Raw genomic sequence first — 60,948 nt, 5'->3', positions numbered from 1 at the left:
CGTTCAGGAGAGTGTCCGAGTCTTGGAAGTCTTGCGGCGGTGAATACTGTGCCTTGTGAAACTGGACTCTTTAGAAAGTGATCATGCAGACTTGACGTAACGTTTGCAGCCTTCCATCTTATGCAGTCAGTGTCCACGGGTACAATAACAACTCTCATAAAAACAACCACCCTCTTAAAAACAGCACAAACTGTTAAAGATGCAAACGAGAAGAAATTAGCGTAAGACAGGGGACGTTCGTTGCAGTAATTCGCCTCGTTTGCCCATGCCACCGTTGAGATTCTTAATATAGGCCAACCCAGATGCCGGCCGCCCCGTACAGCAAATAGGATCGTTACAGGTCGGACTGCGGGAAGATCATTCGAAACAGTCGGTTTTTCACGAAATAATGAAAAATGTTTGAGAAAGGAAACAAAAGATTACCGCTGTTTCAATCTCCAGTCGCGTCACTTGCGACTCATTTTGAGACGCATTTTGATAATGGAAAAGTACGTTAAAACCACAAAAGAACATCAGTTCAAATGATCTGACGCGAATACACGACATTTCTTGCTGTAACAAGCTGCTAGATCTGGATCGGAAAAGGGAGATTTTATCGGCATTATGATTTTATCGGCATTACTGTACACTCAGGCTCTGTATGTGCAGGCGATGCTGAGTCACTCAGCGCCACTGACAACCACCAACGATTTATCTGATTTTCTGGCGGGTTACTCTTTCGGCTAAAACAGGCAGTTTTGCCCCTTATCAACGTCAAACAAAACCGCAAAAGTCCCGGTTTGCGCAAGAAATGGCAGCCAAAAGGTGCAGCTAAAACTCTCGTTGCAAGTACCATTTTGGGTATAAAACACCCAGTTGGACTTGCAGTTAAGACAGTTCGGCACGTACCTGCAATTCCAACATCTTCTATCTATAATTAACACGTCGCAGCACCGATTATCGCGCGTTTCTTACTAAACTTTGCTAATACCAGTCACAATTGTTTCGAGCGAACACAACATGCTGACCACAACCGCTAGCGCTGCGCTTGGATTTTCATACTATCGGATCGCTGGAAATTTTGCTATCCCACAACTGGCTATTTCTGTGATCAATCTTCTTCACATATTCGTGCTGATCGGTAGGCCAGTTATATTGTTGTCAGAATAATACTGTTTCACTAGAAAAAGCGTTGCGTCTTCTTCTCAACTTCTTTACCCACCTAATTAAGACAAATAATGTGTCCCCATATTAAGACTGAAGTATAACCAAGTGATTCTCGTATGGAGGGTCATGTGAAATAGTACAACACCTACGTAAAGCGCAAAAGACGGTTTTCTGGGCGAAAAGCCGGTTGGATCGTACAACGAAAATATTCACCGGCTTTATGATTAAAATTTGGGTCAGTTGATCTGTTGGTTTAGCGATCTACTGTAACGCGTAACCAAAATAGTGTCCCAAATTGCACGATGTGTTTCATAGTGTTCCTGAGTATATCAGATTTCATATACAGTAGATAAGATAATTGCTTTAATTTCGACAGCCGCCGGCCAGCCCGTCATACTGGCCCTGATCCTCCTCACATCCTGGTCGATCCTGACGGGGATTGTTGGGTTTGCCGCCTGCTGGTTGAGGGGCTTCACCGTTCCGCCGAAATTCCCTAACACCGAGCGCACGGCACCACCGGTGACTGGGGAACCCGGATTGAACTTTTTCTGCGTCTTTATCATACTGTTGGCCGCAGGTGCCGGGTTGGCTCTGGCCTCCGTTGTCACCAGCTGCTTGCCGCCCTTGGGCGACGACCGACTTTCATTTTGCAGTTTTCTGTTCTGTTTATTGTACGTTGCGGGGCAGTTTGGCTTAATTACCAAAGCGTTGGTGGTCTTGAAAACGAGTCGTGCAACACACGCCGTCGTACCGGTTTCGGCAAGCAGTCATAGCGATGATATGCCGCCGCCCTACACGATAGCCATCACGCAGTGTACCGCGGATAGCCCGCCAAGTTATACTGACGCAACAGCGTCAAGTGAAGGTGAACGAACCGATGATCCGATGCCAAGGCAGACGTTGTCACAATTTCGCGGCCCGTTTTATTGGCCATGAATGCGTGATAGGTTTTGACTTTTGTTGTTACAGATCTTTTTTAACGATTATTTATTCACAGTTCGAGGCAACTATGTTTTTAGTATTTCCCGCTTTTATTAACGGTTAAACGGATTATTCTTGTTTTTTTTTCAAATCGACCAATAGCGATCTATATGTACAATGCAGACAATTTGATTAGTTCCAGGGCAATGAGCAAGAAAAAAATGCTTGCGAAGAGAACAAACTCAATAAAACGAAGCGGGTGCACACGATGAACCGTGCTTGTTCGCACATTTACTAACAAGATGCTCTTCGGCATAGCGCTGATCTTCCAAGTACTTTTGCGGTCTTCCGGGGAAATCGCACGCCGGGAGGTCGTAGAGCCACTTATTGTAGATCATGTCTTTGGATGACACACACATAAACTGGAACCGGTCATCGATGGCATCACGGATAATGGCGTCCTCCAACGGTGTGATATCCTTAGGCATCTTGCGAGTCCATACCGACATCCCCGGCTGCTTGCAAATGCTCCCATCCAGGAAGTTGTCCGGATCAAAACATCCGGCGCGCAGATAGAAGAAATTAGGTTCCAAGTACAGCTTGAAAAACCAATGCTTGGACACTGCATAAAAATTATAAACTAACAACACCATCGGTGCCGAATGTGGAGAATATCAAATCGCTTACGTCCATCACCAGCGCCCAGGTTGGGACTGAGCCGGGTTAAACCGTAGCAGTACCCGTCACACGTGGTGTTCTGCATAACGTAACCGCCCCAGCAGTCGTGAGGGGCCGCGTCAAACCGGCAGACGGCGGCGGTGGCCTGCATGTATGCGCCGTTATTAGAGTTGTACACCCAGCCAATCCCGCGATCCAGTTCCATGCAATTGACGAGATCGTGCAGGTTGGGACCGGCGGGGCCGTACATGTACTGATACCAGATGCCGTTTTGCTGCAATTTGATCATTTGCTCATCACCCGATCATTAACGAACCGCATCGCATTAAAAATTGTTATGACGGCGGCATCTTGGCGCTAATCAATCATCAGATTTAGGACGCAATAACGAACTATTACCAATAGTTTGTTTTATCTAATTGACAGCACGTCATGCAGTAACAATTAAATAGCGCTTTCGTGCCATTATTTGTATCGGCGGTCAAAAGACTCAGAACATTTTGACGAAGGATAGCACCATTTATCTGCGGCGTTTAAACTTTGAGATTGTCTAAACACACTTGATAACAGGTGGTGACTTCTTAAGCCGAAGTTTAAAAACCAGAAAATCTCAAAAATAATTATAATTGTATTTTCATCCTGATCTATCGACTTTCACTTCCATCGCCACACTAATTTACCAATCACAAAAACTAACCCTTACAGTTACAAGTGACCATTGATTCTGGCTACTTACTGCTGGTGTGTCAAACGCGTATCCCGTGGGTAAACTGGGGACACAGGTTGACGATTGGTTGGTGGGCGGGGTGGTGGTCTGCAGATTGGATGATGTCGTCGTCTGTTGATTGGACGATGTACTGTACTGGGTCTGGCCGCTAACCATCCCAACCGATACAACAAAAACCACGACTAAAAATACCATCTTCACCGGTAAAGTAAACTCACCAAAGATCGAGGTAAACATTGGTCGCAGCCTAAATGCCATGCCATGACGGAACACTTTTATACTGCAATCCTTTCGGGTTATCACTGCGGGCGCTCGCTCTGCGAATTGACAACGTGATGTCAAGGAACGTTCGTTACTGCAGCGGCAAGGCGGAGCAAGCCTACAACCATAACGCCCTTGCAAATAAGAAAATCTCGCTTTTGAAAAATGCATGTCATATTTCTTGGTATTTTAGTGATTGGAGCCTAGATGTGTAATTCTGCACGTTCTACGGAAGTGGAGCAAATATATGGTCAACAAATAGGTCATTGTAAAGTAACTTCATTGTTTTTCTGGCTTCGAACAAAGTGGAATAATAATTAACCAGCAAGACTGTATCACTTCATAATCTTCATCACTGAAAGTTTAGAGAATAATCTAAACAAAATTCAGAAATTAAGCCCAATGATTTTATACACAGCACGAGTAAATTTAAGCATTTAAGTTATTTTACTATGCGTATTTCCGTGACAGTGACTGTGTGGTACTTTTACCCGAATCTCGCGCTTAGCATTTTCTTCCCTTATGAAATTAATAAAATTCATGCCAAAAAAAGAGAAAATAGTGTTCATTGGGCGAGTTGCCACAATGTTTCAAGCCAAGTGCTTGTAATAAAAAGTAAAAGAATGATTATTTACGTTATACCCTAATGCTGTACTAGAAAAATGCAAAACTAGAACAGTTGCAAAACAGTGCGTCGTTTCCATTTCAAGTATTAACTACCTATAGTACAGCTTCGCATGTTAAAAAATTATAATAATATTTACCATGTATTATATTTATTTTCACCAGAACAACTGTGCATGATACAACGATACAACGCAGCACTTATTGTATGCTACGGCACGCCCAATTCCGACTGTTTCTCTTAACAAAATTTTGCGCCATCGTTCATGGATCAAGCTGCCGCCAAGACAGTTGTTGTTGGTAAACCGCTGTGACACGAGTGTAACAATATGATACACTACTAATGCTATTCACCACCAAAAGCAACTTACGGTCGGAATGATTTGCTTGTGCTACAGTAACTGCTAACCGACTGACCGTCATTCGCCGTTACTGCGACGAACGATGGGTGCCTTGACAGATCGTGGTCCGTCCGCATGGCGTGCCGCTATTTAATTGTTGTTTAATCTGTTTGCAGACAAGTGTCCATAGATCGCCGTAACTAATGCGCGATTAATTATATGATTTATATCCCCCGACAAATAAGACAGCACTGTATATTAATCACAAGGCAGCATGATAAATCTCTTGTGTAGTACATATATTTTGAATTAGCTGTTTTCCAATTTCGTGCCAGTAGCGATCGCAAAGTATCGCGATTACCTTTTATCGAGGGAAACTGCATGCATTATATTAGTGTCGTTTTATTTAATGAACGTAATTGTAGTAAGCCAATTTCGCTTCTTACTAATTGAGTAAAACGTAGATAAACCGGGAAACCGACCGTAAATAGCAGGGAAAAGTAAATATAAGAAGATTACTGGTACTGTAAATAGTGGGTAATGCATAGTTACGCTCAAGGAAGGTAAATAAATTAATTAGTAAACCGTAGCCATTCACTATTGCGCGTAATAAAATTAAAAGGTCATTAAAGATTTGCATATATATACAGATTTCCCTCCGCAGAACTGTTTTCTGCAAATGTATTTGTCTGAACCGCCAAAGGCGAGAGCTACTTTTATCAATCTCAGTCACAAGGAGCCGTACCTGATTATTCAGATAGATATAGGGTGGGTCTCACATTCAAAGCGAATCTCGCTATGGTACGGTTGCTCAACCGCACGAGGTGGCTGTTTGCAGTGGCCACGCCTACAGATACGGTACGCGAAGCCACCTCGCGAGGTGGAGTTGCTGTATCGCAACTAGATTCGCTTCGAATTTGAGACCCACCCATAGACTCGGTCAGATGGTATCGCAGCGTCTTAGCGTACGCGTGAACGAATACTGCAGCATGTACCCACTTGCCTTGTACAGTACTTGCCTGTAGTACTTGCTCCGAATTATACCGGCATGTAATCAACATGAATGCTCTACAATTCAAATTCAGCCGAATCTAATTATTGGACTTTCCCAGTTTTTCGAGAAAACAGTCTTTTAAGAAAAACGGTACCCGAAATACAGCGAAAAATCTATGCACCGGCCCACTTGACTGGCAGCAGCGCCCGGAATTGGCTGGACATGGGCGGTTGGTTGTCGGCCACGTTACAGGGCGGTCCCGTCTTGGAGAGATCCCATTTGGTGGGCCACATGTCGGCAAACTTAAACTTGTTGCAGACCACCGGGGGAATGTAGTAGTTGGCGATGGCCTCGATGTATTGCTTCTGCGCGGTGGTCAGCAGCGGCGGCTTGATGCGGGTCAACACCCACGCGTACGGCTCGTCGCACGTGACACCATTGGCGTTGGGCGTATTGCAGCGAAACAGCACTTGCACCAGATTATAATCCGTGAAGAGATTTGTGTAGGTGAAATCCTCTAATGAATCACAATTTTCGGGTTATTTGAAGCAATATACTGATTGCAACAGTGTAGGAATTCGTAGTTAATAAAAGTTATGCTAAATTACTCGTATAATTACCATTACAGAAATCTCCATTTCAGTGTTGAATATATGGATATTATTAATCGAGTAGGATATCTAACGCAACGATCGCAATGTAGGGACACATGAGGAAGTTCTTTTATCAAGTTTTATGTATCCGTCGCCCATACATTGTACTTACCGATGGTGTTGTAAGGCGGATTCGTGTCGAACTGGACCTTAACGACACGACGTCCATCAGAGTTAAAGTTTCCAGACTGCCAAATAGCCACACATGTCAGAGGATCGGTTGCGGCAGCTCCGGGTTGCAGGCCGTTGTACATCCAGCTGACCGCGTAGCTAGTAGAACCAGCGTCTTTACCCGGCTCGGGGTTGATACCAAGAGCGGTCCCATTCATCAGTAAGTTGTAGCTACTAGGGTCTTTTGATGCGTCATACGGCACAATGGGGCCAAAATCCAGGTGGCGATATTCGTGCCATACACCCAACGCCTTATAAAAGAAATTAAAAACAGTATCAATGATCAATCATTTTCAAAATGTTATTTACAGTACATACAATATATCAATGTTTCATAATTTGAAAATAAATAAATAAAAAAACAAAATGCGTATAAAAGTTCTTAATCTAGGTTGTGGCCAAGGCAATTTTTATTGGTGTCGTCGGCTCAAGCAACAGCCACCCGGATACGCACTCGGCGCATACGTACGCACAAATCTGGTGTCGATTTAAGCCGACAGAAATCCCGGCTGTAAGCAAGTAGTAATTTCGAATCCTTACCTTGTTGACTTCGACAGGCTGCCCTTTCACTTTGATGCTGACGGTACACTGACCATAGACGACCCCAACGACGGCCGCAAAGCCAAGCAAAACGACAATTCCGTGCATGGCTGGACGGAAAAATACTAAGGCATCTAACATATTGCAGCAAGCCATTTATATCTGTATATCGCCATTAGCGGCGCCGGTGTGTCCAGGTGTTATACGAGTACACACACTTGTATATCCCACACAGTTGCACGTGTATTGCAAAAAACGGCAATCGCATTGACGTGCGTGCGCTGTGGAATTTGCAGAGCGCAGCACTGGAAACTTGTGGAAGCGCTTAGAACTGCAGAAAGTATCCCTTTGCGGTTTTGCTCGTTTACGGCATGAGACATTTAAACAACGTCGTACTTCAATTTTTTATTGTGCCACTAGAAGTATCACGGCAGTGTCACTGTGTCAGCAACGATATCCTTTAAGAACGTATTAAAAGCTGCTTTACAAGGCCCAGAAGTTAGGATCAGAGTTCAATTGCTGACGCGTTTTACATTACAGTTTATAAACTAAATTAAACTATATTTTATTAAACTGCATGACGTATTCTTCTGTGCATCCACATTATATATAAGCTGTAAGGGGCTTTTAGAGGCGCAGGCAAGCACTCCCTGTACTTGATGCATTCACCCGGCTGGAGTGTGACGTTACGGCAATACATATGGTTAAATCAGGCACGGTACATAAGCACCTAGTGATCTGACCTTTAATGGGTATCACATGTAAGTACAAAATGAGTACTAAAACAAACGAATTTCAAAGCAAAAACATATCTTCAATGCCATCCTGCTCGGGGATTGTGCCCATAACACATATCGCGTTTCCCCGTTGCATTTGATAACCGCTGTCTAAAAAACTCTTTCGCCCGTTTCTGGCCTGTAGCAGTGGCGATACCGTTTCCGACCTTCTGCACTAAAAGTTTAGTCCCGTCACTCCATGGGCCATAAATTTCGAACGCTGCAGTGGTGAAATTATATCTCGATTGCATCCAGGCATGTTTTGCCAGTTTCCTTCTTTCCGCTTGCTCGGCTGCGGCCCCAACGTTAGCGAAGATGCGCTCAATGTACGAAGCTGCGAGTGTTATCGACACACGTCACATCCACTGCTAGCGGTTTTCCCCGTTCCCACGGTACTAGTGTGATCACATCCGGCCTCTTGTTATCTTTCGCGGATAGACCTTTCGGTTCCATTCTTGCTGGGAAACCGGCCGTCTTTAATCCGCGAGTGAACTTCCCACTAATACCGTCGTGGCGCGGCAGTCTTCCGGCTGACCGCTTGCACCGGAGCCCGTGTCGTCCCAGGTCATCGACTAACCCCCCACAAACGCACACATGGGGTGTTACAATTGGTGCTCTCAAGCGCAGCCCCATACTTATACGGAAGACGTTGTTTTCCAGCAGATAAGCACCCTGTTTAGCCACAACATAAATCTCCAGCCGGGAGACGGCAGGAAGTACAGGGAGTGCTTGCCTGAGCCGTGCAGGTGTTATTCTTGCACAATGTTTGTTAACCGACATGGTGAGGTTCGAAATAATAAAACTGTTAACCATATATGTTTTGTAATTATAGAAAAATTGCCTTCTCTGAAGGTTAACCTTTTTGCGACACATGCAAAACCTCATAAAAAATAGGCAAGAACAGAAGCATATAATGCGACCACAAGAGTAGCGCATGGTGCATCGGAAACAGTTGCGCATTATCTCTGCTGGGATTTTAAGTTTAATTCTGTGTGGCAAATCCAAAATGCGGTTATAGGATGACCCAAGCCACTGGCCTGAAGCGGGCGCACAAGCGAATGTATTTTCGCATCCCGTCCAGTCATCTGCCGGTTCTCTTCACACCACAAATGTTGCAGTGTTGATCAGTTTGGTCCCAATTCTTTATGTGCACGTGCTCAAAGTGCCGCTGATACTGGGCTTTAAATTCATGGCGTACCAATCGATGAGAGACGGATCCATGTTCTGCGGGCCACCGCTTCTTCCGGGCGTGTTCACCTTTATCAAAGTGGACAGTTGCCTCAACAGATTCGCCCCTTTATTTTTTATTGTGGGTGCCTACATTTACCTGATTGTTAAACGGCTTCGACGGAAAAAAGGTTCTGGAACTGTGTGCTGCAGTGCTGATATTCAGCTGCGCAGGTCGATTGTGCGCTGTACTTTACTTCGTTTGAGATCGTTCTAGTGTTAATGTTAGATACTTTCCATCAATTCTGTGATATATAAAAGTGACCGCAGTGCGACTATGTAAGGCAAAATGAGAGCATGGTGCTTTATAATCCATAAAGGCGGAAGTACGAGTAATTCGTCTTTATAAAAAGCTTAGCAAAAGATGAGACAAGACGTGGACACGTGTATTACATATAATTGCATTTCGATGTGTTTTCAGTATGTTGTGCAGTTTATCACACAACGACGAATGCGTTTCCGCTCGTAATATCTTTGATTATATTGGTCCAGGATTCCCGAGAATTAAAAGCCCGTTTCCGCTGTTCTCCCAGTTATTCACAGACGTAATTATATAATCCATACAAGTAAAAGGATTCCTTAAAATGTAGCCTTTCCCAGATGATAACGAAACGAAATGCGTACGCATGTTGATAGATTTTCAACTTACGTGAAAGCCGGCTTAATGGAAACGAGGCAGACACGACATCTGCTGAAAAAAATCTACAAGGCTACCAAAAAAGGAACAGATAAACTGATTTCGGCTTTGCTGTTATCGGCCCGGCATCAGGAAGTTTTGCTGAGGAAACGAAATGGTCGCACAGGAAAGTTTTAGAAGGTGACGCGGTGCAAGGGCCAGCTACGTGTATTTGCACGGGAGTTTTGATTTCGGCGGTTACAAAGACACTTTTTTTGCCCCAATAAAAGATCGTTTCATCACAATATGTAGTCAAGTAAGGTGTCAGCATGGGGAGCAAAAGCCGCTCGTGTCGCGGTAAACTGTTGTGAATTCAAATGATAAAAAGAAACGGCAAAAATCTTTCTGTGTTAAAAACGATTATTATGAATGTCTAATGAAAGTGCGTTTTGTAACAAAACTTAGAAAAATATCGGTCTGTAGCGAGTAAAGCGGCTGCTGATGCATGCACGCTTTAAACCCGAGCAAAGCGAAAACAGAGAGTTCCACAACAGTATCCGTTACTACTTAGCGACCATTCAACTTGTGTGCTCTGGTTGTACGAATATTGACACCTCCCGTTAAGCATTCGGCATTTCCAGTATTACTCGTGTATACGACTAAGAGCCAGGTGGAACAAATCAGTCCCTCAAAAGAAAAAACATTTTCCAAACTTCATTAGCATTTTTTGGAAATTTTACAATAAAGTTCAAAAATTTAAAAATTTATTTTGAAGTTTAGGATACCGATATGCTACGCAGCTCCTGGCGTTGACTTACCGAATTTTTTTCAGAACTGCTTTCTTGTCATGCCGTACGGGTAGATCGAATAATAATTGCAATCTCGGCTCCATTCAAACTGGTCACTGGTGAATGAATGTGGCCGCTAAAATAACCGTTTACCGCAGACGTTCTTAAACGGTTTCTTAAGCGGTTTGACCGTACCCTATACCGTATACGGTAGAAAGCGGTACATTTGTAGTCTACTGTGAACGGTAGTAAAGCAGATGAATGTTAAGCGGTTCACCATGTGTGAATCCAGCTTGCTATGAGCGCAGCAGCATAACTGGACACATTATCGGAAGCTGCCCATTCTGTTTCTAAATCTGATTTGATTTTTGTTTCTTCCGCTCATTACGGGACGTCATTCTAATAAATTAGGCCTGCGATCTGACCGCGCAGTAAACTGCTGCTTCTTGATTCTGGTACATAACCGTAATCATAGCTGCTTCGTGAACAGTCGCTTGCTCCCTGAAAGCGCTGAGTAAGGCTATGGAGTTCCAGTTCAGATGATTTACAGATAAGAAAGAGCATCGTTTCAGGACCCTGTACCGTGTATGATCGTACTGGGTACGGTTGGCCACCTCTAATCCAGTTACTTTGACCCGTAATGCACCGAAATAACAAGTATCCGACGAGTCGATCACGGCGACGTTGATTAGAAAATTAAATTTTCGGAGTCCGGAAGTCGCGTAAGTATGAACAACGGCAGGATCCACAAAGGTCTCTATTACGACGGTGGCACATCAGACCACTACAGCAGTCCTCATCGCTGGAATAATCTTCATCCACTGATTCACATGTCGTCAGCATTCGTCCAAAACATTCCACCAACACCACTAATGATACAAACCGCACAAAACTTATGCAATTTCCTCGTACATTGATCACTTCCTCATTACACTGCTTTCTACAAATTTTTCGGCCTTCCTTAGTTTCAGAGCACATTCCGGTTTATGTTTATGCAACTTACCATAATAGCGATCACAAGAATAAGAATAACTAAATTTGCAAAAGCATGCTGGAAGCTAAATAAAGCTTGTCCCATGTGAGAAAAAGGAATAGCCATAAAACTGCGAAGTTTAACAACTGCAAATGTACCGTAATTATCGAATTAGAGGCCCAGGGTTACAAATACTTCAAACGCCTCACGAGGTGGACTCCAGTTACGGGGGGAGCTTCTATTTCGGTGGGAGGTTATAATTCGATAATTACGGTATCTGAAATATTTGTCAAATTTGCGAACCAGTTTTGTACTCTCGCTGCTAGCTAGTTCCCGAGCAAAGTTCATCCAAGGGTGTGTCAATTCTTTTACCTTTATTTCATTTTCGCACTTCGTAAAACGCGCTCCCGGATCTTCATTCAAACTCGGAAATGTACTTTTTCATAGATGTAATAATAATTAATGGGTTCAAATTTCAAAAGCAAAAAGTGACGTGCGCGTAATTCTGCCTTCCTTATACGTAATCAGCTTTGTGACGGATTAAATTCTTGTTGAGATGGACAATGACAAAGTCATGGAAGTACCGGGTAGTGATTCGGCGGTAATGCGTCACTGCAAAGTGCAAACCAACATCTTTCGTTACATCTGACTCGAGTCTGGAATTTTAGCAAGAATCTGTGAAGAGGCGATTACTTTGGTAAATCATTTATCCAATGTTGTTTAAAGAGGTGTGGCTCAATGTGTGCTAAGAAGGGTGTGTATTTCACACGGTATCTGATTACAAACTTGACTGAATCACATAATGATTACCGCAGTTTCTTGAAAGTCTTAAATTATCGAGTCAGCAAGGAGATGAAATCCGGCAGTGTCATTTGACAAAAAAGCAACAAGGAGAAGACTTACGAGTATGTTTGGCAAACAGAGAGGATATAAAAGTGGCTCTTACACGCATTACATAGTACCATTTGCGCTTAACAGCCACCTATAACATTTATTTGTAGTTTGCACTGTTTAACATTAAGCGTTTCTTTCTTCCCTTGCTTGCAATTTACCGCCGGATTACGCTCTAACTTCAAATATGTTCCGCATTCTTGTTGTGCTTTGGCTTGTGATCGCTGGTTACATGGCAGAATAATATTTAACTCTTTAAAGTGGAATTACTTGGACTTCGTTTAAAGCAATCGCCTACAGAATTCTGAATTCGAAATCACGGCAAATCAGGAGAAATGCAGATTTACATACACATCTCTCACATGATAGATGTACAAAAATTTGCAACCTACTTTTCCGTTACATCTCCTCCGCAGCTACATGATTATGCATCCGTCATCGAAAGCTCAGTTAATCAAATCGGAGCTCGCTGATGATAGTTTTTACATGCACTGTACGTTTCCGGCAAACGATATAAAATCTTCCCGTACCGGCATTCTGTACACGAGTGGCGTTCTGCGCGCACATTCGCTCGAGATCCTGTTTGCCGGTAGTTCGTCTTTACCTAAAAGCGTACGTACCTGGTGCATTCAAAATAGAAGGTTACCTACTCTAACGAAGGTGCATATAGGAAAAAGTAACTACTTGTATCTGTACGATACTCGTTCGTGTTACGCGTCATCAGTATTGTAACATGTACCCGCACCGCGGCCACCTCTCGATACTAATTTATTGTCCTAACAACGTGTTAAAATAAAGCGCTGTACTATGTATGTGCTATCAAAAATATAAAAATAGAACTGTTCAGTACACAGTAACTCCATGTCCACAGTGATAATTTATTGTTAGTTGTAAAGTTGTAGTATACCGACATTACCAATTAAAGTGCACCTTCCGTACGTACAATAAGTACACAGTTCACTATACATACCATACTTTACTTTCTGGCTAAGGTAAATTGATCCGTAGCTGTATTTAAAGAGAATTAACTGCATGTTTTATGATGTACTTTGGCTGTTTGAGTTTGGCATAAATTAATTGATAGTCGTTGCAATGTCGCTGCTGACCACTTGTATACAGCCTACAGCAACAACACAATTAGTAACAGTGCCGGTGGGCATTCATGCATTCATCTTAAGGGTCACTGCTGGTTGCACATCAGTGTTATACAATTCAGTAGAACCTGATTACTTGAATTTCAAGACTTTTAAAACAGTATCTTTAAACCTATAACCAATCAGAACAATTATGCGCCGGGCCACTTGACGGGCAATAGCGCTCGGAATTCGCTGGACATGGGCGGTTGGTTGTCGGCCACGTTACAGGGCGGTCCCGTCTTGGAGAGATCCCATTTGGTGGGCCACATGTCGGCAAACTTGAACTTGTTGCACACCACCGGGGGAATGTAGTAATTGGCAACGGCCTCGATGTACTGTTTCTGCGCGGTGGTCAACAGCGGCGGCTTTATGCGTGTCAACACCCAAGCGAACGGGGAGTCGCACGTCACGCCATTGGCGTTGGGCGTATCGCAGCGACACATCACTTGTACCAGTTTATAATCCGTGAAGAGATTCGTATAGGTATAATCGTCTAAAGAACGACAGAATTAAATCAGCTTATTTAAATCAGTGTACAGGCCGCAACTTTGTACTTATAATTCGCATATGCAAGATGCAGTTTATCACGAGCCGTGCTTAGATAATTATATCATCACAAACCTTATTTCACAGCTGTACGTTAAAATAATTGCTATTTTATCAACCAAGAAAACGCAACGGTGTACTTTACTAAAATTTTAAGCTATCCAGAAATTCAATCAGCACTGCTTCAGCCTACTTACAGATATCATTGTAAGGCGGCTTGTTGTCAGCCTGGACCTTGACAATACGACGTCCATCGGAATTTTAGTTGCCATACAGCCAAATCGCCCCACAGGTCAGAGGATCGGTTGCTGCTGCTCCGGGTTGCAGACCGTTGTACATCCAGCTGACCGCGTAGCTAGTGGAGCCAGCGTCTTTACCCGGTTCGGGATTGATACCGAGAATGGTCACGTTCATTAGTAAATTGTAGCTGGTAGAGTCCTTTGTTGCGTCATACGGTTGATCCATATCGAAATGCCGATATTCATGCCATATTCCGTCTGCCTACAAAAATTGCTTGTTTCAATGAAAACTAAAATACGCCAAATAATATTTCGGCAAAAGTACTGAGTTGCCTAAGAAAGTCTTCTCCTTTTATTTACATGGTGACACTCATAAGTAATTAACAACCTTACCTTGGTGACATCGACAGGCTGCCCAGTGACCTTTATCTTGACTGTGCACTGACCGTAGACGACGCCTACTGCGGCCGCAAAGCAGTAAAGAGCTGCAATCCCGTGCATGGCTGCGGCAGACTGAGCAGTACATGAAAATAGAGTTTAACGTAATATTTAACGTACTTTGGCAACCGATTTATATACCGGCTTGAGCGGCGTCTTAGCGTCCAGGTATGTAGGTACACACTTGCACATGTTTTGCTCGAACGGCAGGCGCATTGACGTGCATATGGTGTGGAATATGCAGAGTCAAGCACCGGAAACTTGTAGAAGTACTTAGAACAGCAGAAAATTGTCCATTTGCGGTTTGTGCATCTGCGGAAAAAAACGCATTGAAACTAACGTGCCATGAATAAGCATTTTTGGTTGAATCGCTACCAAAATACTGATACTGATATATATATACTAGTAATTCCATAAATATCTTAGGTGCTTTACCAAGTCTAAATCTTTGATATCAATTAATTTATCTGTTAAAGTTATTTGGCTTTCCGACGTTTATGCAATAACGTGTGCGTTATAACAGGTTAAGTGAAAAAGTAAAGCGCGCTAGATATATGGCCGCACATTTACGATAATACCCGTAAAAATTGTAAATCGCTATTATTAATATCAATAGCGAGCAACCGCATGTTGTTTATAATGGCCGTAACATTGTTCAAAATGCAGTAAACATCGATTCAGACAGAAACATCATATAAACGCTAAGGAATTGTTGGCTAGAATCTTTGCGTTTTATTGCTCAGAGCTGACTTATGGTCAGGGAACAACATCAGTTTGGCCAAGCAACTGGCATAGTTGCTCGGATTTCCTTGGGCAACGGTGGCTGGTTGGCAGAGGAATTACATGGCGGCCCAGTCTTTGTCAAATCCCACTTTGTCGGGGCGATATCGGCAAACTTGAATTTCCCACAGTTGGCTCGCGGCATGTAGTAATTGACGGCATTCTCGATGTACTGTTTTTGGGTGGTGGTCAGCAGCGGTCCCGGGATCCTGGTGTGTATCCAGAAGTACGGTTCGTTGCAGTTTTTGCCGTCCGGGTTGAAGACACCGCAGCGGAACAGGATTTGCACCAATTTGTAGTCGGTGAACAGATTCGTGTAGGTAAAATTATCTAGAGTAGAAACCGTTCCAGTTCAATCAAACGGCTTTTTCTCTTGCGTAATAAATGTTTTAACTTTTGCACAGTGTAAAATATACCCCAGTTTAACGATCTGGTTTAACTTCTAACTTACTGAGCGTAGTGTCACCATCGAACTGTACCAACACCGTTCGTCGTCCATCGGAGGAATAGTTTCCCTGCATTCACCAACCACCGCAAGTCAGCGGATCGGTAGGTGCGTTTCCGGGCTGCAGAGCATTATACATCCAGGTTACAGTGTAGGTGACATCGCCACCAACACGTCCTTGAGCAGGCTGCGCACCCACGATCGTTCCATTCATCCACACATTGTAGTAGGCCCCGGCATCCGCCACTGGGTCGTAGGGCCCGAAAGGAGAGTAGTCCATGCGCCGGTACTCATACCATATTCCTATCGCCTGCAAAATTCTAACTTTAAAGTTTAAGCGGTAGTGACAAAGCCGAGACGATGAGCCGTCTGAATGGAGATTAGGTACAACCATCAGTTAAAGTAACGTAAATTTGGATATCACTATGTGACCGCATGCGGTGATCAATCGAAATCGTCTTTTGGCGCAGACCGCAGCTGTCTGCGCTACCAAATTGCTTTGAACCGCAGACGAATACGGAGATCGCTTTAAGGACGTCAAGAGCGCGTCAAACCAAAAGTAGAAAGAATACTTTGACGTTATTTTCTCATTCGGGCATTTTCACAATATGCACTCGCGTACCGGACACCACAGACACGGTGTTCTCCGCGTTGTTTCACAGTACGACAGAACCTTTTCAAAATCGATTACGTGATAAATATTGTTTTTATACAGCTTGTACACAATATTAATAAAACATTTTCAAGTTTTCTATTGGAAAACAACGCAGAGAATGCCCTTTCTCTGATGTTCGATCGGTACGCGAATCCGTATCGCGATGCGATTAAGGTCGGGAGTCTCGGAACGCGGTAAGCGTCGAACTAAGGATGATTATCGTTCCGCGCTTAGCGTTAATGTACAGTTAGGATACATTCGAAAATTCGCCTCGATAGAGCCTGGCCAGGCCAGTGAAATTCGAGTTTCGTGAATTAGTTGTATCACACCATTAATACAACAGTCAACTTGTATGCAACGGTTATACGAGAAGTATTGAAATGTTAGACAGTAGAATCCTCTTATTGTCTATGCGCCAGTTCAGTTCCGGCAAACCTGGATGCTCACACTGTTTTGAACGAACGGTTTTGACGTTTCGTTCCTGTTACTTTTGACGAATGTAACGACTTTCTATCGGCTTTGGTTGATTAGAGGAAATTGTTAAAGTGCAAACAGTTAGCGTAGTATGTATACCATGGTATATGTTCCAAAAACAATTCAGCGAGAAGCAAAGCATTCGTTTAACCTCAAAGGAAATGGGATGCTGGGATTCAGGTTTCTTAGGACAATTCGGTTTTGATGAATTGTATTACGGTACGGTTAAAGAACTTCGTCGGCTAATTTAGATCGATGCCGAACATGTAATATCACAAAATACTGCATCTTACTATTGTTACTTCTATCGCTTGCTTCTCATAAATACGGCGGACAAAGTACTGGCTTACACTGTGCAGCTACAACCACACGAATAGTGATCTTACTTTTGTCACATCGACTGGCTGTGCGGGCATCAGAATAGGAATGGTCGGACACTGGCCGTACACTATGGAGAGGATGGCAAAGGCCACTATAATGCCCAGACTGCTCAACATGGTCATCATCAACAAAACTCCGAAGAATAGGAAACTGTCTAAAATTCTGTACTGTGTAGCTACCGACTACTGGAGTTTGTAGTTTTCACAGCGCCGTTTGTCTCGCTTCTGTAATGCACCAAATGCGCGATGGTATGCATAAAAATATAGGAGCAAACTGTCGTGTACGCTAATACGATTTATTAATTTAGACTTTCAGCGCGCTATTCAACTGAGCAGTTAATATTACAGAGGACAACATCATGAGTGTTGCTATGGCATACACTACACCTTCCTTTCTAAAAAAAAAAAGGAAAACAGCTCGTTAATCAAAAATATCGGTGTACTTAACTATCTCGTTAACATTATCCGGTTCTTCATAAACATAATTGGATTTTCCACCACACATTCTTTGTAAGTGGCCCTTTATGCCACACTTATTACACGTCATATTTTTGTACCAACAATCTTTTACGAGGTGGTGTCCTCCGCATCCTGTGCACGTTACCCCTTTCGGTCCTTTGCCCCTTACGGCCATCACCCTTTCATCCTTCTCCTCCATTCTGCTTTCAAACTTCTGCGCATCGGCCAGCGCTCCCTCTATGCTGGTTGGCTCCCTGCTGTACAGGTGCTGTCGCGTCTTCTCCCGTTGGATTCCGCCCAGGAAAGCAGCTAGCAGCATCTCGTCCAATATCGTTCCAGTAAACTCACAGTTGATTGACTTCGCCCGGAGGCGGTTGCTGTATTCGACAAGGCTTTCTCCTTGTTGCTGGGTGAGACGGAAGAATTGTGACCTTTCGTAATGTTTTGATGTCTGCTTGACGTACAAGCGATCCAGCTTGTATATCAACTGCTCCACTGTAAACTCTTTAATCTTCTGCGGATAGCATACTTGGTACAGGGACTCGAAGGCTTTGCGCTCCAAACTTTCCACCAGTAAGTTGACTTTCTTATCATCCTGTACATCCAACAGGACGACGAAGTTGTCAAAACGCTGCTTCCATGCACCCCAGTCTGTGTTGTCTGGATCAAATCGCTCCATCGCAGAATGCGAAGGAACTGTCGCCAGAGCTGTCTGCGATCTCGTCGTAGGCATGGTGCAGTGCGTTATGGTATAACAATTCCCCTTTCCAATCTGACCGTAACTCAGAATTCTCTATCCATTCACGCCACTGTCGTGTACGCTAATACGATTTATTAATTTAGACTTTCAGCGCGCTATTCAACTGAGCAATTAATATTACAGAGGACAACATCATGAGTGTTGCTATGGCATACACTACACAAACATACATGACACGCGGCCTTTCCGTCTAGCCATGCAATATTCAACTTGCCAAACTGCATCAAATGGCGGAATTTTTGTTTTCTTTGGTTAGGCACATTTTCAGTCGTCTGACATTTCACAATTCACCCAAGGTAGAACCATCTATGTACAACGACGTCATAATCAATATTGTCACTGGTAAAGGAGCTGCTGTTATCTGAGAATCTACCGGGAACCGTGCAAGGATATACGCGGTATCAGGAAATGTACCTTTTACTTGTACTGTACAAAGACAACGAGAAGAAATACCTAAAATGGGGGAGCAAAAAATAAACATACTTAAAGTATTGCTTGTCCTACCCATTTTTTGGTAATGAATAATAAAGAACTGCATTCGTGAATCCGCATCATATAATACACTACGCCACACTGCCAGATTTCCTTACTGGGGAGGTCTCTACATATTTCCGTAGACCAAAGCTGTGTTTGTCTCACTCCCGGTTTTAATATTTTTGGATGACCGAAGTATACCTTTTGCTTTTGTTTTTGCAGGGGCTACAGTAATTCAGTTTTTCAGTACACACAGGTGTTTCTTCGAAGCGTTAAATGAGATCACCGTTGCAGTGTCAAAGGAATTGTCCGCGTTGAGTGTCTTCGATTGACAGCACTAACAATGAATTAATTATACGACAATCTACAGAAAGCGAGTGTACTTTGATTTGCATCAAGCGCCTGTTTTTTTCGCCAACCATATGATATTTCTCACACTATTTTTATAGGTACTTGTATTTGTATTTGCATTCAAATGGCCAGCGTTAGCAGAAACGCCAAAGCAGAAACGAAAACCTAAATTTAAGGTGCTTGATCCTATGCCTATTACTGGAATTGTGACTGATGTATAAAATTAATGCATGCCTGGATTTCAACATATTCAACACATTTGGCGATTATTTTTAAACCTTTCGTTGTGTATCCACGTGTATGGCTATGGACAGAAATCACGGAACGCGGTTAACCGTCACGTCATTAATTTCGACCTTTACGGTAATTATACAAAACGTATTAACGTATTAACGGCGGAACGTATTAAGCGCAAACAGTTTCTAAGGCATATCGTTATGTAAAATTCCAAGCAAAACGAATTTTTACAATAAGGAAAATTTATGTGCATTGATGAATTTCTGTTGGGCTCAGCAGATATTTTGACGCCCCTGTACAGTGGAAGTTGCCTAATCCAAGTATGTGCAATCACTGACGGCGACAGAATCCAGAGAAGCCTCCGGCACCACTTTGGTCACACTTCAGACCTGGACAGCAGTCCTCGTACTGATTGCTGGAACATCCTTCATTCGCCTGGCGACAGCATTCGCCAATTGCAACCTATTACACCACACAACATCACCATAACGATTTGTGAAAAACTGTGAGCGCTACAAAGTGTGTGGTTTCCCCAATGTACAGATACTAAACAAACTCCAGCCTGCGCAAGACATTGCTGGTGATATGTTCTTGTTCTCTGTACAATTCTACATAGCATAAATTTTAATACTTACCAGAACAGCGATCACGAGGAAAAGCACGACGAGACTGCGGAACATGTTGCAAGTACGGAGCTTAACTAGGTTGGTTGTAAACTGTAACCGAAGAACGAAAAGAACGCTCAGCGTGTGTAATGCCAACGAAATACGGTTTGTTACACGCAAATGACAGTTTGTAGTACTTGGTACATTAAAGAATCCAAGCCGACTATATATCCGCGTCGGCAGCGACAAAGCCTGCATGTCACCTTTGCACTTGTTTATCAAGCACCGCTGGTAGTTTCCATCCTTCCTAACTCAATAAACATAACTTTGAAAGGCTACAGTAATCATTATCTGATTTAAAAAAGTTAGTAACAACTGCCGTGGAAATTTCTGTGTTCTTCGAACGCTACCGTGTGATGCTCAGTGATAAAATCGAGCGGGCAGTTATTCGCCGGTTGTGCATTTTTTACGTCATATCAGATTCGAGTTGGGGGGCTAAAGCATGTTGCATATTTCATCTAAAGAAGAGGAGCTCCAGTTAAACGGACGAAAAGAACCAGTTCAGCTCGTCAGTTCCGGCCTCCAGTTGCTCCAGTAGGGCGTTCCTATCAGTTTCAGTTGCTTAAGAAAGTAGCTACCTGAATTACAAATGTGCAGTCGCAATACGTAGTGTGGACTTCACTTACACCAACCTCTATGTGTCACTACAATCTAACTGAAAAACTGACATTGAAAATTCAATAAGACTTCAACGCACATGCCGAGAATCAAGATGGGTTACTGATCCGAGTTCTAGTTAAGGAAAGTGCGCTAGTACAGTACATGGTGCCTAATTCGTGTACATGAAAAAACATTTTCGTTTCCCAAACACAATTTCGAATTGCTTTACGAAATTCTGCAGCCAAATAGTTTGAATACATTCCCGTGAAAACCTTTGTGCATGTAACATCCGGCTGGGAAATTATAAGTTCTCTAGAATTCCAAAAGACTTAACCGCTTAGAGGTTTACTAAAAGTCTCATTATCAAGCGATCTTCAAATTTAGTACGAAAACGAACACTGCCATGAAGATCGTTTTTCAAAAAACCCAGCTTACACCACGCGGGTCGAATTTCAAAAGAACTTCGAAAACTTTTAAAAACTTCTTTAGATTTAGAGAAAACGTAGTAGAAATCTGACTCGGTGTTACGCTACTGAAATGTTATGTATAGTTGCTTAATGCGTGGTACAATCGTAGAACTGTATAATGCCAACAATCGTAATGTGCTTTTAAGAGAAACCTGGCTTGGTGCAAATAGCCGTGGTACAATCTAGTTATGCAGTCTTGCAATATTATCGCTTTGAGTTTGGTGACATGCATGTCTATTAGGTTAATACGTGGTACCCGCATCGTCTAATCGTACAATGGTAATGTGCTTTTTCGTGCAAAAGTTGAAAAGGGTTCCATTTGCACATATTCAAAAAGAGTGCAAATATTGATACATATAATTATACCATTAACAATAGTTACTAACTACTACAGCAGTCAGGAAGCAGTTTTGGTTACGATAGTACGAAGTGGTACGTAAACTTTCGTAATATCAGCCATTTCATTAGTTTTTCCTGTGTATTAGTACATGTAATTGTTTTTTTGAATCAGTGATCTTTGTTCCACTTTATGGTTTCATACAGATACAGGCAGCAGTCGCTATCACTATAGCATAATCACTGTTACACAATTGCAGTTTTACAAAAATCTGTGCAGCTGGTTGAGCAGATCGCAAGAACTTAGTAGGCACCATAGCCAGTGCGATGAGCATTTCCCCATGATCTACTATGCAGCGGCTTCACCGTCAGCGGGAGCAGCTTCAGCAGGTGCGGCTTCCTCCGGAGCCGGAGCGGCGGCAACCTGCACACGGCCGGACGCAGCGGCACCGGTCATCTTTCGGACAACGTCATCCAGCAGTGGCACATCGGCGCCCTGGTAGAGACGGCTGTTGGAGTAGTCATAGAAAGAGGCGGCCTTGCTGCAGTCCACGTCGAACCACCAGTTGCAGACCAGGGTGATCTGGTTGAACACCTGCAAACAGAACGACCAATCAGCATCCATTTATCAACGAATCTGAGCGTGCGTCGACGTACGCTCATATTGGGGCAAAGGTAAGAGGTCTGGTTGCCGTTGATGTCGCAGCGGTGAAAGACTGCAAGAATACAAATTGTGACCTTTGAATAGGAGGGAGTGTAGCTTAATGTGATACCTTGGCAGCGGGAGGCTGGGGAAGGATCGGCGTAGAAACCAGGCTGATGAGTGCTGCCGCAGTCGAATGTCGTCTGCGGAATGGCAACATTGTTGGGATAATCCTGACCGGCGCGCGCGGTGGCAATCAGGTTGTACTGATCGGGCACGCTCAGTTTGGTGCGTCCACGCAGCTGATCCAACGCCCCGAAAGCCAACGGATTCTGAGTTTTGACAGCGCGCTTAGCCTGGATAAAATAAAGTAGGCGGTCCGACTTCAACTCTTATATTATTACAGTATGCATTCAGAACAACCCTAACACTTCAGTTAAGTAATAGTTCAGTTTTACCTTGAGGCTGGCAGCCGAAGACGTGGCAACGATGACAAGAATAACGAAAAGAGATTTCATGATGCCGGCGCTGGTTTTAGGCGAATCTGCTGCTTCTTATCGGAAGTTAGAAGTAGACCGTGAGTGGCGAATGATGCTGTCTAAAGGAAATAACAACGCTTTATATATTCTCCGACTAATATGGTCGGAGAATGTTTTGCCGTTTGGGCGTTGGCACGGGCGTTCACTTCCGCTTGATGGGGAATAAAAATCGTAATACATGCTGTTTAATTAATATCGTTCGTGGTTTGGTGTTGAGAACCAGCCGAATTGCGATCGAACAATTACACAATCCAGTCTAGCCAATGCTTTCTCTATAAAAACAGCTGCAACGGTGGCATACAGTATTCACATACATGGTGCATGCGGTATAAATCGCCGATGCGGAAGCGTGTAGTGTCTAATGGATTCTAGTTAAGTAAATTCATATTTGTTGCATAATGAGCGTTGGCTTAACTGCAAAAATAGTGTGCCGGTTCGCGAAGTTAAAGGTTTAACAGACGTACCAACTGGAAATTCATCTAATGTGATTTAATTTTATTGCCGTTGCGCATACGTACCTCGGTTAGTTCAAAATTTGCTGAACAATATTGCATGTGAAGTCCGCCAACTAATGCAAATACCGATTACTTATATGCATAGTTTTCTAGCGCAAACAAACGCTTATACAAGTACTCGTACTGCACCTGTTCAACCAGTATCCTTTATCTGAAAATAAAATTATGTGCAACAGTTTACAGTACAGAGTGATCGTTTAATTTAATAAAATTAAAACAGTTAAACCAAATAAATTGATCAAAGTGCATTCTCATTTAAAACGGATAACAAACTTTCTGTTTTCATCATGGAGCGGACCGGTAGTGCGGGCAAGCTTTTCTGTGCACATCCTTCCTGTGTCCTTACTTTTCTTCCACCCTCTTTTTGCAGTTTTGCTATGGTATCTCACCGTATTAGTGTGGGATCTTTAGTGTATTCCACATACATTCCTTTGACCGGCAAGAAAGAAAAATAATACTATTGACAGAATACGTAAGGGATACACGACAGATAGAGTAACAATAGGCAAGATACAGAAGTTGCAAAACCATAACCAGCATGCAAAACCATAACCAGCATGCAAGAAGCGAGATACATGGAGGAACTTGCATAAAGTATATGGTGACGGGATTCGTCGGGAATGAGTAATCCAAGTTATACATTTACCCACCCGAATCTTTATAGGTTATCTATTGGTTTCGCATAATCGCGTGTTGTGGAAGAATTACGGTTTCACAGCATAGGCCAAATATTTAATTCATATTCTTAAACATTGTTTGCAGTCAACGTACGCACAGTGCCGGCACGTTTCTATTTTCAACCGATATTGTTTAATTTTGTGCCAGAATCTTACTTCCATATGTTTCGCTTATAGACAAATTTTTATAGAAAAAATGCAGCAGCCGTTTTGGAAATACTGAATGCATACCTTGAATAACTCGTCGCAATTTCCGCTAGTTTTCCAGGTTTTTAGTATTTGGCTATTAGTATCCACTATCCACCAACACATAATATCAGTGCATATTATTGTTACCTACAGTACAGTTCGTACACGTTAAAATTTTTAGGGCATATTTCTTTATAATTCTGTCCGCAGTATCTCACCGATTTTGAATTTACTTCAGCCTTAACTTCCCAACTGGATTGTACGCAAACAAACGGTTTTCACCTTAAGGGAAGTGACCCGCTACATGGTACCGAATTCGCGTACATGCACGAAAACTTTTATTTTCGCGCACTCCCAAACACATTTTTGTTTCGGCTTATGGCATTCTGTAGCCAGAAGATTTGTCCACACTGGCGTGAAAACCGTTTGTGCGCGCAACGTCCGGTTCGGGAGTTATGGCTGTTAGAAAATTCCAAAAAATTTAAATTCATTCAGGTGTACCAAAAGTCTCATTATGGACCGATCTTTCTCAATTTTGCACATAAATGCATATGGCCATGAAGATAGTTTTTACACCGATCCACTGTTCTAGCATGTTTTTCAAATTTTAAAATGAATTTCAAAAAGTTTAAAATTCATTCTAAAATTTGAAAAAAAGCATGGAAGTCTGGATCGGGGTAAAAACGACCTTCATGGCCATCTACATTTACATGCAAAATTTGAAGGAGATTTGGTACACCTGAATGAATTTAAATTTTTTGGAATTTTCTAACAGCCATAACTCCCGAACCGGACGTTGCGCGCACAAACGGTTTTCACGCCAGTGTATAAAAATCTTCTGGCTATAGAATGTCATAAGCCGAAACAAAAATGTGTTTGGGAATGCGCGAAAGTGAAAGTTTTTCGTGCATGTACGCGAATTTGGTACCATGTACCGAGCCACTTCCCTTAATGCAAATAAGCCGTTTGGATATACAATGTGATAAAACAATGCAAAAATTGTTGGGGAGTGCGAAAGCGAAAGTTTACCTAAACGTGATATCGAATGTGGTACCTTGTAACGGCCCATTTCCCTCAACCGTGAACACGCTGTAATGAGAGACATTGTTACCGAAGGTCTCCCGCCATTTCGTTGACGAAAATTCGTCGACCTGCACGTCGTCGAAGAGACGCGATGCCTACCCGTCACGAAGTCGACCAACTTCCTTAGACGTTTTCCTTAGACGTCGCGCTCGTAACGAAGACAACAACGCCGTGCATATGTGCTTGTAGTGCTTCTTTGCAGTTGTTAGCAATACGGCAGAGCTGATGTGCATTTGATGGCTCTGACCAAAGAACGGACACCACGAGAGACATAGGGTATCATACGTCTACCGTGCATATGTGTATTTGAAGGTGGTTACCGAATAACGGACACCGCATTTTCCGTTACCGCTGAACACAGATGGCCTTCGCTACGCTTTGTTTGGTTAACCAGTTCTTTATTCTGACCTCTAGTTTCCCAAATCAACAGAACATATTCGCACAAAATAGTTTATGAAACAATCCGCTATACGAAATTTAGAACAAAATTAATTTTCACAAATGGCGCAATGAGGAAAACCGCACAGTGATGGCCGCGTGGTGGACTTATCATGCATCTTGTCACCGAAAGGCGCCGAATCCAGATATATGCAGTTACTGACGGCGGCAGAATCCATGGAAGCCTCCAGCACCACTGTAGTCACACACCAGACCTGGGCAGCAGTTCTCGTATTGATTGCTGGAACAGCCTTCATTCGCAAGACGACAGCATTCGCCAACAACCACCTGTTACATCACAAAACATTACTATAAAGAATTGTATAAAATGATAAGCGCTACAAAAATTTTTAAAGCGAGGAATATACCGATTTGTGTATGCTTTTGCTTTTTACATGTTTGTTTTCCGTAGCCGTCGAGCAAATTTAAAAACTTACCATGACAGCAATCACGAGAAAAAGCACGACAAGATTGCGGAACATGTTTGAAGTCGGAACTTTGCTGGAGAGTGAAATGCAAGGATTAGAAGAAATTAAATGACGATCAGTGAGGATTAAATTAAAGAAGTAAAGTGTTAAGCGCAAATGATAGTTTAAAAGACGTGTTAAATTACAAAACACGAGCCTGCTTTACATATATCCTCGCTGGTATTGAACACACCTCATATTACCTTTGCCCTTGTGTGTCAGACGTCTCCTGAATTCATTATCTTTATATATATATTCATACAATCTTACCGACCAAAACGTATTTATGCGCCGTTTTTATAGACTCGTTAACGCGTGGTCAGTTTTAGTCCAGCTAGGTCTTAAAAAATTCCATATTTTCCATAGGTTTGCCAATAGATTTTTGTTTTTTTTTATTAACCAGTGGTCAGAAGATGGTTTCACCAGGTCTTAAGTATGGGAAACTTAAAGAGCACTCAAAGAAGTATTCACTCCACGGCAATAAAAAGTACTTACCATAATTGACTGTAACCACGGAGACTATAGCGGATTCATAAATACTTGCTCTTTAGGTAAAATATGTATATTACGTCATGCAAAAGTCCGTACGTATTTCAGAGCGTCAAAACGTCAGAAATTCAAAACGTTAGAACGTCAGAACGTTAGAACGTCAGAACGTCAGAACTTCAGAATTTCAGAACGTCAGAACCTCAGAACGTCATAACGTCATAACGTCATAACGTGAGAACGTTAGAACGTCAGAACTTCAGAACGCCAGAACGTAACAACGTCAGAACGTCAAAACGTCATAACGTTAGAACGTTAGAACATTAGAACGTCAGAACATCAGAACTTCAGAACGTCAGAACGTAATAACGTCATAACGACATAACGTGAGAACGTTAGAACGTCAGAACTTCGGAACTTCAGAACGTCAGAACGTAATAACGTCATAACGTCATAACGTAAGAACGTTAGAACGTCAGAACGTCAGAACGCCAGAACGTTAGAACGTCAGAACGTAAAAACGTCACAACTTCACAACGTCATAACGTTAGAACATCAAAAAATCAGAATCTTCATAACGTGAAAAATTAAAATTGTCAGAACTCCAGAAATTCCGAACGTCAGCCTTTACATATTTATAATGACCTTTCCAAAACAATGCCAATACTATCCAGTACTTAAGTGCCGAGCGCGGATGCGCGAGGCTACCTTGTTATTATTATTATTATTCATCGTGGAGCAGGTAGCCCATTTCCAGCTAGGGTGACATACTAGCATGGGATTTTAAACCTGGCCATTAAGAGAATGTACGAAAAAATATAGAGAGAAACCAGAGCGCTTAATCAAACTTAACAAATTTCAAAGCATGCTTAAAAGCACCAATTGTACGAGTATCGAACATATCAGACAGACATATCTTTCCTGGCTTGACAATCTGGCTTTCAAAGAACTGCGGTAACCATAATCCGATTTAAAAAGTGGGAATACCTACCGTGGCAGTTCATGCTTGCTTCAAATTCTGCCTTGTGAGTTGTGACGGACCAAGTTCGTGCCAACTGCCAACCAGAATGGAGATAAAATCGAAAAGAATCGTGATTGCTGGCAGTGAATTTTTTTACGTCAGGTTCGAGTCCGGGAGTTAGGGGTAGTAGCTACCAGACTTGCAAATGCGTAGTAGCAATACGAATACAAAACCTTCCGGTGGCACACTGAGTCAATCCAAACGACTGCATAGTTGCAACAAAGAACAACACGCGGTGTTCAGTTTAAGAAATTGGCCGTCTGACTACTAATACGTACAGATATCAGCTTCCAGCTGTACTTCGCTTCCGGACTCGAATCAGATTTAACGTAAAAGGTGGGTATGCGATGACGGACTACCGGTCCATCATTACCGAGTACTTTCTTGAATTTATTACCGTCCATGTCAGCAAGAACCCAATCCGTCATAAAGCTACTTACTTTCAAGGAAGGTAGTTATCACTTATCACGCCACTGTTTTTGAACGCTTCTAGTTTAGTTATTAATTTTACGGATTATCGCGTCTATGCCAAAGTTACATTTCCGAGCTTGGGGAACATCGGTCAGTGAACCTTACAAGGAAGTGCAATTTCACTTTTCCATGACCCATCGTTTTGCAGTAGGCTAGCAGAGGGAGTATAAAAATGGCTCCGAAATACAACCCTATTATACCAATTGCCTAATAGCATTTGCAATTATTATACTGCGCAATTTTTTTGGAACGATTAACGCTGATTGTTTCGTTTTCTTTCTTTACACATATTGCTACCTTTCTTCGACTTTCGAAATGTTCCACAATTTTGTCATGCTCTTTCTAGTGATCGCTTCTATGGTAAGTTGTAGACACCAGCGGAAATGTGCTCTGGAACAGCAGAACTCGAAAAGATCACAAAATTTTACAAAGCAGTGTTATACGCAATTTTCAGTTGATTAACGTACGATTTTCCCCGGTTTTAAAACGTTTCTACATGGTATCATGATATCCGATAGATGGTTGTGGGCGAATGCTGTCGCCATGTGAGTGAAGGCTGTTCCAGTGATCAGGACTGCTGCAGAGGTCGGATTTGTGACCGCCTTAATGGAAGTCTCTATGGATTCTGCCGTCGTCCATACTAATTCGCACTAATTGCCTAATGTTCTCATCCTGTTCTGACGCCAGCAGATTTCTTTCGATGCCGACGCGGTCCTGCTGTTTCAGCATGCGGAGAAGCTGTCGGGTCTCGTCGTGCTAATTGTTCTGGTACGAGTACGTTTGTCCGCTACTCGCTAGTACTGTGAAACTGAAATTACCTTTTAGGTGTGATATACTAGCTATTGCTCTGCTTCTGTATCCTCGTTTTTCCATGTGGTTTGGTTTGCGATCTGTTCAAATAAATTCACACACAACTCTGCTGCGCAAAGTAGTTACACAAGTTTTTCATGCATCGGTTGGTATTACCACAATATAATTCACTTCAATAGAAACGCGCCGTTTGCAAAATTTGTTTAACTAATGCCGGTTAAAGTGACATGCCGATAAAACACGGTACTTGTTATAATGTTCCCGTGTTTCCAGTCTTTCATCTTCGGACATACCGCGCAGACGGCACAGTTGTCCATTTTATCATTACAGCTTTTTTTGTCAAAACGTTGCTAGTACGATGCACGGGATCATCTGTGTTATTTTGATTTCAGGTGTTGTGAGCATTGTGTCTGCTCAGTGTACTGTACCCGTTCGAGTTACTGGACAACGTGTGGATGTAACCAAAGTGAGGATTTACAAATATTTTTCGTAATTTTCTTCAAATATCTGTTATGTTTTCTTTTGTACTTTGTAAAGTTTCCCAAATACCTCATCTTGTACATGTCAGAAGTCAAGTTGATGGACACCCATTAATACTGATACTTGAAAGTTAAAGCTCTTCAAATTTTAAACTGTAATTATTCTGCAAGCGTCTGCATCTTCCTAGTTAGTTACAGCACACGAGATGTTTTCTTTCTTAAATTGCGTATTAATGCAAGCAGAACTTTCCTGATTGTTGATTAAGACACCAATCTGTCAGTAATTTGTAGTGATGCTCCGGAACACCTGTATACGAGTATCTGTATTGTACTCGCAACAGTACAGTATAAGCCGCGTGGTTACTTTCTTGCGTAAAAATACAAATAGTCCATATTAAGCGCTATACTGGCGCCTAGAAAGCAGCTAATACACCACAGTTACAATCACAGCAAATGATACATTTAATCTAAGATAAATTATCATAATAAACAAATCCGATTGATAAATTAAGCGATAATATTCAGCGATTTTACGATAAATATTTTTAAACGCTATCAGTATGTGACGTGCATCAGCCATGCCACATTCAAGTAACGCTTAAAAAGTGTGGCATGGCAGGCCGTGGCATGGAGCTTAGCGTAACCCATAAAACTTTTTGCGACGGACCTTTGTGCAAGAAAAACATCACCGGGTTTGTACGTACATGTTACAACGCCATGTACACTTATGATACGCGGATCATAAACTTAGATTTCGCATAGAAGGTGTACTAACGCACTTTAACAATACATGTAACGTAGGCACTTGGAGTTTGGCACGAATATCGCCACTATGATTTCACCCCAACCGGACCATATGACATAACCCAGGACCCCACCAGCTACAATCTGCTGATGAACGCAACCAATATCGGGGGGAATCCGGCGCCCGTTGGCAACGGGGGTGACAGGACGTACGCTGTCACCTGGATGTACAACGGTCAGCAGCCAGGAGCGGCGGCTTCCGACCCATTATCCTGCGTGGCCATCTGGCAGGTGGGCAACTACAGCACCGATGGTCGTCGAGTGGTCAAGGTACAGTTTGACAGCGTGCCACCGGACAATGGCATTCGTAAGTACTAAGCCATCTGTACGAATCGCATAGAATTGCATTGTAAAATGAAGGACTAGAAAAGTGGATACTTTGTTTTAAAGCGTATATTAGTCTTTATTGGCCGCCCTGTGGCGTAAAGATTCTGCGTTATAGTGGACTTTGTTTACACCAATCTTTATACGGATTATAACCTGGTACAAGTGCTGTATCGCTGCAACACGCCCAACGCTAACGGAGTAACCTGCGACGACCCATACGCTTGGGTGTTGACGCGCGTAAAACCGCCACAGCTGACCACCGCGCAGAAGCAGTACATTGAGGCTGTAGCCAACTACTACATTCCCCCGGTGGTGTGCAACAAGTTCAAGTTCGCCGACATGGCCCCCACGAAATGGGATCTGTCCAAGACGGGACCGCCGTGTAATGTGGCCGATAATCAACCACCGATGTCCACCCAGTTCCGGGCTCTTATACCCATTAAATGGGCGGGCGCATGAGCCTGTCAGAAGAATTTGTTTCTAAAGATGTTACGTTTTATGGAATTTCGAGAATAAAACTGCTGACTACGTTCACGCTTTTGCATGGTAGTCTGACATGTACACATATACTTAATCATATACTGTAGCCACTCGCTAAACATGGACCCCAGAGTTCGTGTATGGGAAACCAGCGCACGGACAGCCCATGCATTTACCCGAGCAGTACACTCCCATGCTGCCTGCATGCTGTTCTGCCGTACACAAACTCTGTGGTTTAGGTTGTGCCAGCGGCGACAGTATATCAGTAAATGTAACTTTAAAAGAAAAAGAATGACATCGTTCTCGGCATGCATGACAATTCGCAAGCTGGTACTCCGTAGATTTAAAATGCCTGGATTAAGAAATACGAGGACAGCAGGAAGAATTATGAAACATCAAACTAAGAAACCTAAAATCTTAGGAATGTCGCAGACGACAGTATCTGATACAGTTTATATAGATAATGCATAGGGCGTTGCATAACCGGTGCCAACAACTGCGAATCAACGAATCGTATGTCCTATTAACTGCCGTTGCTTAACGCTAATAAACCTGAGCAGAACCTCCCAGGTTAAGTACTACATATTCGACATTCTGGATGTATGTCTACAGTAATCCAAAAATGCGGACACCCGTCACATCACCCAGTTTCTGGGATTTAATTGCAATGTTCAAGGAACGATTACCATCAACCATCAAATACCGGGACTGTATGCCAATCTCTGTGACTTGTAAATAATTTTCCAATCTTCTTGGATGTTGCTCTGCTGTAACGTGTAACGGTCATAATAATTAAATTATGATGATCTTCTTATGCTCTACACAATGATATCACTAAATCTCATACAATATATGTCGCTGCAAAATACTTTATCAATCCAGACAACTGTAACCCATTACGGTTTCCAAAGTCGAGTGGTACAACTGGTGCCCAAGCTACCAGAGAACACGAAAGGAAACCTTTGGTTGCACTTTCTGATGTACCGCTAAATGAACTTACAGCCCCAGGAACACACAACCAAGTCTTAACTTTGCAGTTTGCGGTAAACTGTGCGTTCTAACAGCCCTGTGCGATCGCAGATGTAAACCTGACTGGAAGATTCTAGTCCCAGTGTCATGACAAGCGGGGTTGTACCAGCTGCCAGAAGAAATACATCTTACAGCTGTTAATTACCAGCAATAACAGGAATTAGAAAAACCGTCGGTACTTGTGAGCCCAATGAATTCCAAAGATTACTTGTGCAAGTTTATACAGTTACAGAGTTATACAGTAACTGGCGTTGACGCCAGCAAGCCAAACTCATCCATTCATTCCGCAGATATTAGCTCTTAAAACACGCGCTGTAATAGAGTCAAAAGCGTAAAAGCGACAAATATCTTGACAGTTTACGGCAATTTTGGTAGCGTAGCCTCGAACTCGGCCGACATTTTTTTAAAAATCTTTCAAGACTTTTTGATAATAATATCTTTGAAAACTCGGTATACTCTATCCGAAAATTATGCGCCGGCCCATTTGACGGGCAATGTCGCTCGAAACTCGCTAGACATCGGCGGCTGATTATCGGCGACATTACACGGCGGACTCGTCTTGCTGAGATCCCATTTCGAAGGCGATATATCAGCCATCTTGAACTTGCCACAAGCGATCGGTGCAATTAGCGGATCGGCGGTTGCCTGAATGTACTGCCTCTGCGCAGCTGTGAGCAGTGGCGGCTTTATCCGGGTGTGCACCCACACAAACGGCTGATCACAGTTAACCCCATCGGGATTCGGTATATCGCAGCGGTACAGGACTTGCATCAGTGTATAATCGGTAAAGAGATTGGTGTAGGTATAGTTCGTGTCTAGAGAAAATAATTTTAATTCGAACGTGGTTTTTCATGACGATTTTGTATAGAGCTTACAGAGAAAATTGAAGGGAGGAGCAGTATCGAACTGCGCTACCACATGTCGTCGGCCGTCGCTACTCAAGTTCCCCTGCTGCCAGATAGCGATGCAGGTCAGCGGATCGGATGGCGAATTGCCCGGCATATATCCGTTGTACATCCAGGTGATGGCGTACGATGTCGGTGCACCACCTCCGCAGCCAGAGGAACTGGTGGACGGAAGGGGGAACAGGATGGTGGCATTTTGTATCAGGTTGTAGCTGCTAGGGTCGGTGGAGGCATTGTATGGCTCAAAAGGGTAATCCATGTGGTAATATTCATACCAGATTCCGACTGCCTGTCGAAAGACTGTGTTGATTAACTTTGCAAGCGTTCATATATTCTACACTTTACCTTATTAATTTTTAGAAATGTCTTGAACGTTCAATTGTTTGTACAATGTACACTCGATAACTAAAATTAATAAGATCATCCGGTGCATTCAAATGATTGCTTTTAGCGGTGAGGCAGACGGTGAGGTTTACATGACCTTTCGTAAACTGCTTAAGGAAAAATTTGATCTGTTAAATGGTAGTTGACTGGTACGCTAACACGATCTGGTGCTCTGTCTGCAAGAGCATTTTACCGTTTTAAATGTTATAAAATCTTACTAACCTGTCATAACATGAACAACCAACCTGACATAATATTATGTAAAATTTAACTTTCCCTGGTCTAAATTAAATTTTACCTGGGTTGGGTCAAGCGGCTGAGCGGGATAATTAATCGGTACATTCGGACACTGGCTGGTAATTCCGAGAATCGCCGCCAAAATCACTATGTGCGATAGTCCGGCCATGGTTGCTAAACGTTATACACTAAAGCGTCAGATAAAATACATCTTCTGTAGCTTATTTTGCTCGTCGCAGTGAATGTAGCATAAAAAAACTTCAAGTGTGTACTGTGAATAACGTAAAGTAGCCGCCATTTAGCTGTTCACCTATATTTCTTTACTTGACGGCAACAAAACTGAAAAGCAACAACCTGTATGCATCGTTCGCGGACAAATTGTCCTCACTTTGCACGACAGCGGAATTCTTTGTTGGTTTTTGTATTTTACCGCTGTAGCGAGGTGTTGCAATACTACTGTTATTATTCAGCCTTGGTGACAACAGCCAGACGTTTTGATTTACATATGCGCAACACTGAACCAAGACAGGTATAAGTACCGGTACTGAAGAAAATGCATAACGCATACCATGCATAAATCATATGTAACAAGCGCCCTCCAGTAATAATCAAATACCAGTAAACAAGTTTTTCATTTCCAGTCAATTATATTGACCTGCACGGGCTCAAACATCACACTGCAACAATGGGATCTCGTTTCTGCAAAGGGAGAATGATATCGACCACCAACAAAAAAATTTCCGAATAGTTCCGAATAATAATATTGTTATGTATCATCAATAATTATTATTATATCAAAGCGTGCAGGTCAGCAGCAACGTGATGACTGGGCATGAGATGTTCAACAGTATAACCATGTGTTGGTATGACACGAAGCATTACGCAGCGCAACTTTCCCTTTTGCAATAACCTTGAATTTTTATTAACATTATTCTAGTATTTTTGAAAATTAATTATATTTTAAAAGAATGCATATTAAAGCAACCGTTGCTTTTAGCGTTTCCCTGGATTATTTTTGGAAAAACCTTTGTAAAACGCACCAAACGGTTTTTGCTGCAAGATAAAGATCAAGATTTTAAAAGATATCGTTCAGTTTTTCAGACAGCCTCAGCTAGTCGTTTTAGATAATTTCTCTATGGTTCGTAAAGCAGGTGTGTAAGTTACTCGTAAGAGTGGTGAGTATCACAGCGGAAGCGCTGAAGAAGCGGTGTGTATATACAGAAACTGCATGTCATTCCAAAGCAGAACATACCTTAATTATTTAGTAGATTATATCTCTTTTCGCAGTAGCGCACAATTGGACGAGCATAAAACCGTCCATTACAAAGAAAATTATTGAGCGCCAAGGCATAAATTTTGCAGTGCATCGCCGCATTACTTGATTTTCTAAATCATTGCGAAATACTAATTTTTATCAGCCAAAGAATGTCTAATCACTCTGTTATATTTCGAATTGGATTTATTGGTGAGACAAAGTTGTTCTAACATGCAGTATTTCAGTGCATTACTTCGTAAAATATGCATGTACAATAAAGCTTGATTTTTAGCAATACATATCTATGAGTTGTAATTATTAAGTGCATTATTAAGTATAAGTTCGAAATTTTTAATTAGTATCTACCAGCGCAGGCTTGTTGTTATGGTAATTAGCCGTCCTGTATTACTGCATCTAGCATTACATAATGATTACAGTCTGACTGAGGTACGGTACATAACGAGCTTGTAGTACATGCTCGGCTATTCTTCTTAGCTGCGTGCTGCGTGGGATTGATGCTGCCAACAAACGCCGACGTGATGCCCCCGGGTATCTACCCACCACCGGGACCTCCGGCTGCACCGGGTGCCACCCCACAACCCATGTGCGGGTTCGGTTCATCGTGGACGGGACCGCCACCGCCTATTGGCCCCCCTCCGACACCCTATCCCAGACCACCCGCGCCCCCGTCTTAATCCTCGACCTAAATAATCTCGTTCCGTTAAAGTTACTGTAACTGTTGGTTTATTACTGAAAAATCACGGCATTTTTTTTTACATACAAAATTTCGTAGAAGTATTTTTCTTGAGTGTGTAATAATAATTTCTTGCGAAGAAATCATAACGTCTTCAGTACAATTTTTTTTGCGGGGCCTGAGCTGGTGCCCAATTACCGAAGCCGACCCAAGAGTTATAAATTTTAAGCTGTACATTATGATAATTTTTTACTCATACAAAGTAGATATGTGCGAAAAACATCCAGGTTTCATCTGTACGATAAATAACAAATTCTCCTGTGGTACATCACAAATGCCGGGAAAAACATTGAAGTAGCATGCAGGCTTTTATTACCTTTATAAGTATCACACGCTAGTACACACTTAGTACCAAAACAAAAAGAATATTCATAGCAAAAACACTTCCTCAATGCTATCCTGGTCGGGAATTGTACCCATCACACATATTGCGATTCCTCTCTGTATTTGAATAGATAGCCGTTGCCTAAAAAACTCTTTCGCTCGTTTCTGGCCTGTTGCAGTAGCCATCCCATTTCCAACCTTATCCACTAACGTCTTAGTACCACATCCCCATGGTCCGTAAATTTCAGTCGCAGCTGGCATGAGGTTGTACCGAGGTTGCAGCCAGGCGTGTTTTGTCAGCTTCGCCCTTTCCGCTTGTTCAGCTGCTGCTCCAGCGATTACGTATACAGAGGTACGGTCAATATACGATGCGGCGAGTGTGTCGACGCATGTTACATCCACGGCCAGCGGTTTTCCACGCTCCCATGGTACCAGAGTAATCACATCCGGCCTTTTCTTATCCTTAACAGACAGACCCTTTGGCTCCATTCTCGCAGGAAAACCTGCCGTTTTCAGTCCACGGGCAATCTCCCCGCTTATGCCGTCGTGTCGCGGCAGTCTGCCTGCTGACCGTTTGCACCGGAGCCCGTGCCGGCCCAGGTCATCCACCAAACCACCACATACGCACACGTGAGGAGTAACGATTGGTGCTCCCAGTCGCAGCGCGACGCTTATGCGAAAGACATTGTTCTCAAGCAAATTACCGAGACAAGCTGCCGGTAATGCATGAATCCACACACCTGATTCCGGGACTGATACTGCTTTCAGGTGGGCGACTTCCTCCTGTGTGGTCCTTATGGCTGCCAGTCTGGAAAAGGCATGAAGCGTGCAGGCACATTCAATTGTAAGAATTACGCCGGATGGCGCAGAACAGATACCTTGAGGAAATCGGAAAAACCGAATTCATACCTTCGTAATTTTGCTCGTCCAGTTATCTGCAATCAATCTACCAAAATATTCAGAAGACATATAATATACTGAATATTTTCTGGCGCTGCTTCAAAATAAACGTGAAACGTGCATGAAACTAAAAGAGTAGCGCTACATGTATTAATTCGTAGTGTAATGGCAGTGATATGATTTTCAACTTTACGTTCAAAACAAAGCCGAAGAAAAGCATTCATGAAGCAAACAACTTATTTTTCAAGACTGAACACAATAGTGGAAATAATAATAAAAAAGAAATAAACAACCGCTTAAAATAAAATTATTCAGAACTTCGTACGGGGTTTCTTTTTCAAAGATTTTGCATGTACATTACAGGTTATGAAATGGACTTTATTTCATGGTATGTACAAATTATCTGTACAATACATACACGAGCTTCGCTCACTGAGAAACAATCAAATGATGAAACTATCCCAGTTGGGGCTGTTCAATTCACAACACATTCATGATTCATTGCATACCAAATTTTATGCATCTATACGTGTAATTGTGTAAAAGCGCTACTATAGCGCACTTATAAGAATTGTTTTTCTTGTTCAACAGTTAATTCTTGCTATAATCCCACTTGGCTGAATTCGCATATTTTAATCACTGCGTAGGTGCTAAACACGAATAGTTTTTATAACTTATGCTTTATACATAATTCGGGTGCTGTGTTGCACTGTCGTTCTGTGGATCGGAACCATTATTTCAAAAAACACGGGTGCATAACATGTCAAGCACAGTAAATCACAACATCAAACCATCCAACACATTTAATCTGTGGATTGTTTGTCAAAAAACCAGAGAGACGCCGGCCAACAGAGAATCACGCTGCGAGATTAAATTATGATTCCACAATAATTTCTGAAATACTGCTCCATTTAGTCACTACAGAAACTTCTATATAATATTCTGCCCTCCTGGCCAAGTAGCTATTGGTGTCCCTGCTTTTCCCTGCGCTATAGCACCGGGTCCGTCTCCAGGATCGATCCGTACTGCAACGGCTGCATAGTGGCCCATGAAGTAATTGACTGATGCTACGACGTAGGAACAAAATACTAAAGCGTATGAATGTTGTCTAAGCGGTTCACCATGTGTGGCTACCTGTTCTGACCAGCTCACCATGCGAATAGCATGACTCGACACATTTATCGGAAGCTGCCCATTCGGTTTCTAAACCTGATTTTAGTTTTGGACTTTCGTCCGTTCGTACGGGACGTAATAATAAAGTTAGGCCTGGGATCTGGCCGCACAGTAAACTGGTGTTTCTCGATTCTGGTAATTGTAATCACAGCTTCTTCGTGACCTTGCATCCTTTTCCAACCTGAACAGTCGTAAGCTCCCTCGAAGCGCTGAGTAAGCAATTCGAGTTGAGATGCTTTAAGAGCATCGTTTTATGGCGCTCCTGGTAAAGGTTAGGATGCCATCTGCCTGCCTCCAGCGAGTTGGCCACGACGGCACCTTTGTCGGGATCCACCATCTTTCCTGATGAAGGACGTCGCCATCCTCATTGCCATCGAGGAACCCGCAGAATCCCGTAATTCCCCAGCGACCGTGCCAGTAATGCCTTGCATTACGGTAAGATTACCGTGCAACGAGCACGTAAATGACTATAAAGTATTAAAATTTACCAGAAAAGTTACTTCCTGATAATATTTCATGACCTTATTAATTTTTACCGAATAGTTACCGAGATTACCAAAATGACCTTGATTAACCTTGGCCTGTGCAACAGAAACCGATGACCGTAGGTAACTTCCTGGTTCCTACAGTGAAAATACCGTTTGCGTTTCATTTCTCAAGTATCGTGAAATTACCGTTTGCGCATAAATTCCCTACAGTTCCTCATCATTCGCGCATCAATTCAAATTCCCATAAGTACCGTTTACGCTAAATTCCCTAACAGCGATAAGACTGAATGCGCTTCTTCGGTGTAACTGTAAAAAACGCATGTTTCACTGGGAGCGCACAGTTGCTGTTTCCGTGTGTCTGTGTTACAGTCCGCGGATGTCCGCCATCCTCGCTCATCAAGTCCCGTGCACCTGAAATCCCTATCCCTGGATCCTGGATCACCCCGGAAAGTCCTCGCTGATCGCATTACCTTTTCCTGGATGGAACGGAATCCTGGATCCAGAAATCGCCAACTGAAACATTCTTGTTTTTTTTTTCTAATATGTTTTAATGTGTTTCCCTCTTGTGAGGCTAGTAATCCTCACGCTTGTTGAAGGGGGTAAAGCGTATGAATGTTGTCTAAGCGGTTCACCATGTGTGGCTACCTGTTCTGACCAGCTCACCATGCGAATAGCATGACTCGACACATTTATCGGAAGCTGCCCATTCGGTTTCTAAACCTGATTTTAGTTTTGGACTTTCGTCCGTTCGTACGGGACGTAATGATAAAGTTAGGCCTGGGATCTGGCCGCACAGTAAACTGGTGTTTCTCGATTCTGGTAATTGTAATCACAGCTTCTTCGTGACCTTGCATCCTTTTCCAACCTGAACAGTCGTAAGCTCCCTCGAAGCGCTGAGTAAGCAATTCGAGTTGAGATGCTTTAAGAGCATCGTTTTAATACACAGTATGGGTTTTTTTTTGCAATCGCGTATTTGACCGACCGCTGTCTGCCTGAATTTTGTTTTCTTGGAATCGCATATTTGACCGACCGCTACTCGCGTTTTTTTATGGTTTTGCAGATCTTCGTGCGAAGCAAGTAAATGCCATCTTCTGTCGATAATATCAGCTGTACAGTAGTGATGCTTCTGGTTTGCGATTCAGTGATCCGACGAATACAAGTAACCAATTTCTTTATCGGCTTCCCAAGCCTGAACACACGAAAAAACATGCGCGAAGAAGCATTCTCGAAAACCTGATTGGAATTTTTTCGCAAAAGTAGCGTAACGGACCGACCAGTGTCTGTAAAATCTTAATAATTATTATAATTTTGGTAAAGAGTGTAACAAACGCTTTATACGCCAAATGAAGTTTCTGCTCCTTTACGTTCGTGCAAAAAACAGCGCAGGTAACAACATAATTTACACTCAAAACAGCAATATATTCTCACATTGTTTATTACGCATAGATTTTGTTTGACAAGAAATGGCAGTACACCGTTTCCGAGTTAAACGAAAATCGACTCAAACCCATTTCGAGTTGGTAGTGGTAGATAGATCGGCCGGCATGAATTCCGCATTGCCGAGTTCTTTGAGAAATACTCGTCCATCCGGTGCAATCTCCAAGAGGGTGATACTACCATGCGGTAAGGTCATCTGCAGTGTTTCTGCCGGTATTTGTAATGCTCTACAAAGAAGCTGGATCAGTCTTTAAAATCATAAGTCTAAATTGGGTACGCACCTGTCCAAAAAATAATAAATTGTGCTCTTGTGCAGCATAAACAATTCATGGGTTGACTGTGTTAAATTGGCACTGGCGCGGTAGAAGAAGGTATCGAAAGCCTGCTGGCGCCTTGTTGTGTCATTCTAAAACAGGAAATACGAATCAGAAAAAGGAGCACTTCATAATTTGTAAGTACTACACTACACAAAAATTAATATATACGTTTTTTGAAGGTTCACATCTCCGCCATATAACAGCTGCTAGAATAAACGTTTTGTAATGATGTTACCATCAGAAAAAGTGTTTTATCGTGATACGCGAGGTTTGACAACAGTGCAAAGTGAAACAGTGAAACAGTGTTATTAAAGTGAAACAGTTCTTTCTACAAAATTATGTTTATCTTGTGGAAAACTTCTTACCGCTCCAACGCTCCACAGTAAAGATGACGATTGCAATTGCAGTTGAGGAAGATGTTTTGCGACCAACTGAGCAGCGTGTTGGGCGCGAATTTTGCTGGAATGTACGAAGGCGCGGGACCAGTTAAAGGACAGACTGGCGAGATGGCGACCTAAGGCTTCCATTTGTGCGGATCCTTCATCAAAAAAGGTCATGCTAATTACCGTACGGATCTAGTTGTAATGCTGTTCAGGTAACATTTACAGACCTAAAGCGGACATTCTGATTTGGTCTTCGGGCTCACTGAACTCGTAGTGTCCATGGCGCAGGAGGAAGAGGTATCGGGATACTTTAGGGAGCGGATTGTTCTCCCGTTGATCCCAATCTAGAAAAATGCCAATGGAACCACTGCAAAAATTACGGCTACTCAGATACACGATTGTACTTCGGTTCCATGTTTCTCCGTTGTACGCTGCTTCCGGATTTCTTGAAGGTTCGCTGCAGTTGACAGAACTGACAGCGGTGCCGTTAAGAAGTCCTTCGGCTCGTTCCAGTTTTCGTTGTGTCTCTAATAACTGGGTCTGGAGCTGGCGTTCTTTTAGTTTTGCTTCAATAGATTTAGACGTAAAATGAGGGGTACTTACAGTATATCTGTACATGTACAATCGGTACTGGACACACGTTATAAATCAAGTTCTGCGGTATAGTTTCATTATGGTTTTGTACACGTTGTCCAGTATAATTCGGCACTGGTATTTCAGCAATTGTTTTACAAGCACAACGGTTTTCAAGAAAATAATGTGTCTGCAAAGTACCATAACAAAAGTAATACAAAAAGTGTTTTAGAATGCTCTGTTACGGTCAAATTCTCTGTGAATGGATATGCAGAGCACTGTACACAAAATGTGTACCAGGCAACAGACCATAATACTGTGGGTTCACCTTGGTGATTGAAGTAACTGGTACGCTCGAATTCGGTCTTGAGGATTTCGTTTTCGTTTTGCTGCACACGCAAACGCTCCCGTGTTCCGTTTAGTGCCTGGCGAGTTTGGCCCAGCTGTTTATCAGTAAGCAGTAGCACACCATTAGACAAACACTGAAGTTATTATAAAAAAACTCTTTCCTAACCGCAACTTTGTTCAGTACCTGGTTATTACATTCCTGGTTATCGCTGTTGACGAAGCGCATGCCGGTATACAAAAAAGCAAAACATTTGCTGGCAAAGATGAGAGACAGGATTGAAGTTAGAAGATAATTCTCCATTGTGAAATAATTTCCACATTTGGATATCAAGTGGTAGAAAAATAAGCGTAATATTTGTTTTTGAGTTTAGCGGCATTGTCATTCAGAAGGCTGTGGTTAATGCTTGCTAAGAATAGTAGTTGTAACAACGTTGGTACTCGTACTATAGGAATGTGGATTACGGTTACACAATACGGAGAATATTTACCTACGAATATCGGTGTGTTAAGATGGGTTCTGATATCGATGTGTAAGGCTTACGGAGTTTATGAAGTGTCCACTCGATAATCTGCATACTTAGGTTTTTTTAACAGATACTTACTTTCTGCAAGAATTTATTTTGCTGTTGCTTTGGTATGTGTAACAAATTATTGCCATTGCCCAGAGCCCGGGAAAATGCCACACACAAATTTATTGTCAGCGGTGTTTTACTACGCCTGTAATTACCAATGTTAGTACCTGTTCAACTTCCAATTTTAATTATATAGATATACCATGATATGATCAATTAAGTGTAACGGGTAATCACAAAGGTAAGGTACGTAGCCAGTAATGTATTTCTGCTGTGTAACAATCTGCATACAAAGATGTGAGTAATATAGATATAAACTTATGCACTTTAAAAAGAAATAAAATAAAATAAAAATAAAAGTACAGTTAGTTATTTGTACAAACGGCTAGAGTAGGTATAGAAAGTATCCTTTACGTATTTAGTTTAGTTTCTGCGTTACCGATTTTGATTTTTACTTTGTGTATTTATACTGCAGTGTAATAAATTCTCTTTTATCGATAAAAAAGAGCATATTTGTATATCGCACAGTTCCAGGAAATAAAACGAGTTATACTGTCTGGTGAAATAGCGTGTATGCAACTGAAACTGCAAAATTAACATTCTATTATTTTTTGATAAGCTAAATTTGTCACAACTTTGTCGCAACGGTGGTTGTTGGTCACGGTTGTCACAACTAAAATATCGCACTTTGCCACCAAAATTAAGCAAAAAATATCCTATAAACGCCACCTATAAACGGATCCCTGTCAAAGTCTGTCATACAACGGTTCAAATAAATATTCTACAGCCCTACACTTTGTCGTTATGAATAAATTCCACCTATGGACACTGTGGACAGCCCTGTCCAAGTAGGCACTTACACGTCATACCCGAGCACTCACACCACTTCCTAATGATCATGCACTTCTCGCTGCTGCTGCTTAATTTATAATCCACAGTTTATTTCACCTATGTTGACACAAAGGCTGGTCGCGCTTTCCATCCAGCTGTACACACCGCACCACGTGCGCGTACTGTCCGGTCCAATAAACTCCAAGACTAATGCCGTATGTACAAGAAAAATTAGTTATTAGTCATTACATCGGACCAGCTTAGCCGAACAATGCCCAGCATTGTCCGGATGCGAATATTTTCATATATAAATTATACGCAGCGATTATATGTACAAGGCATCACAGAAAGTAGCGGGTTGTATAAAAAACTGCATCAGTGGAGGAATACAGTCTAATATTTGCCACCGGCCGCTAAGCCGTAGATGGGTGTCCGGTATCCGCTGTTGTAGGTGTTGTAGCCGGTGCCGACGTTCGTGCTGTATGCGCCGTTATAATTGCTGCTACCGCCGCCGTAGTTGTTGCTGCCGCTGCTGTAACTGGATCCTTTGTTGTAGTTATCGTAGCCGGTGTTTCCGTAATTGTTGTTGTTATTGTACGATCCCGAGTCGTAGTTGCTGCTGCTGTAGCTGTTATAGTTGTTGTTGTATTCCTCTTTGTACAATGGGTTGCAGTAGGAATCGACCTAATAAAATGCCGACAAATGAGCAAGTTACTGCTGTCATTAGTAACAAGCTTTGTTTCCGTTTGAAACTGGAACAAAATGATCGCTGGCATCGTTCGCTGAATTGCATAACATTATGTCTACATTATTTTATAATTTCTATATAACAACTGCATATATCAACTTTATGATATTATTTGTACTTATAATTTATATGCATATTACGATTCTGCCCAAAATTAGACTGTGAAGTTGAAGTCATATTCGTTGATCCAAACAAATCTTTCCACGTTTTTACGTAATGGATTTTCCATGCACTAGAAGGCTAATTGGCAAATAAGTAGTTGAAATAATCCACAGTAATTACCACTAACGTAGTTCTATTTACGCCCGATTCAGATAAATAATTATCTTAAAACTAGTTTGGTAAAAAGGGCAGATCGGCGTGGACTAAGAAAGTCTGTGATATGTAATTTATATGGAAATGCCATTCAATATCTATATTATTAGTACTTGTAAATTAGTCACTTAGTCACTCGCATTTATTTATGCACACAGTTTTATTCAGAAAAAAGATTATCTGGAGTTATTTTGGTAAAAGATTGCACGAAGCTTGTGATTATTTACCTTGAAATGCCAGTCGCAGACACCCAGGTAATTGTTGAAGCGTGTATAAGGCGGACAGTACATGGTATCCAGACGTCCATCGGCTTGGCACACTTGGAAGGTCTTGCAGTCATAGCTGGCATCCCCGTACATCCCCGGCTGCCGTCCGTAACACCCGTAGTTATTGTAGCTGTTGCCGCTGCCGTAGCCGGAATCGTAACTGTTTCCTCCATAATTGCTGTAGCTTCCTCCGTGGTTATTGTTATCGTATCCGCTGTTGTAACCGCCACTATAATATACAATGTTATATTACGTATAACATCGATATCGGTGATCTTCGTAATTATTTAAAATGTTACGGTGGTATATATAATGATATAACCGTGAATTTACACGTGACAGAATCTACAGTATTTATAGTTAATAATCTACTGAAATAAACGGGTGATATAGTCGCAGAGTGAGTGTACATTACCACAATAAATAAGTGGTTAAATGTTGACATCAACCGGTGTAAAATTAGCTATAGTCGAAAATAAGAAAACCTTTACGTCAGAGTGTTGGTCGTCGGTTTATGTTACAGTGCTGATTTAATTAGAAGGCGCAGAGGAGATGCGTAGGCACGGAAATGGGATGAACAGTCCCGCACTGCAGTTTACGAGTTTACGTCAGTTTTTACATAACGAGCCACAACAGAACGCTATAAATACTTCCAGTTTCTACCAGAATAGATTAACCTCTGTTAATCATAAGAAACATTTTCACTGGGAACCAAATTACTGGGGACAGATATAGGAAAGTAGGAAACACGAATTATAGGAAAGTTTTTCAACTGGGAAACAAAATTTAATATCAGGGAAATGGGATGCGCTTTGCGTCAACATTATGCGAAGAACATTAACGCGTTCTGTAATCATTTCTACCATTAAAATGCAGGCTATTTATATATGCCATAATTAATTGTACGAAGCTTTTTTTACAGGAAAAAAATAAAAATTTATCAGAATATATCAGAATGTGCGTCAGCAATATGCGAGCCACGCCAGAGCTCTAATTACTCGAACTAAAATAGTCCGGGCGGTTATATATGCATTAATTGTCTTAGTAATAATTACAGGCAACTTTTTTCAGGTTAAACAGGGAAACAAACTAGCAAAGAACCTCGATAAAACCGCCACCGCCCTGTAATTTGTTCGCAATTTGTTATAACAACGCCAGCAGCGCTATGATAACACCGATACATCATCGGAAATCCTTCTTCCGGCTGACCTGTTCTACTTACTTATAATTACTGCCCTGTCCGCCGCCATAACGCGTCGAATATCCCGTGGCCGCGCCCATCAACGGCTCCGGGTTTCCGGCAGCGGCCGATTCCGGCTTCCCATTGTACAGCTGTCCCTCGGCCGTCACCGCCACCCCACTGTCCGGGACATGCGGACCATGCTGTCCTTTAACCACTTGCACAATCAGTAATCCCCACAACAGCCACATGATGAAATACTATAGTGTATTAAATTGTCAGCGTTTAAACAACAGCAACCACTGATGCACGATTAATCAGCGGACTGAGCTGGGTTAGTGGCGATCAACTGACGACGGATCCTGTTGGTCGACGGAGGTCTTATAAAGCCGGGGTGTCTTCGCAGCAGGTCCTACTTGATGTGCCGGTAACGGGTGCAGGGTAGAGACGAGCCGGTGTAACGAGGAGATAAGAGATGGCATGACCGCTCGCTAGCCTCTTAAACGTTGGCAGCTTGATTAAGTGCGCTCTTCTCTCTCTCGATCTCGCTCCCGCGCTTTATTTGTGTGTCTGTGTGCAGACGGATATGGAGCAGAAGCGTTGCCGTTAAGAAAAAAAATTATAAGGGACGTACTTACTGAGTTTACGTTTAGTGGTTAGTAATGGTATGCGTGTCTGAGATGGTTGGTGTACGGATCAACTTGAGGATAGTTAAGCAGTATCTGTCCGTTTAATGCGATCTAATTGTGCAACGGCTGACTGCGGTAGGCCAGTGCTAAGATGATACGTTAAGAATCCTCGTGAGAATTATCCATGATAATTTTTTTTCCTACTGTATGTTCATTGCTACCGGAAGTGGCCAACCGGCATGATATGATAAACGGGTATAAAAGTTTATTGTACACGGTGTATTCGTGGTCATAATCGGGTCGATGAGATTCTGACAATGCATTTTTTTGCCTTATGGTATGTTATCACCGGCTCCAGTTTGTATTTATTTCGTACAGTTCCTTCAAAATTAAATTTTGAACTATAGTCTATACGTATTAATAAGTATCATAATTCACTACTTTATGTACGCATCGTTCGTGTTTAGAAGTGTTCTTTTACAACGAAACGCGCTTTTATCCGGGTCAGATATTGCTTAATCAATTTTAAAAATTCGCTTACAGCCGTACAATATTTTCTCTGAATATTCAGAGAAAACAGGCAACCAAAATTTATCAAAAGAGAAAATGGAGCCGTCAGTGACGCCACACGTCACATGGAGAGGTGCTTAAAGGATGGCGGTTCCCTTAGTCGTTTGGCGTGACCTTTCCTTCTCTGAAAAAGCATACGCACGCAGCTCTATAAATAAACAGCAAAGCCGGGGCGAAATACAAGAGGGTCATCAAACTCTACCTATCATGTCCGCCAGTTGTCCCCAGAATTCATCCGAGAAGGGGAATTTGGCCAGTTCCGGATTGTTGCACATGTGCAGCAGTAGTAATCCCAGCCGGTAATTTTTGTCCTTTTCGGCTGTTGCTACACGTGCGGCTTTGCGGTTCAACTGCAATCAAGGCGAATCATAAACGCAGCGCAGTATATCGATCAATGCCGTAACATTGATAAGCATATACAAAACAATACGCTCTCCATCTGCTTTTAATTTGTCATTGGTAAACATGAAAAAATATTATAGTATTAAATCCTAGCTGCTTTACCAATAAATGATTATTCGCATTAAAAATTCAGGTTGGTCATGATAATAAGTTATTAAATACAAACAGAACGAATGCGTCAAAAGCGAACTGCAAAAGCTTTACTGGTCTGGACGTTGCAAACAACGGATTAGGGAATATAGTGAACCACAAAAACCTGTGAACGTTAGCTAATGTTTTATGTAACACTTTTACAAGGCAAATCTGTTTGTTTTGGTCCTGAGTCATACTGTTTTTAGAAAGTGATTTAGAAGACAGAGGGGACTAAATTCGTGGGGCATAGTGGACAACGATAATAGTAAAGTACGCTTTATGATACCGAAGCGGCTAGGTATGGCAGAGCAGCCGGCTGTCCGGATCCCGAACCGGCCACTACACCATCACGCACCGGAGGCGGCATGGGAGCCGTGATGAGCCAGGCTGACACGTCCGACTCCATGCAGAATACCACAAAGGTCAGCGCGCCAAACATCCACACCAGCCGCATGATCGATAGCGAATGTCCCCCAAATAAACAACTCACAAATCCGGTTTGACGGTTACAACAAATAGTGAATGTTATATACTATAAAAAGCAGCAAGCTGAAAAGGGAAAAGAAGCACAATGCAAGGAGCAAACGCTCAATCCGGAATTTATATAGTGTCACGACGGACCGCGGTGAGACAATCGCATACACCTTGCTCTGTGATTATACACCTGGCGGGTTGATGTTGATTACAACACAGCCGCAACCCATCCCTGTTTAATTTGCTTCCTTTAGCGGAACACCGCAACACACCGAATCGAGGCAGTGACGATGTATCTGTACAGTCGCAGCAGTGCATCCGGCGATCGATGAGGAAAATGTCAATGTCGTTAACTGCTGCAGCATCCTCCATGGAAGAAGGGCACTTTCCGCTGTCGAAAGAATAGCCAGGAAAGTGAGCACTGTGATTCCGGTTTCGTCCGGAAGGAGCCAGCCGGCATGTGCTGACCTTTCCTTTAAACAATCGCCCAGCATCCCAGATCCGGACTTCTTATGAACGGCCGCCAAAGGTCAGCGCTGAAATTACAGGGCTGATGGGTGTTGATGTTGATGTGAACTTTAGGGAAATTTAAAACATGATGACAGAAATCTTATGCCAGAGATGACTCAGATGAGTATGACAAGAGACAATTGATGGCAATTTAAGCCAAGATGGAAAACGCTCCTTAAAATTTAAGGAGCGTTTTCCATCTTATGTAATTATGCTGGATGTGACCTGATGCATGGTACCAAACCCATGCACTTGCACGAAAACTTTCATTTTTCGCGCGCTCCCAAATCCTTTTTTGTGTAGTTTCGTGGCATCATGTAGTCAAATGATTTTTGTTCATTGGCGTTGGAAGCGTTTGTGAGCGCGGATAGGGGAGGGGGGTTACAAGAAACTCCCGCACAGTTGCATTGCAGTCAGGTGTGGACCGATGTAGCATGTGTACGCACATAGCTGAGGATGTCACTCTCATACAAAACCATAGTTAATATAGTTCTTATACTTTTATACGAAACCATTCTAAAACGTTTTTAAAAGTTTAAAATGAACTTCCAAAATCTTCAAATTTATTTTGAAATTTATACCAGCTACAGCTTTGAAATTCTGCATACATTTGCCGAACTAGGAGAGACTTCACACGTTGAATCAAGATGAGCTACCATGAGTCTACAAATTTTATTTGCAATAAGTACAGAGGCGAGCATCGCTCACAAAACACGTTCAAAGGAAAAATATTGTCCCAGTTGGCACGAGAAGAGACCGTACAGTACATAAGGGGACCATGAGTTATCTCTTTCCAGTACTTTTAGCCTTCTTTTGGTGTTCACCAAGGTGACCACTGGTCACTGCGGGCCAAAATCAAAATTTAATTTCAATGGTTCAGTCGTTATGGTGGTTTGCCGACGATAATAGATGCAGAGTCAAGACGGCAATAATTACAACATCTGTTGCAGTACAGACTACAGAGCAGTACTCAGCTTCGCGGTATATTCGAAAGCTGCAACTTGCTAAAATACGTGTCTGTATCACTGCACATTACAGTAAAATAAACGCAAAAAGATATAAATATAACAGTAAGGGCACCACAACTAAACTTCCCACCATGATAATCCGACAAAATTCTTTAATTACAAACACTCACACAGAGTCCTTTTTTCACCGAGTTATCACACTACAATACGCAACAAACATTGATCAGTAAAAAAGGAATAAAGCATTTCAATCCGAAAGCGTCCTGAAACGGACGGCAGAGTGTACGTTATGTTGAAGAAATCACAGACACAGGGAAAGGGTGGCAGCCAGCGGTCAGGCGACCACCTCGGGGGCTTTGATGACGGTGTTGGTGTCGGCCTCCACGACGATGGTCGTGTCGTCCTCCACCGGGATCAGCGCCTCCTCCAGGACAATATGCCGATACTGCCGACCGTACCACCACAGCACGAACGCCCACTTCCACGTCATGAAGCCCCACACGCTGGCCACGAACTCCGTCGTCTCCATGTTACTCAGATCTGCAGGGACAAGACACATTGGTTAGTAACGACCGGCCGCCATGTGGACAACACTCGAGCTGCAAGGCGCACGAAGTACAGCCAAATGATCGATAATGCACCGGAGAAATCCCAGATTAAAAAAAAATAAAGACAAAAGAAATCAGGAGCCAATGATAATTTAGGCGGTGCAACAACGACGACTACAACAATTTGCCACTGCAGCATAACACCAATATTCAATTTCCATTGACATTTGCTGTAATGCTATTTGGAAATTACTAATTGCGACAATCCACAGTTTAATACGAGAGGAAAACTGGCAATTTAATCCTAAAAACTAAACATTAAATTCTAGAGTACTGTATTGGCATAATGGTCAACAGTAATTTTATCAGTCTTTGAGTCAGCTTGAATTTACATTCAAAAATTGTTTAGCGGTGTTGATGAATGCCGAAATTTTTAAAAGCAAAAGCAACATTTTTTATTTATACAAAGTATGTTTTTCTGAAAAAATGTGGCTGTTGTAGTATTTTTGCAAATTAGAAAGAACGCTAATTATATCGTATAAAATAAATATACTGCGCCAATTAAATTATTTACATCGCTGTTTATCTTTAAACTTAATGATACGCTGCATTGAAAGTTAAATTCAAGAAAGCTCTGTACACCGTAAAGCAGTGTGAAAAACAGCACTTGACTTACTATCGCCATGGACAGCACCCAGAACAATGTAGACGATGAACGCGATCACTCCGATCACTTGTCCCACGATTCCCGTGTATATCACCGACGTCAGCTTACTGGAGTACATGGCCAGTTTGCCTCGCTTGTAGAAGATGTGCAGTAAGAGAGCAGCCACTGCCCAGAGAGCTGCAAGCAAGAAAAACACAAATGGTAGAAACCAGAAAAGGCAAAACTGAAAAGTAAGTACGTGCAGTGTAAAACTTTGAAAAATTTCTTTAAAAAGATTACCAGGCGCATGCCATCAAATCTCGGTTTTCTGACACAGCGTCCCGGAATTACCATACAGGGTGCATTGCAGTCAAGCTCAAAACTGACTAGACATTACAAAGTTTTTCTGAGTTTACTGCGAAATGTTAGAGTACGTACCCGAGAAGAAACCCCAGAACACAATATTCCAGTTTTTCTTTCCAATAAAATACAAGGCTACCATCAGGCCGGCGCTGATTCCGAGAGCAGCAGCAGCCATGCGCAGGATCATGGCTTTTCTGCCAGGCACCACCACGACTTTCACCATTTTCAGTCGGAATGCTGAGAATGCCTTCCACTGCACGCTGCTCGTCCGCCGTTCCGAGGCTGCTACAATCGCATTATCAACTGGTTCATCATCTAGTCGACGTAAAGGAATAACACAATACAGTATTGTTTAATACAACAACGTACAGATCAAGTTTCCAGCCAGCGATGGCTAGAAAACGTCAGATTTGGATTTCTGAGTGAAGCGAGAAAATCAGCTGGAAAGGATTTGCATGGGTGACGTCACGACCGGAAACAGGGACTGTATGATTCGCGCCGGAAGTCGGATTTCTCTATTCGCATCGGATCTAAGGGATCTTTTACTTCTTTTTTAAGCGCACAGAATGTGGGAAGGGAAAAAGTGATGTCACGTGAATCATTTAGGGAAAAATTGCGGTGAACTGCTGATACCTTTGACCAGTGTGAAGTGTGTGGCAGACGAGAAACATGTGTCGTCGCATCGGGCGATTACATTGGTGTATCTGCTCAGTTGTAATTTGTACCGGCAAAGCGGGCCAATTCCATTGTTGGATCGACAATGTTGATAACGATAAAATTGTCTGTGCTCCAAATAAGGTTAACCATCATTGATTAGAAATATTCATCATTCACACGCCTTCACAAAAATTCATAATTCACCGAGTTTCTCCATTACATTGTATCGAAATCGCTTTGTTACACAGTCGGTCGGTAATTTTCAGCCAGCTAAAAATATAAATCGATATTACTTATTATTAATATTAGTTTTTCCCAAATTAATTATAATTTTCCAAAATTATTTACTATATTATAGTATATTTACGTTCTCTTCCAAATACGGTACACGTTATAAAATGCCTTCGAATATTCACCTTAAAATGTTATAAAGAAGAATTCGGCAATAAAATAGTTTATACGCTGTACGGCTGCAGTGATACATGTGTACCGTGAATTATCAGCGTAAGATTTCGCTTTACTTCATCATTTGCATAACTTAATCCGCTAACGTTCACATAAAACGCATACCTATTTATACACCGATGTTCACTTATAATTTTCCATAAAACAAACAGCAAAAATGTGCAATAAATATCGAAAAATCTTACCATTTCTTCCCTGAACCGGTTCAACAACAATCAAGCCAATAAACTATTCAAAAAATGCCAGAATTATAAAAGCAAAAAAGTGTCGGCAATAATGTATGCACAACCGTCGGCCATGTATATCACAAGACTGCGCTGTCACAACCTCAATTCCTTAACGACAGATCCAGGAGAACGATATTCACGTCATGCCGTTGACAGCATATACGATGCAGCTCAGGCCGCTGCTTCCGTGTCCGTGCGTATCGGGATGTGGATGCCGAAGTGGAGGCGCAGTTGTTCATACAGGAGAAACATCAGGATCGTCTGCGGTCCGATGCGAATGAATGCCGGCAAGTATCCCTACAAATTACACAAAAAACTACCCTATGGAGAATACGTTAGTGTTTAAATAATATAAATATTAAAGGAAATAAACGGAAAAATCATCAATCAAACAAACCCCATTGAATTATTTTTATTTATTACTGGGCTGTTCATCTTTATTTTATTGTCAGTATTCATTTGCTTTTACTAAGCTTTTACTAAGCGTAAAATTTTTATCACTGTTACGAGTTATCAAAATGCTAAAATTCTGTTACAACCAGCGCCTTACACTTCCTTATAAAGAAAATCATTAAACAACTGGCACTTCATATGAACAGCACTTTATACCTGAAAGAATGCTCGTACACCGCCTGTGCGGGCTGTTTCACTGAAACAATGCCGGAGATTCTGGAAAAAATGGCAACAGGTATGAACAATCAACCGAATCTACTAGTGCACTTCATAAACTACATCACAATACAAACTCTGCATTAAATCCGTAACAACACACAGTGAAAACACGCGGCAAACATTATTCGTTTTACGCGTACCCGATAACGGTCGCAGTTATTCTGCATCCGTGTTTTCACCACATCGAACGGCGCGGACACCGTCGTACTGGCCATTGCCTAAAAACACCGACAACTGATTCAACCATAACTGAAACCGCGTGAATGTAAGAACACAAGGAGCACCGGAAGTGCATGTAGTGTCGTCTCCCGGATCGTTCGTACTTACCGCAACGGAACTGCTGAGCAGATGCGTTGGCACGGAATCGGCGAATCCCAGATGCAGCAGCATCTGTTTGACCTGGTCGTAGAAGGACAACTGGCCGATGGTGATGAAGACGGCCCGCACCATCACCATGGAGGAGCCGCGCCACAGCCGCAGGAAGCCCTCTTCCCGGCACACCCGGATCAATCTGGATAAACAACCCATACGGCGTAAACAAGCGCTACACCAGCGTATTATAAGAACGTCAGTGGCAAGGGAATCTGCGCTGAGTCTTAAACTTTAGTAGTGTTCGGATAAATACATAATAAACCGGATGTTAATAATAAGAAAGCAAATCGGAAAGTAGTCTTCAGTTTCAAGGAAAAATACTACAAAAAGCTAGGAATGGAAAAGGCATATTCAATTACCATTTATTCAATTAATACTGTAGTACAGCACACGGCTAATTAAAAGCGCAAACTAAAATATTCCGCAGATTTAAAAACATTAGAAGCAACGTACTATCGTGCGGATAAAGCCGTAGAATCATTAAAAATCACGACACAACGGTAACAAAAATACAAAAATAAGCAAGGGTACATGAATTCCTTAACTAAAATAAGTAGTCAAAAAAAGATATCAAGATTTACGGTTCTTAATGACTCTGCTGACAGTAATTGAGTACATACAGCATCTGCATTGATACAGATATTATACCACGATAAAACCTCTCTACTACGTTTCAATCACATCATATCTATACTAGCGAGTGTCGCTCACGATAGTAGACATTACGCATGCACGTTAAATTTTCGTATCGTCCTACTCACCCGTCGAGACCGTTTTTGTAGTTGCGCCGCTCTTCCAGCGGCAGTTTGACATCATTCTGCATGCGCACATTCACCAGGTCCGCCGGCGCCCCCACAAAGCCCCCAAAGGCCCCGCTGACGCCGGCCGTCAGGACTTTGTAGGGGAAGGAGTGCGGGCGGTGGGGATCGGCCGGTTTCATCATCTCGTACATCCCGAAACGTGCCGTGGTGTGCGTCAACTACCCAGGCAACAAACAACAGCACTGCGCATTTTTTGGCCGTTGGGATGGAGGGGCCATGCAATAATAGTTCGTTACCTGGCGCAGCACGGAGGCGCTGATCCCGTTGTACAGCGCCAGCACGCCCTGGGTCTTGACAATGTGCACCGCGCTGGGGATCATCTTCAGACGGCCCTGCTCCTGGGTTTGCAGGTACACCTGCAGAAAACCAAAGGAAACTGAGCCAGCGTACTCAAATGCAATCGGGTTAGTATTTCAACTAAACAATTAAAACCCATTGAAAACTTACAATTAAATAACACCATGAAAAAATCACAATTAAATACGGTAACCCATTGAAGATTACAATTAAATAACCCATTGAAGATTCCATAAAATCCTGCCAAGAAAACAGCAACAAAGCAAAACACAGCAACAAGAAATGCAACAAAAATAACGCAGATAATAACACTAATCGATCATATTTTAATAATAAATAAAAATTCCAAATGAAATTAGCAAATGATTATTTTGCGAGAAACAATTGTGGCAAAAATAGTAGGACGTGCAAGAAAACAGCAAAACATGGGCGACAATAATAACAGCCCTGAAAAATTGTTAAGGAATTCAGCAAAGGATGCATGATATTTTGAGAAAAAAGATTGTCAAAGAACTAGCACGAAATACAGCAAAAATACGAGCATAAACCGATAATTCGTTTTTTCCAACATAAAAGAACACGACGACTCGCTTAATTTTTTATGCCTAAAAAACGCAGAGGAATCTAAAAATCTTTGAAAAAAACATAAAAAACGATAATCAGCATCATATTCTTGCAATCTTACATTCTTACTGGATAAATTACAACAAGGGAAATTCGCACGGCATATGTAATCTGCACTAAAAACAGTGATGAGCGTTTTTTTAATAAGAGAAAGAAAAAGATTAACGATTTATCTTTTAGCTTGAAAAAGAGGGATGACAATCAACCGCACGGTACCTTGAGCAGATCGAGGGGATGCGTGATGGATACGGCCATGGTGCTAGCCAGACCACCAAAGTACCAGCGGGCTTTGCGCGTGATCTGCGTCGGCGGCCCTGCCGTCCGCGCGACAAACTTCCCGCGGCGATCCGCATCCGCAAAGGCCCGCATACTGCTGCTGTGGATGGCCGACATACTGTTCTCCTCACATCCAGCAGGGTTACGAATCCCTGGGCCGGAGATGTCTGGCAGAGGAAAGAGATGGAAAGAACGCCAGACACACCAAGGACGCCACCACCACATCCACAGTCGACGGTTCACAAAAAATAAAATTATAAACGTTATGAAAACATCGTCACAGGATTCGTGATTCGTCAACTCTCGTAGAATTCTCTCAAGTGTCAAGTCTTAATAAGTAAGCTGTAAGTACTCCACAAAAACTGAAAGTCTACTCTGTTGTAGGTACAATGGGAAGTTTTCAGATTGACAGAAGATCCAGAAGGCAGAAGTTGTCCTTATCGTTAGAGCGATTAGACTGATGAGCGCTGCAAGTCAAAGTGTAAAAGCTAAACAGCGCTGTATAAAGGACGGTAAACAAAAAAAAATCAAAACAAAGTCTTCTGGCAGCAACTGAATGAGCAATGCCCGCTTTGAATACAACACGTACAATACAACTACGGCTTTCGTAAATTACAATACACAAATTCAAAACACAAATTCATCGTCATGTCGAACGGTTCGACATGTGTGAGTTATCTGCATGTGCCATTGCGAGGTAAGGCTGCGCTCATGGATTGGATGCACGGAACCGTCAACACATGCCCACTTTAAGGCAACGTTGCATAAGTCTGCCGTATCGTAAACCTAGTCTCGACTAGATTTACGATTCGGCATCGTTGACTTATCCATGCAGTCTGCAGCTGTTTTAGGTCGCGTACACAGTTTCATCTATGGAATATCTGAATTATTATTAAAAACAACCTCTCTGCCATTATTATGAATCTTCGTTAATTAACTCAAAAGCAGAGCGACTTCTTTATTTGGGCAACAATTAAGTCTGAAATCAATCTAATTTGACAAATTGATTAATTTCAGTGCTAATTTGCATGAATATGTCATGTGGATATTTTGGCTACTGTAATATCGCATAGTAAAGTGCAAAACGTTGTTCACCTGCCATACAAATTAATTAAGTACTGTAGTGAAATTTGCTAATTTTCGTTTCGCGTTCCTTATACAGTGCTCCCCATACCGTATGATACGTATAATTTACCGTAAGTTGGGGCGCTCAAATATCGCAGCTGCAACGGTTGCTTCGTTATCGCGTTATTGGATGTTTTTTCTATGCATCATTCGTGCTTACTCATGGGTTGTTGCGGTATCGTACGGTTAACGTTCGATAAGTCGCCATAGTTGAACTCGTATAATGAGTACATTCGTATAGAACGGTAGAAGTACAGTACTAGGTTTTAAACTCTACAAAGTACGCAGTTGTAGTCTGAATCCTTCATTCAATTGTTAATTTTTAAATAATATAATATATTATTATTTTTGTTAAGTACTACTGTGCTACTGTACAGTTGTACTAATAAGAGAAATGACTACCTAATATTTTTACTTCATTCGGTAAATTACCGTAAATAGGTTGATTCTTGACAGTTGACATTAATTATTGCTGCGAATCATTAATACATTTTTGAAATTGTATGTTATTTACCTTATTTTGAATGCTGTTACAAATCCTGAATCACAGGATTTCCCCATATCAGGAAATCGCCAGTTCTGGCGGTCGCTGTTGGGACTACCGCAGCGTACGACACAACCGCCGTCAGAATGTTGGCAACTTCTCAGAGATTTTCACTAGTTTCCATAATTATTACTATTAGCGATAACTACGTCGATAATACAGCATATATGTACGTAAAGATTTTCGCAAGTAATAAAATTAATCAAGTAGTGCTCGTGCAATATGGATGAAGCAACGACGTTATCTGTAAGCGCGATTTTGTTGTTATAATTATCAACACCGTACCTAAAAATGTGTCTTTTAAGAAAGTGGAAAATATTAATGACAATTTGCGATCTTTGAACATGAACGGCAGCTTGCCTTGTACCATCATATAATTATTATTGATATTCAAGGCTTTCAAGCCGAGTTAAGTACTGCATTACAGTCACAGCTCATGCTAATACTAGCTGTCGAAATTGCGCAATCTTCGAATTCACCAGCATAAAACTAAAAATTATGGGCCAGGAAGAATCAAAGAACCAGACAAAAACCGTCAACATTATGGTATCTACAGATATCGTTAGTTGACTTAATTCCATAAATCCACCGCCTGGCGACCGGTGACGGTTGTAAACGATTAAGGGATTTGGCCCGGTACATGTGCATATTTCTCGTCATTTTATGAAAACACTTCACTAGAAAGAGCAAATTTTCCTCTATCAGAAATCGCTAATTTTGAACTGTTCAAGATAAAATTAAATTTTCTAAAATAAGAAAATGTAGTCGAGGCTTTAAAGGTATATGCAAGAATTAAACACGGCGCTTGGTGATTATGCTGTTCTAGCGAAACTGGCAGACCAAATCCGAGGCGCACAATGTAGTCAATTAGCAAGCGCGTGCGATAATTACATTTCGCCGGCAACAGCGGTAAGGACAAAGGCAAAGCTCTGGATGCTTTCCTTTGGATGTAACCTTTCATCGTCAACGAGCTCAACACCGAGAAATCCACACAAATTTCATTTCAACCTTAGTCACCTTGTAGTACACTACCCAGCATGTGTTACGTCTATCTTTATATTATCTGACACTTAGCACCATGATAAATAATTATAATGGCTAAAAAATTTTCACAATGGAAGATTGGTCGTCCTGAACCGGATGACGGCGATTTTTTAATTGTTACAAAAGGTTATATCAAGTATCTCTTAGCCCGTGCATATTGTGTATGTAAGCTGGATAAGGGATCAACCGTTTTATGTCAAGGAAAACGTCGAATTATTCCCAAACAAGTGCTGGGAGTAACTTGGAATCAATCAATGCTTTGCAATAATTCCGCTCATAATACCATTGTGTCCAGCACCGGCAATAAGCAATAGAAAGTTTTCCAGTGCTAATGTTGCCGTTGTTTTGACGTCTCTTTTGCTTGGATGCAAAAAAACCGGTGTTATTTTAATTTCGTCCACATTGGGAAGCCATGCCTTATCCAGTGGCTGCTATGAGCGCATTTCTGCTTATATTTTTGAAACCGTAAAAGTAGTGGCGGAGCAGTCGATGGCTAAGCACCGAGAAGGAAATGGCTGCCGTGTTGTTTCGTGAAACGGTTCATGGCAAAAGCGGTGGGGATTTAGCTCACTAAAATTAATGGAGTTGTACTAAATGGATTAACTTGGAAATTTCAAATAGTTTGAAATTCATTTTAAAATTTTAAAACAACATCTGTACGGTGGTTCCGTGTAAGAACGATCCTTATACCGATGTTCATTTTCAGGCCAAGTTTGAAAGCAGTCGGATCATAACCAGACTTCTGGTACACCGAAACGTTTTCATGATTTTTCCGCTTTCTATTTTAAAATAACTTTTCAATCAAATGTTGTGCGCGCAAACCGTTTTCGCTGTCGTCTTAAGGGATTTGGCCCGGTACATAGCACTAAATTCGTGCACATTGACGGGAATATTCGCTTTCGCGCACTTCCAAACACTTTTTTGAATTGCTTTTTGACATTATGTAGCCAAATGATTTGTATACAGAGGCGTGAAATCCGTTTTCGCGCGCAACATTCGGTTCAGGAGTTATGGCTATTAGAAAATTCCAAAAAGTTTAAATGCATCCAGGTGTACCAAAAGTCTCATTATGGACCGATCCCTTTCAAATTTTGCACGCAAACGCACATAACCATGAAGAGCGTTCTTACACGAATCCAGACTTCCACGATTTTTTTCGAATTTTAAAATGAATTTTAAAATTTTTGAAATTCATTTTAAAATTTGAAAAACATGCTAGAACAGTGGATCGGTGTAAGAACGATCTTCATGGTTATGTGCATTTACGTACAAAATTTGAAAGGGATCGGTTCATAATGAGACTTTTGGTACACCTGAATGCATTTAAACTTTCTGGAATTTTCTAATAGCGATAACTCCCGAACCGGAAAAACGGATTTCACGCCTCTGTATACAAATCATTTGGCCATAAAATACCATAAAGCAATGGAAAAAAGTGTTTGGGAGTGTGCGACAGTGAAATTTCCCGTGGATGTACACGAATTTAATGCTATGTACCGGGCCAAATCCCTTAACTAATCTCTCATCCCGAGACTACGACAAAAAAAATTTGAAAATACAATTTGTTTGCGCACAGATACATGAATATGAGGCCATGTACCGGGCAACGTAAATGTAAATCAGCCGCGAGCTGGCCGTATGCATCTACCTTCATTTTGTCTGGATCCTGTATTTCATTTTTACTATAAGTATCTGTACAGCGCACTGCGCCGCATGCGTTCGGAATGCTGTGGGTGGGAGTATGCGCCTTTTGTGTCCTAACAATGGTAAGCTGTATATATGGCGCTGTACTTTACATTAATTGTTTTTGCACAGTTACCTGTCTATGATCGTATAACGGGTACATGCGCATTCTTGTACAGTACGTACATAATACGTCATACGATTCCTCCCTATACATAATAAATATAACATAATACTCCTATACATTTCCAGCAAAATTCTTTTTCTGAGCAAAACTGTAAGTGAAAGGGCGATGAAAAGGGTGCTAGACACCGAGAAAACGGTGCTGTTTTTCTTGCCTATAATAATCTGAATTTCGCAAATTTGCAAATAGTGGTGTCCGGAGACAGCAGTTTTGTGTGCGTTTTCGATCCCGTGGTGGTGCAATGAGATCTCGTTGGCGTAAGCCATAAAAGAAAAGTAGTTAGAAATTGGTGTCGGCAGCTCTTGGTGGTGGTGAACGTATGGAGACTTTGGAAGTTAAAGGTGGTGTCGGAAGCCTTCCCCATAATTACGGTAACCGCAGAAGGAAAAACGAATTTTAGCAAACTGAGTAATGACAGCATCCGTGCATTGTATAGGTTGACGGGCCTCTAAGGATTTACACACATACCGTACATGTATCTGCGTGTACGCTTGTCGTGAGTCTCGTGACCTTTGTTGTACCAGAAGAATGTGCTATCGTGGAGGCGGAAGACGGCAACAGACTCCACCCAAACACCGATGACCTCTTCTCGCAATACAGTAGTCGGCATGGGTGGAGCAGCTTTTACCGTCAGTGCGACAGCATCCGCACAAAGTACACTTTATCGGAATCGTCCAAGTCCCTTAACGAGAATTTATACCGTGTTCGTGGTCTGAGCGGCAGAATTCGCCACAACGAGAAGTCGCACACTGCAGAGTAAAGGTTTAGGTAAACCATATTTTGGCCGAAATATCCTGTGGCCGATGTGAATGGGGCCGAAATGAATGGTGGCCGAACTGAATTCCGGCCGAAATGAAAGGCTGCCGAAATCCTTCGGCCGAAGTGATCGGTAGCCCAGAATGACACGACCATCGCTTTAACGAATGCATGCGTAAACCGTGCCAAACTCGCGTACTATTTTAATCTTATTAAGTAAATTTCCGATAAGAAATTTTGCTTTCTTATTACTGAGCTGTTAATTTAGAAGCAGCCGTGGGTAACGTTCTTTAGTGGAAGCCTTTCCGGTGGGCACAAAATGTTAAAGACTAAAGCAGCAGA

At 42.1% G+C, this 60,948-nt stretch overlaps 12 protein-coding genes and 2 long non-coding RNA genes across 19 annotated transcripts; 2 read left to right on the top strand and 12 right to left on the bottom strand.

Annotated features, from left to right (window-relative positions):
* Nucleotides 1–851: 851 nt before the first annotated feature.
* LOC129600666 (uncharacterized) lies at nt 852–2,334 on the top strand. Its single transcript, XM_055499209.1, has 2 exons — nt 852–1,120; nt 1,523–2,334. The coding sequence occupies exons 1-2, from the start codon at nt 1,000–1,002 to the stop codon at nt 2,080–2,082; spliced, it is 681 nt and encodes a 226-aa protein (XP_055355184.1). The 5' UTR covers nt 852–999; the 3' UTR covers nt 2,083–2,334.
* A 3,153-nt stretch (nt 2,335–5,487) lies between these two features.
* Nucleotides 5,488–7,189, bottom strand: LOC129600658 (uncharacterized). Its single transcript, XM_055499201.1, has 3 exons — nt 7,057–7,189; nt 6,458–6,767; nt 5,488–6,209 (listed from the first exon to the last, which is right to left on the bottom strand). The coding sequence occupies exons 1-3, from the start codon at nt 7,162–7,164 to the stop codon at nt 5,866–5,868; spliced, it is 762 nt and encodes a 253-aa protein (XP_055355176.1). The 5' UTR covers nt 7,165–7,189; the 3' UTR covers nt 5,488–5,865.
* A 6,595-nt stretch (nt 7,190–13,784) lies between these two features.
* LOC129600667 (uncharacterized) lies at nt 13,785–14,825 on the bottom strand. Its single transcript, XR_008692113.1, has 3 exons — nt 14,642–14,825; nt 14,207–14,510; nt 13,785–13,956 (listed from the first exon to the last, which is right to left on the bottom strand). It is a non-coding gene; the product is annotated as an uncharacterized LOC129600667 (long non-coding RNA).
* A 593-nt stretch (nt 14,826–15,418) lies between these two features.
* On the bottom strand, nt 15,419–16,037 carry LOC129600674 (uncharacterized). The gene is made up of 2 exons (XM_055499217.1): nt 15,918–16,037; nt 15,419–15,796 (listed from the first exon to the last, which is right to left on the bottom strand). The coding sequence occupies exons 1-2, from the start codon at nt 15,985–15,987 to the stop codon at nt 15,456–15,458; spliced, it is 411 nt and encodes a 136-aa protein (XP_055355192.1). The 5' UTR covers nt 15,988–16,037; the 3' UTR covers nt 15,419–15,455.
* Nucleotides 16,038–17,841: 1,804 nt separating this feature from the next.
* LOC129600645 (uncharacterized) lies at nt 17,842–18,612 on the bottom strand. Its single transcript, XM_055499185.1, has one exon. The coding sequence runs from the start codon at nt 18,610–18,612 to the stop codon at nt 17,842–17,844; it is 771 nt and encodes a 256-aa protein (XP_055355160.1).
* A 1,182-nt stretch (nt 18,613–19,794) lies between these two features.
* On the bottom strand, nt 19,795–20,534 carry LOC129600661 (uncharacterized). The gene is made up of 2 exons (XR_008692112.1): nt 20,337–20,534; nt 19,795–20,163 (listed from the first exon to the last, which is right to left on the bottom strand). It is a non-coding gene; the product is annotated as an uncharacterized LOC129600661 (long non-coding RNA).
* Nucleotides 20,535–21,954: 1,420 nt separating this feature from the next.
* On the bottom strand, nt 21,955–22,994 carry LOC129600664 (uncharacterized). Its single transcript, XM_055499207.1, has 4 exons — nt 22,871–22,994; nt 22,543–22,768; nt 22,427–22,485; nt 21,955–22,364 (listed from the first exon to the last, which is right to left on the bottom strand). Exons 1-4 carry the CDS (start codon nt 22,928–22,930, stop codon nt 22,119–22,121), a joined length of 591 nt encoding a protein of 196 aa, XP_055355182.1. The 5' UTR covers nt 22,931–22,994; the 3' UTR covers nt 21,955–22,118.
* Nucleotides 22,995–29,398: 6,404 nt separating this feature from the next.
* On the top strand, nt 29,399–31,212 carry LOC129600665 (uncharacterized). Its single transcript, XM_055499208.1, has 3 exons — nt 29,399–29,574; nt 30,389–30,698; nt 30,834–31,212. The coding sequence occupies exons 1-3, from the start codon at nt 29,467–29,469 to the stop codon at nt 31,175–31,177; spliced, it is 762 nt and encodes a 253-aa protein (XP_055355183.1). The 5' UTR covers nt 29,399–29,466; the 3' UTR covers nt 31,178–31,212.
* Nucleotides 31,213–32,443: 1,231 nt separating this feature from the next.
* LOC129600656 (uncharacterized) lies at nt 32,444–35,205 on the bottom strand. Of its 3 annotated transcripts, none has more exons than XM_055499198.1 (4): nt 35,006–35,205; nt 33,815–33,941; nt 33,103–33,421; nt 32,444–33,042 (listed from the first exon to the last, which is right to left on the bottom strand). In XM_055499198.1, the coding sequence occupies exons 2-4, from the start codon at nt 33,920–33,922 to the stop codon at nt 32,696–32,698; spliced, it is 774 nt and encodes a 257-aa protein (XP_055355173.1). In that variant the 5' UTR covers nt 33,923–33,941; nt 35,006–35,205; the 3' UTR covers nt 32,444–32,695. The 3 variants fall into 3 exon arrangements, with proteins under 3 accessions (XP_055355173.1, XP_055355172.1, XP_055355174.1); XM_055499197.1 differs by having other exon boundaries at nt 33,815–33,927; XM_055499199.1 differs by lacking the exon at nt 33,815–33,941.
* Nucleotides 35,206–40,066: 4,861 nt separating this feature from the next.
* On the bottom strand, nt 40,067–42,065 carry LOC129600670 (serine/threonine-protein phosphatase PGAM5, mitochondrial-like). Its single transcript, XM_055499212.1, has 7 exons — nt 41,890–42,065; nt 41,686–41,800; nt 41,189–41,350; nt 41,012–41,128; nt 40,767–40,939; nt 40,366–40,490; nt 40,067–40,311 (listed from the first exon to the last, which is right to left on the bottom strand). The coding sequence occupies exons 1-7, from the start codon at nt 42,004–42,006 to the stop codon at nt 40,149–40,151; spliced, it is 972 nt and encodes a 323-aa protein (XP_055355187.1). The 5' UTR covers nt 42,007–42,065; the 3' UTR covers nt 40,067–40,148.
* A 1,150-nt stretch (nt 42,066–43,215) lies between these two features.
* LOC129600649 (uncharacterized) lies at nt 43,216–46,099 on the bottom strand. Its single transcript, XM_055499189.1, has 3 exons — nt 45,660–46,099; nt 44,399–44,666; nt 43,216–43,792 (listed from the first exon to the last, which is right to left on the bottom strand). Exons 1-3 carry the CDS (start codon nt 45,866–45,868, stop codon nt 43,502–43,504), a joined length of 768 nt encoding a protein of 255 aa, XP_055355164.1. The 5' UTR covers nt 45,869–46,099; the 3' UTR covers nt 43,216–43,501.
* A 519-nt stretch (nt 46,100–46,618) lies between these two features.
* LOC129600668 (uncharacterized) lies at nt 46,619–47,901 on the bottom strand. Of its 2 annotated transcripts, none has more exons than XM_055499211.1 (3): nt 47,706–47,901; nt 47,019–47,166; nt 46,619–46,940 (listed from the first exon to the last, which is right to left on the bottom strand). In XM_055499211.1, the coding sequence occupies exons 1-3, from the start codon at nt 47,802–47,804 to the stop codon at nt 46,894–46,896; spliced, it is 294 nt and encodes a 97-aa protein (XP_055355186.1). In that variant the 5' UTR covers nt 47,805–47,901; the 3' UTR covers nt 46,619–46,893. The 2 variants fall into 2 exon arrangements, with proteins under 2 accessions (XP_055355186.1, XP_055355185.1); XM_055499210.1 differs by having other exon boundaries at nt 46,638–46,940; nt 47,637–47,901.
* A 1,536-nt stretch (nt 47,902–49,437) lies between these two features.
* Nucleotides 49,438–51,464, bottom strand: LOC129600642 (heme transporter HRG1-like). 2 transcript variants are annotated; one of them, XM_055499181.1, is made up of 4 exons: nt 51,229–51,464; nt 50,935–51,144; nt 50,527–50,694; nt 49,438–49,842 (listed from the first exon to the last, which is right to left on the bottom strand). In XM_055499181.1, the coding sequence occupies exons 2-4, from the start codon at nt 51,080–51,082 to the stop codon at nt 49,637–49,639; spliced, it is 522 nt and encodes a 173-aa protein (XP_055355156.1). In that variant the 5' UTR covers nt 51,083–51,144; nt 51,229–51,464; the 3' UTR covers nt 49,438–49,636. The 2 variants fall into 2 exon arrangements, with proteins under 2 accessions (XP_055355156.1, XP_055355155.1); XM_055499180.1 differs by having other exon boundaries at nt 50,935–51,464.
* Nucleotides 51,465–51,584: 120 nt separating this feature from the next.
* Nucleotides 51,585–55,909, bottom strand: LOC129600641 (mitochondrial dicarboxylate carrier-like). 2 transcript variants are annotated; one of them, XR_008692110.1, is made up of 8 exons: nt 55,211–55,909; nt 54,310–54,429; nt 54,014–54,231; nt 53,208–53,391; nt 53,021–53,098; nt 52,818–52,877; nt 52,167–52,505; nt 51,585–51,786 (listed from the first exon to the last, which is right to left on the bottom strand). XR_008692110.1 is itself a non-coding variant. In XM_055499179.1 (7 exons), exons 1-7 carry the CDS (start codon nt 55,493–55,495, stop codon nt 52,380–52,382), a joined length of 1,071 nt encoding a protein of 356 aa, XP_055355154.1. In that variant the 5' UTR covers nt 55,496–55,909; the 3' UTR covers nt 52,032–52,379. The 2 variants fall into 2 exon arrangements, 1 of the variants encoding a protein (XP_055355154.1); XM_055499179.1 differs by lacking the exon at nt 51,585–51,786 and having other exon boundaries at nt 52,032–52,505.
* Between the last annotated feature and the right edge of the window lie 5,039 nt (nt 55,910–60,948).

Source organism: Paramacrobiotus metropolitanus, unplaced genomic scaffold, assembly GCF_019649055.1.
Source record: "Paramacrobiotus metropolitanus isolate TYO unplaced genomic scaffold, Prichtersi_v1.0 Parri_scaffold0000188, whole genome shotgun sequence".
Taxonomy (NCBI): Eukaryota; Metazoa; Tardigrada; class Eutardigrada; order Parachela; family Macrobiotidae; genus Paramacrobiotus; species Paramacrobiotus metropolitanus.
The sequence above is the reverse complement of the archived record's forward strand: the minus strand, read 5'-3'. Positions and strand labels throughout refer to the sequence as shown.

Coding starts and splice junctions, on each gene's coding strand:
- LOC129600665 (XM_055499208.1), top strand. CDS start 29,467: ATGCACGGGATCATCTGTGTTATTTTGATTTCAGGTGTTGTGAGCATT. Junction 29,575..30,388: donor AACGTGTGGATGTAACCAAA/GTGAGGATTTAC, acceptor CATGTAACGTAG/GCACTTGGAGTTTGGCACGA. Junction 30,699..30,833: donor GCCACCGGACAATGGCATTC/GTAAGTACTAAG, acceptor TCTGCGTTATAG/TGGACTTTGTTTACACCAAT.
- LOC129600649 (XM_055499189.1), bottom strand. CDS start 45,868: ATGTGGCTGTTGTGGGGATTACTGATTGTGCAAGTGGTTAAAGGACAG. Junction 44,667..45,659: donor GGACAGGGCAGTAATTATAA/GTAAGTAGAACA, acceptor TGTATATTATAG/TGGCGGTTACAACAGCGGAT. Junction 43,793..44,398: donor TCTGCGACTGGCATTTCAAG/GTAAATAATCAC, acceptor GCATTTTATTAG/GTCGATTCCTACTGCAACCC.
- LOC129600674 (XM_055499217.1), bottom strand. CDS start 15,987: ATGCAGGGAAACTATTCCTCCGATGGACGACGAACGGTGTTGGTACAG. Junction 15,797..15,917: donor CGATGGTGACACTACGCTCA/GTAAGTTAGAAG, acceptor TTTCTACTCTAG/ATAATTTTACCTACACGAAT.
- LOC129600670 (XM_055499212.1), bottom strand. CDS start 42,006: ATGGAGAATTATCTTCTAACTTCAATCCTGTCTCTCATCTTTGCCAGC. Junction 41,351..41,685: donor CAGTTACTTCAATCACCAAG/GTGAACCCACAG, acceptor AATCTATTGAAG/CAAAACTAAAAGAACGCCAG. Junction 40,312..40,365: donor ATTTATTATTTTTTGGACAG/GTGCGTACCCAA, acceptor GCTTCTTTGTAG/AGCATTACAAATACCGGCAG.
- LOC129600656 (XM_055499198.1), bottom strand. CDS start 33,922: ATGGCCGGACTATCGCACATAGTGATTTTGGCGGCGATTCTCGGAATT. Junction 33,422..33,814: donor AGCCGCTTGACCCAACCCAG/GTAAAATTTAAT, acceptor GTCTTTCGACAG/GCAGTCGGAATCTGGTATGA. Junction 33,043..33,102: donor TCCTCCCTTCAATTTTCTCT/GTAAGCTCTATA, acceptor TATTTTCTCTAG/ACACGAACTATACCTACACC.
- LOC129600642 (XM_055499180.1), bottom strand. CDS start 51,082: ATGGTGAAAGTCGTGGTGGTGCCTGGCAGAAAAGCCATGATCCTGCGC. Junction 50,695..50,934: donor GTTCTGGGGTTTCTTCTCGG/GTACGTACTCTA, acceptor TCTTGCTTGCAG/CTCTCTGGGCAGTGGCTGCT. Junction 49,843..50,526: donor GGGTGCTGTCCATGGCGATA/GTAAGTCAAGTG, acceptor TTGTCCCTGCAG/ATCTGAGTAACATGGAGACG.
- LOC129600666 (XM_055499209.1), top strand. CDS start 1,000: ATGCTGACCACAACCGCTAGCGCTGCGCTTGGATTTTCATACTATCGG. Junction 1,121..1,522: donor TCACATATTCGTGCTGATCG/GTAGGCCAGTTA, acceptor TAATTTCGACAG/CCGCCGGCCAGCCCGTCATA.
- LOC129600664 (XM_055499207.1), bottom strand. CDS start 22,930: ATGAAATCTCTTTTCGTTATTCTTGTCATCGTTGCCACGTCTTCGGCT. Junction 22,486..22,542: donor CCCAGCCTCCCGCTGCCAAG/GTATCACATTAA, acceptor GTATTCTTGCAG/TCTTTCACCGCTGCGACATC. Junction 22,365..22,426: donor ACCTTTGCCCCAATATGAGC/GTACGTCGACGC, acceptor TTCTGTTTGCAG/GTGTTCAACCAGATCACCCT.
- LOC129600658 (XM_055499201.1), bottom strand. CDS start 7,164: ATGCACGGAATTGTCGTTTTGCTTGGCTTTGCGGCCGTCGTTGGGGTC. Junction 6,768..7,056: donor AGCCTGTCGAAGTCAACAAG/GTAAGGATTCGA, acceptor TTCTTTTATAAG/GCGTTGGGTGTATGGCACGA. Junction 6,210..6,457: donor TCCGCCTTACAACACCATCG/GTAAGTACAATG, acceptor GTGATTCATTAG/AGGATTTCACCTACACAAAT.
- LOC129600641 (XM_055499179.1), bottom strand. CDS start 55,495: ATGTGGTGGTGGCGTCCTTGGTGTGTCTGGCGTTCTTTCCATCTCTTT. Junction 53,392..54,013: donor TACAAAAACGGTCTCGACGG/GTGAGTAGGACG, acceptor TTGTTTATCCAG/ATTGATCCGGGTGTGCCGGG. Junction 52,878..53,020: donor ATAACTGCGACCGTTATCGG/GTACGCGTAAAA, acceptor CATTTTTTCCAG/AATCTCCGGCATTGTTTCAG.
- LOC129600668 (XM_055499210.1), bottom strand. CDS start 47,804: ATGCGGCTGGTGTGGATGTTTGGCGCGCTGACCTTTGTGGTATTCTGC. Junction 47,167..47,636: donor TGCCATACCTAGCCGCTTCG/GTATCATAAAGC, acceptor CCTTGATTGCAG/TTGAACCGCAAAGCCGCACG. Junction 46,941..47,018: donor ACAACTGGCGGACATGATAG/GTAGAGTTTGAT, acceptor ATGCTTTTTCAG/AGAAGGAAAGGTCACGCCAA.
- LOC129600645 (XM_055499185.1), bottom strand. CDS start 18,612: ATGCCTACGACGAGATCGCAGACAGCTCTGGCGACAGTTCCTTCGCAT.